The sequence below is a fragment of the Mixophyes fleayi genome, chromosome 12 (assembly GCF_038048845.1).
Source record: "Mixophyes fleayi isolate aMixFle1 chromosome 12, aMixFle1.hap1, whole genome shotgun sequence".
Classification (NCBI taxonomy): domain Eukaryota; kingdom Metazoa; phylum Chordata; class Amphibia; order Anura; family Limnodynastidae; genus Mixophyes; species Mixophyes fleayi.
Window position 1 is genome coordinate 59855984 of NC_134413.1, and position 63401 is coordinate 59919384.

Consider the following 63401-nt stretch of genomic DNA (forward strand, 5'->3'; position numbering starts at 1 on the left):
TAAATTATCTCATCTTGTATAGTGATTGCATACCCTGTCACTTATGAACCATCATGTGTTTATCTACGAAACATTTTCATCAGTAAAGAATATGTAATCTGTATTCTCCAATGTAGTCTCAGAAATCCCTGGTCATACATAAAAACTTACAGATGTACTTAATACAATCATGCTCACTGTCTTCCTCATCTTGTGAGGTTTCGAAGGGTAACAATGTACAGGACTGAGTTTCTAACATTAGTGTATATAATTTTAAAATTGGCCAGTGTTTTAAAATTAGATCAAGAAATAAAAGATTTAATACCCAATAAACCAAACATTGTTTATAGAAAAGCTGAAAATTTGAAACGGATACTTACCAACAGCTACATTCCATTACAAAAGGAAAATTCATCAACTAATGACTCTAATGGCTTTTATCACTGTCTTAATTGTAAGGCGTGTAGAGATTTAAATATGTCTCAAACAAAAGCCACCACTACTTTTAAATCAACTTCAAATGGGAAATTATTCACCATAAAACAGCATATTACCTGCAATACGCAGGGAGTTGTTTATATGTTGGAATGTGAATGTGGTGTTCAATACATAGGAAGGACTCAACGCACTCTAAAAATAAGAATTGCGGAGCATCTATATAATATTAAAAGAAAATTGAATACTCACAGCGTTCCCAACCATTTTTCCAATAACTCCACATGTAACCCTAATAAACTTAAATTTTTAGGAATACAGAAAGTAAACCAATATTGGAGAGGTGGAGATTATATATCAAACATCTCACGCCAAGAAACCAAGTGGATTTATATGGTTAAAACTTTGATACCATATGGTTTAAATAGTGACTTCGATTTGGGGTCATTTTTAAAGATCTAATTTTAATCATTTATATTTATAATTATCTCTTATTTTAACATTTAATAACATTTTGGCACTATATGTTATTACTTTAATCAATAAAATTCTTAGGAAAATGAAATGTTTAAAATGGTGCCCAACCAATTGGGACTTAGCAGGCTCTTTATAAGACCTTCTCTATTCACCCCACAACACCCTTGAAAAAGTCCAATATCGGATGAAACGCGTTGGTTTAACTTAGACTCAACTCAGCCACCGTAGTCTGCATTACATCATCCTGCCTGCTGTGTGCGGCGGGACGTTTTGGCTATCAGAACGCTAAGGAATAAGAATAGGATTTCACCAAAACAACTTGTCCGGATTTCCTCTGGAGTAACTTTGAATCTCACAACAAGTTCAACCACTGCTGACTGTGAGAGTTAAGGAAGAAAATAAATCAGATCGAGTCCCGGGACCAGTGATCAGGGTCATATAGGGTAAGATCGTTTTTCTCCTTTATGCTGACAGTTTTTTTGGAAATCTCCTATCCTATTTGACAACATTTAATTATCTGAAAAGAGCTATAAACTTAATCAAACATAACATCATTACTTTGTGTCAATCATTTTGCGCCCTCCTCCGTTATTTTATTACCTCAAGAGTGACAGGGGTGTGCAGGAGATGCTTGCGGTGGCCCGCAAAATTGCTGGACACTTTCGGCATTCTGCCAGTGCCTACCGCAGGCTCGAGGCACATCGAAAAAGCCTGAACCTGCCCTGCCATCACCTCAAACAAGAGGTTGTGACGCGCTGGAACTCCACCCTCTATATGCTGCAGAGGATGGAGGAGCAGCAAAAGGCCATTCAGGCCTACACCGCCACCTACGACATAGGCAAAGGAGTGGGGATGCGCCTGAGTCAAGCTCAGTGAAGACTGATTTCCGTGTTGTGCAAGGTTCTCCAGCCGTTTGAACTTGCCACACGAGAAGTCAGTTCCGACACTGCCAGCTTGAGTCAGGTGATTCCCCTGATCAGGCTGTTGCAGAAGCAGCTGGAGAAAGTGAGGGAGGAGCTGGTAAACCATTGCGATTCCACCAAGCATGTAGCTCTTGTGGCTGAAGCCCTTCGTACGCTTTGCCAGGATCCGAGGGTGGTCACTATTTTAAAGTCAGAGGAATACATTCTGGCCACCGTTCTCGATCCTCTGTTTAAAGCGTATGCTTTGTCTCTGTTTCCGGTGGACACAAGTCTGCAGCGGTGCAAAGACCTGCTGGTCAGGAGATTGTCCTCTGAAGAGGACCGTGACATGCCAACAGCTCCACCCTCATTTTCTTCCACATCTGTGGCTGCGAGGAAAAAGCTCAGTTTTCCTAAAAGACCCGCTGGCGGGGATGCTGATAACATCTGGTCCGGACTGAAGGACCTGCCAACCATTGCAGACATGTCTACTGTTGCTGCATTGGATGCTGTCACAATAGAAAAAATGGTGAAGACAGCTGATTGTGTCTCCCTGTTCCAGTTTGGTTTTGCTGCTACTTGATCTCCCGTTGTGACGTTGGCCTGTTTACCGTTGATCTTTGTTTACTCGTGACCCCGAACTCTGCCTGAATACTGGATACTGCTTGAACTCTCGTTGCCCAAGGCCTCGGCCTGATTACCGGACTTTGCTAGCTTGCTTGTGACCCTGTACTCTGCCTGGACTCTGGTTTTGCTTGTACTTGTGTTGCCAGACCTCTGCCTGGTCATTGGACTTTACTCCTCTGTTTGCTTCCCTGGGCAGACTCTTGCATCCTGGCATTGGGTAACTCACCATTCTTATCCCTGCATTTAAACTGTATTTGCATTCACTGGAACCTGTTATTTCTGTGAACTTTCCTGCCACACCTGTTCATATCAATGTTGGGAGTTATACCTGTTTATGCTGTTACATGAAAACCTGCATATTCCTTGAACTGAATCTTTGCTCATATATTTTGCCGGAATAAAGACATTTGTATTATACTTCCGTGGCCGCTTCCTGAGTTTACTAGAAATCATAACACTGACCCAATATTGCAGTCCTATTTTTACTCTATATCCACTACTATCCTTCATTTTAATTAACGGTCGTATCCCTGGATACACTTTTCCGCTAAAAAATTGTCTAACCCTTTCTTAAACATATCTATTAAATCTGCCATCACAACCTTTCCTGGCAGTGAATTCCATATCTTGACTGCCTTTACTGTAAAGAACCCCTTCCTTTGCTGGTTGTGAAATTTCCTCTCCTTTAACCTTAGGGGGTGACCGCGTGTCCTCTGTATAGTCCTTGGGGTAAAAAGTTCCCATGAAAGTTCTCTGTATTGACCCTTAATGTATTTGTACATAGTAATCATATCTCCTCTTAGATGCCTCTTTTCTAAAGTAAACATGCCTAAACTGGCTAACCTTTTCTCATAACTTAATGACTCCCTTTATCAGTTTTGTCGCCCTTCTCTGAACCCTTTCAAGTTCCAAATTATCTTTTTTATAGAGTGATGCCCTGAACTGTACTGCATATTCAAGATGAGGTCTTACCAACGATTTATACAGTGGCAAAATTATACTGAAAGCCTTTAGTGTGGTATTTTTTCTGCTAAGCTCTAACAGTCAAGCTTCAACATTATTTTTATAAGTGTTATGGCTAGAAAACTCACATCTGATAATCTCAGCAGGGGCAGAGGCAGCCCTTACAGACCGATTAGAAAATAATTGCAGATTGCAAAGGTAAACATTTTTTTCAGACAAAAGTGTCTGGTGCATGCATTTGTATATGTTCAGAAAAATGAAACATGCCTTTACTTTCATCAGCAAACAACAATTGTATTTTTAGGATGTTAGAGAACTTAAAAAGTGTGATATAAACCATATTAGAAAAAGATTTTACCTTGCAAGTCAGTCTGGAACCTGAAGTGACCTGCCTCCACAGTTTCAGGAGGGCTGGGGATCTGCTGGATAAACATGTAACATGTAACATGGGGAAGTCCCATAACATGTAATAATCATCCTAATAGATATTAGATTGAAAAGCTTTACAACACCCCGCCAAAGTAAAAAAAAAAAAAAGTTGTGTGAAAATTTATAATACAAACAACACACATGTTAAAATACACATTACATATGAAAATAAAGATGCACTGTTGTTGTGGAACATAAAATATCTTACATACACTAATTTTTTAAGTGTCTATAAAAGAGTAAGAGAAAACATAACTATCAATACAAATAAAAGTCCACTATACAAATCCACACCAGTAAACTCCACTATAGGCTCCTAACCAACTTCAAGTGTACATGAACCAGTCTTTTATAGTGGATTCTACTGAGACAACTATATGCAGGTGTATGGCCCACTGTGGTATCAGATGACGAGATCTGATGCTGGGTCTATGCAACGCTGTTTACAGGTATCTGTTGTTTAATTTTATACTGATTTAAATATGTTTGCATTTATTTCTGATTGCGATTTATTCTGAGGTGCATTTGCATAGACATTCTTATTTTAAATTTTAAAAAAGAAACATGATCCTTCATGTTGGTTATTAAGAAGGTGTGTGCAATTGTTCATTTCATTATGCTCATTAACACTTTAGGTTGCCACTACTGCCTGTGTTGTGTTGTATGTTTGTTTCCATCTGTACTATGTGGTTAAACATTCCACCTGCCAACAGTAGGATTATGGGTTCAAATCCTGAGTCATGTCCGTATCTGTGTGGATTTTCTATATCCCCATGTTTCTGTGGGTTTAATCCAATGTGTCACTTATAGAAGAGTACGCTAGTATATGTTTTGGTGTTGGCTTTGTTTATATCTGTTACGGCTCACGCCCCAGGTATCAACTCCTAGAACCGCTTCAGAGGTCTTCGCCTATAGCAGCTGCCTTGCCCGTTGAGCTAGACACACTCACAATTACTTGGATGCCCCCAGGTCTTGTTCTCTAGTAGTAGGAGTTGATAGCCTGAGGTCGTAGCGCAGGTATTTACAATGAGGAGGAATCCGGAATACAGGCAAAAGATTTCAGGGTCCCGAGCAAATCAGCGAAGTCAGTATACAAGCCAGAGGTCGAGGTCACAGGAGAATTAACAGCGTCAATATCCAAGCAAGGGGGTCGCGGTCACAGGAAAATCAGCAAAGTCAAAATGCAGGCCAGAGGTCAGTAACGGGAACACAGAAGTCAGCAGATATACACAGCAGGAAAAGTATACTAGCAAGCAGGGACTATAACCGGCAGGGAGGCTTGGCCCTCTCTGCCTAATATACTGCCAACAACCAATAGGAGCATTGGGGCACAGTAGGAATCATCAGCCACAGGGCGCAAATGGTTAATTGGTCATATGCGCGTGCGCCCGGTTGTCCTGGATGCCGAGACGCGGCGCTATAGCAAAGGAGCATCCCGACCGTTGCCTTGGCGACGGACGGAAGTGATGGCCCGGTCATCATGACGACGGCCGGGACGCTGGGCCAGAGGAAGCCGCCGCGGCTCGTGACAGTACCACCCCCTTGAGTAGGGGTCAAGGAACCCCTAAAATCCAGGTTTCCCAGGAAATCTTTTAAAGAAATCGGCAAGTAATTTGTCTGAATGTAAATTTCTTTGAGGCACCCAGGAACGTTCTTCGGGGCCATAACCCTTCCAATGGACGAGTTAGTAAAACTGACCCTGAACCTTCTTTGAATCAAGGATCTTCTCGACTACAAATTCTTGATGTCCATCCACCGAAACTGGCTGAGAATATTGAGTATTGTATCGTGTATGTATATTTATGATTGCGAATTATTAGCCATTGAATTCGCATCCACATTTATTTTCAATACAAAATTACAAATGACACATTATTCATGTCAGAGAACAAGAGAATGTGTGTGTAATTCTTTATTGTTTATCTTTAAACCTTCATGTTGCCAGTAGTGCCTGTGTTGTGATGTATGCTTTTTAGGAGCACTATTAGCTAGCACCTGTAGAACTTTTAGACATGGTGCTTGTCATTCAAGTCTATATATTGTATGTAATGCTCAATCTGCACGTTGCCTTAGTGGTTAGGCAATCCACTTTCAACTAGGGATGTGCACCGGCCACTTTTCGCGTTTTGCGTTTTGGGCTCTGATTACCTTCAGGTTTTGGGTTCTAATGGGTTTTGCCAAAACACCCCCCTCAAGGTTTTAGGTTTTGGGTTCTGATTTTTTTTTTAAAAAAAAACATAAAAACTGCTAAAATCCAGATATTTTTTTTTTTTTTCACTCCTACGCTATTATTAACCTCAATAACATTCATTTCCACTCCTTTCCAGTCTATTCTGAACACCTCACAATATTGTTTTTAGGCCAAAAGGTTGCACCGAGGTAGCTGGATGACTAAGCTAAGCGACACAAGTGGGCGGCACAAACACGTGGCCCATCTAGGAGTGGCACTGCAGTGGCAGACAGGATGGCAGTTTAAAAAACTAGGCCCGAAAGAGCAGGATCAGTGGCGTTATACAGCTGTACCACTGGACTTATACGGTAGGATCAGTGGAGTTATACAGCAGTACCACTGGACTTATACGGCAGGATCAGTGGAGTTATACAGCAGTACCACTGGACTTATACGGCAGGATCAGTGGAGTTATACAGCAGTACCACTGGACTTATACGGCAGGATCAGTGGACTTATACAGCACCACCACTGGACTGAGCAGGACAGAGCACAGGACAGCACCACTGGACTGAGCAGGACAGCACCACTGGACTGAACAGAACAAAGCACAGGACACCACCAATGGACTGACCAGGACAGAACCACTGGAATGAGCAGGACAGAGGACACCACAAACACACCCTCCCTCTTCACTCTCCGATGCCCGAGTGAAGATGGCGGCGGCAAGCGGGGACTAATATGAATCCGGATCTCGCGAGATCCGACGGCGGGATGATGACGTTCTGCCTCATTTTGAGTTTTGCGTCGGGCGGGAATACCCGAACAGTGCTCGGATCGGGCTCGGATCGGCACTGCTCGGGGGTGTTTGGATTTCATAAATCCGAACCCGCTCACCCCTACTTTCAACAGTGGGGTCATGAGTTCGAAGCCTGACCCATTTTGTGGAATATGCCTAAATAGAATGTTTAAATTTGTGTGGCGCTACAACAGAGACAAGCAGCTGTTCAAAATAAAGTGAATCCAAACAAATCGAAAATATCCACATATAAAAGCAAACACCTAAGTCACGAAAAAAATCTGCAGAAGGTCAAAAATGACAAACAAATTAGAGTCCAACTATTATTATTATTATATTATACATCAATGAATTTGTTAAAACTATGCATCTACCATGGATTTAGGGGTAAAATAGTTCATTGTATAATTATTGACATTAATAAAAATTAAAAAAGAAAAAATGTTTGTTATGAGAGAAGTGTATGCAGGTGTAAGTTGTGTAGTTATTTGTGATTATGGTTATTTCAAGCAAACCTTAGTTTTACAATAGTTTAGTGTTGTGGCTTATTCTGGGCTGCTGGTGTGTGCAATTGTTAATTTTTCTCAGTAATACTTTAGCTTGCCAGTAGCACTTGACTTGCAAGCAATGGTATATTGTTGAGCTTTTCGTTCTACATGCACGTATTGCTTCCATCTGCACATTGCCTTAGTAGTTAGACAATCCACTTTCCAACAATGGGGTCATGAGTTTGAATCCTGAGTCACTGCCTTATATCTGTGGAGTTTAAATATCCCCCCCGTGTTTGTGTGGTTTTCTCCTATGTGTCCCTTATGGAAGAGTACGCATGGTTTATGTACTCACATTTTATTTACATAGTTTAAACGAATTAAACTGTAATGCCTTTTATTTATACTAGCGTAGTATTAGCCGTTTCAGAAAAAAATATCAAACAAGGTATAGGCTAACTATTGGATATTACACATCAACCACTTCACATTGCAATTTATTACAACTGTGCATCCACCATGGTTGTTTTAAAAAATAGTACATTGTACAAGTGCTTCTTATCTATCCGACGGATCTGGAAGTAAACGCCTACTCTTCTTAAGTCAGTACAATCTCCACCCAAGTGGTCGGAGAGCTTCTTAAGTGAAGTTAATAAGGATTTTCATCTTAACTTAAGAAATTCTTAACTTACGCATTGGATTTTCCTTCTTATCTCCTTTTTCTGGGCATGAGCAGAATGGATTTTCGTATTATCTGAAAAAACGGCAGATAAGACCACTAATCAATTAGGCCCAGTATCTCCTCTTTAGAGGCTGCACTGCCTTTGTCTGATCCTGCCTGCAAGGGGTTAAGTCTTCATCATTACTTCTGGAGCCTAATCACCTGTGTCTGGCCTTAAAGGGCCTGATTCATTAAGGAACTTAGGCAAGAAATTTCGTACTTAAGTCTCCTGGAAAGGGGTGAAAAATAGTTTTCTATTTTGCACATAAGTTAAATACTGGCTGTTTTTTCATGTAGCACACAAATACTTGAAAGCTTATTTGTACACTGAAATTTAAAGCTGATATGTGTGCTACATGAAAAAACAGACAGTATTTAACTTATGTGCAAAATAGAAAACTAGTTTTCACCCCTTGCATTGTAACATAGTTTTGTCCAGGAGACTTACATAAGAAATGTCTTGCCTAAGTTCCTTAATGAATCGGGCCCTTAAGAGACTGCCTTTCCCAACAATCTGAGCCAGTAATCAATTGCCCTGTATTCTTGTGACCTAATCCTGTCCTGCATCCTGGTATTGACTCTACTCCCTCCGTTTTGCGCTTCCTTTTGTGACTCAGATTCCGGTTTTGTTTTCACCTTGTTCCTGCTCATTTGTGGGTATTGTGGATTTTTTCGACTTCTGACCCCTGGCCTGTCTGACCCACCATTTGCCTGACACCCCTGCATCATACAGTGCCTTGTGCCTCCTGCCTAACTTGGAATCCTAACACCCATGGATCAGAACATTTAGGAAACCAATCAAATTATACAATGTGTTTAGGTAGACTTAAACATAATCGTGGAAGTGTACACACTGGTGCAATGTCTGAGTAGTTCATCATTTGATCGGCATGATCACTGCATCAATGTGTACCCAGCTTTACACCTATTTATCCTGCACTATTTACTGGTTAGTCTGGTAAGCACTATTTTATTTTATTTTTCATTTTTGTTATACCTGCATAAGCTGTGATGTTTATTTCTATGCCTGGTTGAAACCCCTCTTCACACTCATTGCTCTGTTAGGAAGGCGTAGAAGACTTCTATCAATGAGAGCACACTACTTCTCGCTTTCACTGCACTTGCACAACTCTTGAGTTAGAACTCTGAGATCAGCAGGTCCTAACAACTCCGCCTTCAAACTAGACGGAGTGTGCGCTGGCTTGTCACAAGGGAGTGTGGAGCAGACGGAGGCCGCTGGAGAGACAGGTATGACATTGCATTGGGAGGTAGGGGCATTCACAGGCAGGGATCAGCTGGGTGTAATGTCGGTTAATATGATAAAAACAGGCAGAGGACCAATTGTATCGTACATTATTACACCATAAATAACAGGCAGTGAACTGAGCTCAGTGTGACAAACTGTTACTGGTCTCCGCCCAAATACTGATTCTAACCATGAAAGCGGACTGTTTCCTGATCACAGATTCATTAGCTCACTTTTACAAATAATGCCCCTAATATGTAATTTTGCAGAATTTTCAGTTCCTGTTGTCATGATGTAACAAAATTAAGCAATACTAGTTATTTAGAAATAATACACAAAGCCGGTTTAATATCACATGATGGTAATTTACAATGTTATATGTTCACTGAGAGGGAACCTCCCTTTTCAGGAAATCTTTATAGACTGAACTCGGATCATGTGACAGAAAGGAGGGGTAGATGATTCTTATTCCTTTGTAGACAGCGTTTGCTAACCAGCACACTACAATTATTGTGCTATTAGTCAAGGCAACATGGAATTCTAGTGAACAGCGTGCACTTTCTCATATGATAAACGATCAAAACGTAACACGTATAAGTAGAGATTGGAAGCCTATGGTTCTCCATCTGTTGTGGTTCTATTGTCAGTGTGCTGGCACTTGTAGTTCAACAACAGGCGGAGAAGCCACTGGTTACATACTTGTTGCTATTTTATGTTAACTTACCACAAATAATGAATCTAGTAATCTTATTCATATCATTTGTATTGGTGCATATATATTTTTTATAGGAACTGAAATACATTTTTCTTACTATATCAAAACTCCCCTTCGCATATGGAACACAATCTTTCTGTCAAAAGATGTTATATTGTAAAAATTACATTTGTTTTGCAGTAAATGTTTTAACATGTTCCACTAGTAGATGCACTTTAGATCTATCTTGACACCCTTCCACTTTGTCTTCATGTGTTCTCAGTAAATAGATGTTGTCCACTTGCCAGAGTTTTATTTAAATTTTTTTTTAATGCATTCTCCGACATAAGGGCAGGGGTGGTTTGGGAACTTACATTGGCCCTGGAAAAAACAGTGAAGTGGGTGGAACCAAAATAACTGTGGGTGGTGCCAACACAAAAGTAGATTTAGGGATTTAGAACTACTGGAATTTGACTGTAGTAACATTTAAGAAACCTTAGATGTGATGACTTAACACGCAGTGGGGCATATTGAATTAAGCCAGATATGCGCAACTGCACAATTATAGTGTCTATAAGGTACCGCAAAATTGCGGACTTTCCTTCGTAACCCTACGGGGTGCGAACGGAAATCTGCGGTGTTGCCATAACGTGTTTACACTAGCCGCGATGTGCCGGCTTAATTGAATATTAACGCATCCTTCCAAAATTCCTTTCATTGCAACATATCTGACTTTGTTTAATAAGTTTAATGAAACATGCTGGCACAATCGTATTTGATCGGTCTGCCTGAGCAGCATATGAGCACTTCAAGCACAGTTGCATCAAATCTCTCTCTCTATAATATATAAATGTGTGTACTGTGTGTTTCAAAAATGCATTAAAAATAATCCTTATAATAAATGGCTGTCCAAGTGTGATCACCACAAAGGTGATAGCATCTGCAAAAAACACTTCTTTTTTAACAATTATGTGGCATAAGTGAAGGGGAGAGCTATTCCAAAGGTTTGCTGGTGATATAATGGGCCTGATTCATTAAGGAAAGTAACTAAAAAAAAATGAATAATTTTATACCTTGGCAAAATCATGTTGCAATGCAAGGGGTGCAAATTAGTTTATTATTTTTAGAGATGGGCGGGCTTGGTTCCCCGAGATCAGAATTCGTCCGAATTTAGCCTATCCGAGTACCGAGCAGAGCACGCTCGGTACTCTCCCGCCCATTCGGAATCGAAATCGAGGCAAAACGTCATTGTGACGTATTCGTATTTCTGAGCTCGGTTCTCGCAAGATTTGAAAAGCATAAATACCAGCCTCCACAGCAATCCATCGCCATTTGACAGAGGGAGAGAGCAGGGTTAGGTCACAGGCTATATCAGCGCAGGGACAGAGCAGTAATTGGACACATTATTGTTTCTATTCAATACAATTCTAATCTTAATACCAATTGTTACAGCAGTAGGAGGAGGATAGAGGAGGGTTTTTTTTCAATTTCTGGCACTCCAAGTGCTTTTGGGGTGTCCCATATTCCCCAGTGTTTTACTGTAATTTTTCTGGCTGTCAAAAGTAATATTTTTCAGCAGTATCTAAAACACTTTGTAGCACTACAAGTGCTTTGGCCTCATTATAATGGATTCAAAGTAGTCCACATATGAGCAGAATCAGCAACCAGGTTCTGTCACCAGTCCTGATGGTAGTGTTCCCAGTACGTCATCTGGGAAAGGCGATGTCAAACAACATAGTCTTTTGAAATCAGGCAAAAAAACACACACCCAAAAAAAAATTACCGTGTTGAAGCGAAAAAGAAGTGTAACTGAGGAAAAGTTAACTGCCGATAAAAAAAAAATTACCAACATGCCATTCTACACACGCAGTGGCAAAGAGAGAATGAGGCCTTCGCCTTTCTCTATTAGTGGCAGATCCAAAAATGTTACCGAGCCTTCTTCTTGTACGGGCACTTGTGACCAAGCAAGACCAAGTAATTGGTAGTTGAGCACAAGTGGTGCACAACTACTGTTATGCGTAAAAGCCGAGCTGCAAGATAACAGTAAGGCATTAGAGGATAATGTATGCTCTGAATCAGAAATGACACCATTCCCTGTGGAGAATCCATCCAACAGTGGGATGTCTAATCGTGAGCATTCTGTTAGTGTACCCATAAAGAGGGACCCTTTTAGCAGTTCTGCTGATGTGTGCCTGAACAGCCCGAGTGTAGCCGGTGATACACAAATTGAAGATGCCACTTTGGAATTAGAAGAGGATGAGAGGGAGACTTGTGTAGGCGATGAGGGCGCTAATGAGGATGTTGATGAGGTTGTTTGTGTAAGTCCTGCACCAATGGCAGCAGTTCTGGCACGTGACAAAACAAAAAGGCCATTGTCATGCCTGGCCATAAAACCAAAAAAATCCACTTCTTATGTGTGCATTATTTCTCCCCCAATCCAGACAACAATTGTATAGCCATTTGTAGTGTATGTCAAGCCACAGTCAGTCGAGAGAGGGACCTTAACCATCTTGGAACCTCGTCTATGTTACGCCATTTGACGAGAGTTCATGGCAAAGTGTTGGGAAAAGCTGAAAGTTCTTCCAAAAAAATTACAAGCACTCCATCATCAGCTAGGACCCTCCGGTCACCGACATCCCGACGGCTACAAAATACACCCACCACACCATCCTCATCAATATCCTCAGTAGCGCTCGGAGTTAGCCCTGCATCCCACTTGTTAAGGCTGGATGACTCCTGCACTATTATTGATTCCTCTGGAGAAAGCGTTAGTCCCACTGCTGCTGCTGTTGCTGCTGCTGGGGGTGAATCGTCAGCCCAGAGGAAGGCCAAGAAAAAGAGCAGTCCTACATTTCAACAATTAACTGAGAAACAATCATTTGCTAGGGGAAGCAAATATGATAGCAGTCACCCAGTCGCCAAGCGAATCACAGACGCCATGGCTGCCATGTTAGTGTTAGATCTGCGTCCAATATCCACAATAAACGCAGCTGGTTTTTCACAGTTAATTGAGGTTTTGTGTCCGCGTTACAGAATTCCATCGCGACACCATTTTTCCCGTAAAGCTATTCCACAACTATACCAAAAAGTGTGTACAAATGTAGAGATTGCGCTGAAAAATGCCATTCTGCCCACTGTCCACTTAACCACAGATATGCGGACAAGTGGAAGTGGTCAAACCAAAGACTATATGACTGTGACAGCCCAGTGGGTTGGTCATTCACCTTTACCAGCAGGAACAGCAGCAGCATGTACACCACTACGTAACATTTGTCACAAGCAGGCCACTCTTTGTATCACCGGCTTCACTAACAGGCCTACAGCTGACAATTTGTTACGCAAACTGAGAGATTTGATTGATACATGGCTTATACCACTTGGACTCTCCCCAGGATATGTCATTTCTGATAACGCCAACAATATAGTGTGAGCATTACAGCTGGGTGATTTCCATCACATTCCCTGTTTTGCTCACACCATCAACTTGGTGGTGCAGAGTTTCCTACAAAATAACCGTGAGGTGCAGGAGATCCTTTTAGGCCATTTCAGGCATTCTGCCACAGCATGTAAGAGATTGCAGCAACTCCAAGAGCAGTTTAACTTGCCCTGCCACCAACTTAAGCAAGAGGTGGTAAGTAGGTGGAATTCCACCCTGTACATACTTCAGAGGATGGAGGAACAGCGCAAAGCCATCCAAGCGTATTGCACCAGCCATGACATTGGGAAAGGAGCGGGCATGTATTTCACTCTTGCACAGTGGGGAATCCTTTCAGTCCTGTGCAAGGTGCTGAAACCATTTGACGTTGTGACGTGTGAAGTGAGTGCTGACTCTGCTAGTTTGAGCCAAGTCATTCCTTTAATTAGACTATTGGAAAAGCAGCTTGAGAAACTGAAGGAGGAGATGAAATCAAGCAATTCCGCAAAGTATGTTGGCCTTGTCGATCAAGTACTTCGCTTCACAATGATCCTCGCGTTATTAAGATCTTGAACTCGGATCAGTACGTTTTGGCCACTGTGCTTGGTTTAAGACCTACATTGAGTCTTTGCTTCAAAATTAATGAGATGTGAACTTTTGCAAGGAGCTATTGCTCAGCAAGTTTTCCGCTGAACTGGGCCTTGGCTTGACGACGTGTCCTCCTTCAGTTTCTCAAGCAGCTGCTGCTCGTAAAAAATTGAATTTTCTATAAAGAAGCAGGGAAGACGCAGAGGGCAGACCAGAACAGTTTAACATCTGGGCTGGTTTGAAGGATTTTTCAAAAAAATTTGTGACCTTGCCCATAACTCCATCCAATATGAGTATTAATATGCAAAGGATGGTTGAGGATTATTTTCAAGAGGTAATTGATATGGAAATGTCAGACAGTCCCTTTCCTTACTGAGAAGAAAAGCAGGCAATTTGGAAACCCATGTACAAACTTGCTTTGCAATACTTAAGCTGCCCACCCTCCAGTGTGTACTCTGAACGAGTGTTCAGCACAGCAGGGAATTTAGTCAGTGATCGCCGTAGAAGGTTACTTCCCAAAAATGTAGAAAAAATGATGTTTATAAAAATGAACTACATCTTCCATGAGGAAGGCCTTCACCATCCAAGACATCCAAGCACTGACTGTTCTCTAATGACGGATTCAAGTGGCGATGAATTGATAGTCTGTGATGATGACGTACACACTGATGAGGATGAATCTGAAGATGACGATAACATCTTTTTAAAACTTTCTATTTAAGTGTAGGGTGCAATCTACCCCCAAAGAGGAAAGGGACTTGGGGCATTTCCATATCACGTACCGTCTTGAAAGGCTGCTGTTTGGGCAATTTCTCCTAAAAGGTAGGGTGTCATAGACAGAGTGACCCCTAACTGGCTTTGTCCATTTCTCTTAATATTGTACAGTCTATAACGGCTGAATTTTTTGGTATTTTATACAAGTGGAGGGGGGCCTAGAGAGACAGAAACCAAACTGCCTTTTTCCATTTCTTTACATATTTAACTATAAGTGTAGGGTGTAATATACATCCAAAGACGATGTCTGTATTGCCAATATGCATAGATGGAGAGGAAGACAATCTGGTTTGTGTGTCGATAATTTATTAGCTTTACAACTACATTACTTATCCAAGAAACAGGTGGAGCACTAAATTTGGTTCTTTTATGACCAAAAACATTGATTTTTGAACAAAATAGCAAAACAAAACCAAAACACGCTATGACGGTTTGCCAAAGCCAAAACACAACGGTAATCCAGATCCAAAACCAAAACAAGGGGGTTAGTGAGCATCTCTAATTATTTTGCACATAAATTAAATACTGGCTGTTTTTTCATGTAGGACATAAATACTTAATAGCTTGTTTGTACACTGAAATGTAAAGTTGATCTAGGACATGCCCTGCCGCAACTATAAATCTGCCATCACATTTAAATTTACATCCCCTCCAATGCAACATGGATTTTGCTAAGTGGTAAAATTACTCATTTTGTTTGCTTTCCTTTCCTTAATAAATCAAGCCCATAGTAAGTGCAAAGGAGGCAGGATTAATGATATTGCCAGTGCAATGGGGGCTGGCTATATGTTCAACAAAGTTATCTGAGAATGGAACCAGTGCAAGGTAGAAGGCAGACAATGGAATCAATGCAAGAACCACTAAAGTATCACCAGAGCTGGAATAAAGCCCTGTAGGACCCGGGGCACTTAAGACAGGGGGTCACGGGCGAAACCGTGTGCACTACTGTTAGATGCACTCAGCTCTGCCTTCATGAACAGTATAGTGGGAAAAAAGACATGCCTCCCAACAGTGACGGAACTACCATTGGTGCGGCAGGGGCTGTGCATCGGGCCTATGGAGATAATGGGGTCCGTTTCCATTCTCCCCGCCTCCCTGCACCTGGGGTGACACAGATTGCTAGTTCCGCCTCTGCTCCCAACTGTCCTTGTTCTCAGACCAAATCCTGACTAAGCGAAACAGTCATCTAAATTCGGGACTGCACCGCCAGATTCAGAACAGTTTGCAGACTGTCCTGCTCTTTCCTACCTGTTCTTGTCACTTTCGCTCCATATGGCTACTTGTGTCTTTTGCTCAGTTGCTGTTTGTCTGGATCCTGGAATGCTGGAGGCCCTATCTGGAAAAAATAATGGATACATGAAATTTAGAAAATGTCAACCAGCCCTAGCTTTAAATCAGTAGCACCCACATTTAATAATTAGGCCTCCTTCCAGCCCAAATAATAAAATAATAGTACTCACACTTGATAAATAGATCCATTTCCCCGCTCCAGGTTACAAAAAAAAGTGATACAGAAGGCAGCCTTGTTATGCCAGCAACTATTGGTCAAACGTGCAAAATCCTCCTTTCACAGAAAAAAAGTCTCTGAGATCCAATTTTGCTAAAAAAAAAAGTGTAGACACCACTACAAAAGCTCCACTGCTAAAGTGTCTTGGTGAGAAATTTGGACAACTTGGCCAAAAAGAAGAACACTCGGCTCTGTATAATCAGTGGCTATTCTTAATTTGGCACTATAATTTGTTTTGCCATAACAATGTTCTTGTATTATACATACCATATAAATCTGTCCTTTCTGTAAACCTTATTAGATAAAACTTAGTTTTAGTTAGTAAAAGCATGATTTTTCGCTTCAGTTGGTAAGGGGCCTTAGAGTGTTGTTAGAGTGTTGTAAAAGTTAGTGGATGTGTTTAAAGTTATTTCTGGGAACAGACAACAAACTTGAATAACTTTGCTTTAGTTATTTGGAAACAACTTCAGTTTGTGTACTTCCCTTTTTTGTAGGTTAAATAGAAAGGTATACAGTAACGTTTTGCTTCATTGACTGCAGACCAGATGTATAAAAGTAGAGCTATGTTAATGTTTTTTATTTTTTTTTGGGGGGGGGTTGACAATATTTTTTAAGTGACTGTCGAAAAACGTACAGCTCAATATATTTTTTTTGATCCAGTATCAAGGTTCAACTTGTTTTCCTGTACTATTTCTATATAGTATGTTATAAATATCCTTTATTTATATAGCGCCAACATATTCCACATCACTTTATTATCAGTGGAAAGGGAAAAAGTAAACATATAACGATTAACAAACACAATAACAAACATACAGTATTTTATAGCTCAATGAACAGGGCAAGCATCTGAGTAAATTTTGTGGTACAATTATGTAAGTGCACTAAATGAAAGTATTCATAGTTAAAATCATAAGAAGCATCAATAAACATACCTCACAGCTGTTTTGAAGTGAGATCAAATAACCTGTGCTTTTAATGAACGCCTGTATGAGCCTTGGTCTGCCTCATAATAGTATCACCCATGCATATTGCCTTTTCAAAGTAATAATATAAACTCTTCCTATTTCTGTTTTTTTTTTTTTCACTTAGTACAAAATGGAGAATATTTATTTTAATATAAACTTAAAGCCCTGTTTCCAGGCTGGGCATAAACGTTATGCTGCCACATATTATTTTTTTTTTTATTATTAATTTTTATTTATAAGGCGCCACTAGGTATCCATGGCGCCGTACAGGGACATACAGAAACACGATACAGGGTGAGACAGCACGGTACAGTTAACAAAAAGCACAGTAACTCAGAAGCTCAAAGTACAGCTAGATGAAAGGTGAGAGCCCCCAGCGGTGAAGCTAGAGGGGCAGAAGGGCAGGAGGACCTCACGGAGGAGACAAGGAGCTGGAGAGCAGAGTTAAGGTGGTGGAGACCAGGAGGAGAGGAGGCCCTGCTCAAAGGAGCGTACAATCTAAGGGGAGGGTAGGACGGACAGAGACACAAGGGTGGGAGGAGGAAAGGGGAAGAACGCAGAGAGGGAGAGGGAGAGGGGGGAGAGGAGAGTGACGAGGAGGGAGGCAGGAGGAGGGCAGGATAGGGAGGGCGGTAGGTGGGAGGCTGGAAGGAGGTCGGTTAGGTGGGGGACTGGAAGGCTTTGAGGAAGAGGTGGATTTTTAAGGCCCGTTTGAAGCTGGCATATTAAATTCCTTCTCATTTCTGGTTTTATACTCCCTTCAGAAGAAAACATCACTAACTTGGACAATTAAAGCAGAATGTATTTATTGTCCTATATCATTCCGTATTTGGAAGCTGCCTTAGGCTAGGTACACACTACATAAATTTTCTCCCAATGTGTTATCTATAACAATTTTACCAATGACTGAAAAAAATAGAAAAAAAAAAAAAAAAGGAGATTCATGTGTACACACTATACACGTTTTACAAGATTCACCTTCAGATTCGTGCTCTTTATCTGTCATAACCATCAGCTAAAAAGATTATGACTCTAAACTCTATGGAGATCCTGATTGTGAATGCATATTGGAACAACATCGTTCCATCGTTGAACGAGATTTTCAGTTCAGTTTGAAAATGTCGATCAACGATTTCATGTGCTTTGGAACGATAATTATTCCAGGGTACACACTACTGTGATATTGGGTTTGGCCTGATAATTTGCTGAAAAAACTGTAGTATGTACTCATACACACAGGCGTTAAACTCAAGCGCTTAAAGGGTGTTTAATGCGCATCAACAAATCCTAGTAAATGCTATCTGAACATGTCTCAGAGTTGTTTTGAAGCAGTGTCAAATAACCTGTTTGATCTTGTTTTTCAGCACTGTTTATGTTTACTTGGTCTGCCTCATAAATAGGACTATCCCTGCTTATTCCGTCTCCAAAATATAAATGGAAGCTTTGTTCGATTGAGGAGTGAGGTAATTCTAACAGCAGAAATGTGGATATTAGTGTGCTCATTATGGTGAAAAATGTCCTTCCTGACTACAGAGCTAAAAATGTTACAGTTAATAGTTTTGTTACTGCAAACAGTTGATTAAAAGATTAAGTAGTTTGCAGACTCTTAATGCTTGCTCTAGAAAATACATTTTTATCTCATGTGGCTTTTACTCTGTTGGTCAAACATTTTTAAATCCACAGATTAATTTGTTGGCCCTTGGCCTTATCTTAGAGCAGACTTGTGAATTTGCATTTATTTACATCAGTGCCTCTCTTTCCCTACCCCCAGGTGTTAATACATTGCCTGGCTAATTCTAATGAGAACAGCAGGTTTGGATACAAAGCAGCAATGGCTTTTAATACCACAGGAGACCCTGCACAGCTTGTACAGACCATATCTTCACACATCCAGAGGATAACACAGAGCTGTACGTTACAACTTCCTCACTGCATGTCTATTTTAGCTTAACTGACGTGAATTTAATTTGTTATTATGCTATTTATTTTACATAACTCTCAATATTTTCAATTGAAAAAATGAGGACAAAATAAACCACACCCTTGATTCGCCAGATCCATGCCTGTATTTTTAACATTGTTACACCCCTTTGCATGAACCCAAACCCTTGTTTTGTAAAAGGGTTATCCTACTTCAATGAGATTTAAATGAGAGCTCTGGAAGAAAGTAAAGGGATGATGGAGATGAGAAGTGATACAGCAACGTCTCTACTGCAAGCATTAGCACCATCAAAGAAAACTATGTGAAGTCCTGTAGCAAGAATATTTTTATACATTTATCGTTTAATTTTAACATTCAACAAAAAGAAAAAATACAGTTGTATGAAAAACAATTGGGCCCCTGTGGTCAAACTGCGTGTTTCAGCAAATCTCTAATTGAAAATTAGCTAAGACAGTGGTTCCCAAACTCCCTCAGTTTGAGGCACTCTTAGGGTCACCATAATATTTCCAAGGCACCCCTAAGCCAAAATAATTACCGGGTAGTCCCGTTTTTTAAGTAGTTGGGTCAAAATGACGTAAGATGTATTTAGGCCCCTTCACCATCACATTGTGCCCCTTCATCATATCACTGCGCCCCCTTCACCATATCACCCTGTATCCCCTTCATCAAATCACTGTCCCCCTTTGCCATCTCACACTTTGCCATCTCACACTTTGTGTCCCCCTTTGCCATCTCACACTTTGTGTCCCCCTTTGCCATCTCACACTTTGTGTCCCCCTTTGCCATCTCACACTTTGTGTCCCCCTTTGCCATCTCACACTTTGTGTCCCCCTTCGCTATCTCACACTTTGTGTCCCCCTTCGCTATCTCACACTTTGTGTCCCCCTTCGCTATCTCACACTTTGTGTCCCCCTTTGCCATCTCACACTTTGTGTCTCCTTCGCTATCTCACACTTTGTGTCCCCCTTCGCCATCTCACACTTTGTGTCCCCCTTTGCCATCTCACACTTTGTGTCCCCCTTTGCCATCTCACACTTTGTGTCCCCCTTTGCCATCTCACACTTTGTGTCCCCCTTCGCCATCTCACACTTTGTGTCCCCCTTCGCTATCTCACACTTTGTGTCCCCCTTTGCCATCTCACACTTTGTGTCTCCTTCGCTATCTCACACTTTGTGTCCCCCTTCGCCATCTCACACTTTGTGTCCCCCTTTGCCATCTCACACTTTGTGTCCCCCTTTCCCATCTCACACTTTGGGTCCCCCCTTTTCATCAGCTCTCACTCTGTCCCCCCTTTTCATCAGCTCTCACTCTGTCCCCCCTTTTCATCAGCTCTCACTCTGTCCCCCCCTCTTCAGCATCTCACTCTGTCCCCCCCTCTTCAGCATCTCACTCTGTCCCCCTCTTCAGCATCTCACTCTGTCCCCCTCTTCAGCATCTCACTCTGTCTCCACCTCCAGCATCTCACTCTGTCCCCCCCCTTCAGCATCTCATTCTGTCCCCCCCTTCAGCATCTCTCTCTGTCCCCCCCTTCAGCATCTCTCTCTCTGTCCCCCCCTTCAGCATCTCTCTCTGTCCCCCCCCTTCAGCATCTTACACTCTGTCCCCCTTCACTCTCCGTTCCTTTACTTACCTTCTTTGCGCACACTTTGGGAACCGCTCAACTAAGAGAACCTCAGCAGGGTACAAACTGAATCATAACGGGCCTAATTCGTCAAGGTACGAATCTGAAGATTTTGTGCGTATCGTCTGCAAAATCACTCTGCGCACGTCCAGAAACTGGTGATATGTCTGTAAACGCAGCCCTGTCCGCTCCGTCTTCGTATGCAAAGAACACGTACTACAGCCTACGATTTCAGGGACTGAACTGGGCAGGGAAGGGGCGTTTTGCCATAGTAGTCAGTGTACAGTAGGGCTGTGCCAAACTCAAGTGCATGCAGCCATGTCTGAATCAAACTCTGGCCATCTCGCAGTTACTTGTTTTTCTGTCATATCTCTTGCTACAGCGACAGGGCTAGTCCAAGTCCTGATCAGTAGTGATGACTGTCTTGTATGCATGCTATAACATGTATTTGCAATCACATATATAAAAATATATTTTATGATCAGTAGAAATTAAGGTCATCCTAATAAATGTATTTAATGGGGGGGGGGGGAGTGTTTTTTCAACTGTTATATCATTAATGCCCATTTTATTGGCAGATGACATTAATTCAGTATTATTTTTTTCCTGTACGTTTTTTTTTGTGCAAATTTATGATCCACATAGATATTGTACATATCCTGCAGTGTATTGTGTAGTAGAGCACAGCAGACTTGTCCCTGATTTCAGAAGCACACGTATCTTGAGATCCATGCCTTGATGAATTCGGGAGTACACAAAGCCTAAATACGTCTGTATAATACGGAACGCAGGTTACGCACAGAATACGTGCCTTGATGATCAGGCCCAACATTTTTCTGCATGTTTTAATACACAATTTAATACTCAAAATCAATCATGAAGTGCCTTCAGGAATGCAAGATTTATTGAAAATATGTGAGAAGAACTTAAACATGCAGTGCATGCAAGAAGACCCAAGATAATTTCTGATAATGATTTAAAATGATAAATAGTATATAAGTAATGATAAAAGTAATCTTCCTTGTTTACAATAAATATTTTTACCTGTGATTTCTGCCAAAGAAGGTGTTACTAAGTATTGAGTGACAGGGTGCCCAAACCTTTGCACATTCCACATTTGCTATTTGTTTTAGTTTGTTAAATCTCTTAATTTCGGCAAATAAATTGTAAATGTACATTAAAATGTACAGAATTTATGTTATGTTCAAGTTTGTACCTGAACGTGTGCAGAGATTGTTTATTTGAAGTAGAGATTTAGTGAAATATGCAATTTTACCAGTGGTGCCCAATGTTTGCATACAAGTGTATATAGGGCTTTAAATTTGTAAACTTCAGCAATCATAGAAAACAATTGCATACCACACGGGAATCTGTACCCACAAGTGTCCTGATATCAGGCAAACAGTGAAACAGCATGTGAGTTATGCTTACTGAGACATCACTCTCCGTCCTGTCTATAAAGCATTACTTTCACCTAAGATTCCGTAAATCGGTTACTCAGATTCAGGTTTCTGCTTTGCCTCAGTGAAACAAGAAAAAGAAGCACCACCATCATAAGTACTACATGCTTCATGTATGAAATTTTAATTTTGGGGTACAGTTGTCTTTTAATAGTTCATAATGTTTATTCAGTATTGTGTGTAGAATGCTTAGGCACCAACTAAGAAATAAATTGGCACTGAAATTTGAATTATTGTCTCGAGGAAATCTTCCAATGTTATTGTTACACATTCAATGCAAATAACCACTACTTCCTATCAGTATTTTGACAACTATGCATTACTGTATGGTTAGGTATTGTGTTATATCTTGTTGAGTTGTAAAAGAAGATTAATGGATTTGAGAAGACCTATAGGAAGGACAGTGGGCCTGATTCATTAAGGAAAGTAAAGAAAAAAAAAATTAGTAACTTTGCACCTTGGCAAATCCATGTTGCATTGGAGGGCCAGGTACATTTAAAATGTGATGGCATATTTATATTTGAAATCAACTTTAAATTTCAGTGTACAAATTAGAGATGTTCACTGACCCCCGTGTTTTGGTTTCGGTTTTGGATCATGGGGCAGCACAGTGCCTTAGTGGTTAGCACTTCTGCCTCACAGCACTGGGGTCATGAGTTTGATTTCTGACCATGGCCTTATCTGTGTGGAGTTTGTATGTTCTCCCCATGTTTGCTTGAGTTTCCTCCCACACTCCAAAAACATACTAGTAGGTTAATTGGCTGCTATTAAATTGACCCTAGTCTGTCTGTGTCTGTGTGTATATGTTAGGATATTTAGATTCTAAGCTTCAATGGGACAGGGACTGATGTGAATGAGTTCTCATTACAGCGCTGCGGAATTAGTGGCGCTATATAAATAAAGTGATGATGATGATTTGGAATAGCTTTGGTTTTGGTCATGGATCCCTATTTTTTTCTAAAATCCCTACTTTTCTTTGCTATAATTACAGAATTTTGGTTCTTTTTTTTTTTGTTCCTACATTATTATTAACCTCAATAACATTAATTTCCAGTAATTTCCAGTCAATTTTTGTCAAGTGACAAGAACACTTCTACCCCTCTTGTTTCTGTATGAGCAATGGCACTGAGCAATGGCACTGGAGAATAGAGAGTGACAAGAACACTGCTACCCCTGTTTCTGTGTGAGCAATGGCGCTGGATCTCCTGGGGAGGGAATCCAAAACCCATGAGATCCGACAACACAACAATGACGTTTTGCCACGATTCAGATCCGAGGACGCCCGAAAGTACAGAGCCGGCTCGGTTTTCAAAGAACCGAGTCCGAACATCTCTAGTACAAATAAGCTATCAAGTATTTGTGTGCTACATGAGTATTTAACTTATGTGCAAAATAAAATACTAATTTGAACCCCTTGCATGGTAACATGGTTTTGTCCAGGACAGAACTAATTTTTCTGCCTTACTTTCCTTAATGAATCGGGCCCAGTGTGTGTATGTAAATGTCTAGATATTTGTAATGTAGGTTGTTGCTGTATATGAATTCATCTATATGTAAACCTTATTACAGTGATCTCATTATTTGCTGTTTCTGTTCTGATCACGGTTAATTTTTCTGAAGCAGTGTTTATATAACAGCTCTTTGTAATAAATGATGCACTAAGAATGCACCAGCACATACTATAAATAACCAGCTCTGCTCTATGCAGCTTCTGAAATACAGAGGATAGTAAATCAACTTGGAACCGTACAAGATACTGCAGAGCTACAGAATCAACTGTGAGTAATTTACTAATTCATACACTGTTCTAAGACTGGAAATGGGGAAAAAAGGACACTCGGACACATGTTGTCCGACTTTATTGCACAAGTGAATGTCCTGCATAATACAACTTACAACAGACAGTGCACAATAAAAGTCACTTTAGGTTGAATAAACCCTGTTTTGGAGATAGCCTAGTTCATAATTGCCAACTTTGGCAAGAACTGCTCTGGGAGATCGGCGGAGGTGGGCATGTTGAGGGGTGGTGCCCAGTGAGTGACATAATTTGGCCCCACCCCCTAAACCACACTCACATTATCTGATCAATTGCAGCAGGGGCTGGGCAACGATGACGCATGATTTGAATCCTAAGCACCGGCCCACACCACTTTACTACTGAGGCGGTTAGGAACCGGGAGGTTGACCTGCTCTCCCAGTAGTCCGGGAGTCTCCCGGAATGTCCGGGAGAGTAAGCAACTATGGCCTACTTCTTACAATGTAATTTTACTTCACACTTGTACATCATACCTTGTTATATAAGGCAGACAAAGGGCCTTGGATGCAGAACAGGGAAATTTTAGTGGTTTGTAACTTTTAACTTCCACATACTCTTTTAAGTCTAAACTTTTTGTGATTGTGCGTGGTGAAAAGTAAAGCTACATTTCAGAATGTTGACACTGTTCATCTACAGCTAAATCACTTTTTTGTATGAATGTGATCTCAGTAACTTACACTACTGTATACAGCTGATCTACGGCGGGTGAAATAAGTATTGAACCCATCAACATTTTACAACATTTTGTATTACAAAAGATAAATTGTGATACTAAACATGAATAGTTGGTGTCTGTTTCTGGACAAATGCCATCCCAAACTGCTTCCTGACAAGCAATAAACCACAGTCTATCCCTTTTTTTCATTGTTTTTCTTATTATATATTGCTTGGACTGTTTGAAGCAATGCTTATGTAATACACCGTTTATGTATTTGTTGTAGACAACAGAAGATACAGTATGTAAACAAACTTGCCAAAGACACAGACAAATGTCTCAAGGACTTTTCTTCTCTCCCTTCAGACAGTGAGCAGGTACAAATAATTTTGTCTGAGTGAAATTTTGCACTTGCTGCCTTTCACTATCTCGTCACATTGTATATGGCATGTATTTCTGAAGGAAATTCTAACAGGAACATTACATGTAATGTATATGGAGATGCGGCTGCCACCATATTTCACAGTTAGGCATAAAATCAATAGTGTAACACTGGTAACGGTGTTACTAACGTATGTAACTAGTAAATCATTCCAACTGTTTCCATTTCGGGTCAATGTACCGTCTTTTCGCAAGTGATTTTAGACTACTTACTTTTGAACAAATTAATCCTACAATACCTATTTTCAAATATTTGTATAGTGTATTCAATTATAATTTGTTTTTTGATGTTTTTCAAAGGGACAAATTTTGCCATATAGGGACACATTCCTCCCTTACACCCCTCTAGGTTGTAGGTACTTCACAGCACCCTGTCTCAAGCCAGGATCTCTACTGTTAGAAAATAGTTCCATCAGTACTGGGAGAGGGGAATCCTCTTAATGCTTGGAGACTCAAACTCCTGCTTAGTAGTTATATAGTGAATGCATCTCCTGATGGGCCAGAACCCACAGACCATCTGATCAGGATCCTTGTGTACTACACACCCCAATACTAACTGCTTAAATAGCTAGGACCAGTGCTGACAGCCCAGTTCAATCCATTCTTTTAGCACTTTTAGGGGGGGAATTCAATTGACCGTGTTACTGGTGAGAGAAACGCGGCCCGCACACTATTCGCGTTAGTATGGTAGTAGTGCGCATTATTATCATTAGTATGGTAATTTCAATGCTGATTTTTGCTTGCAGCTCTGAGAGCCCGAAGCAGAAATCCATGTTAAAATACCGTACTAACGGTAATAGTGCGCAGGCTGCATTACTCTCACGAGTAGCGCAGCCAATTGAATTCCCCCTTTAGTGTATTCTGGGAATGGTTGATATCTGGGGAATGAGGGTTCACACCAAAGGAGTGGGTGTTCTTAATGTATATACTTTAATTTTCCCTTCCAGCAGATAAACATACAATTAATTAATGTAACATAACTCAGAAGAATGTGCAATTCATCAGCGTATTTTAGGAGCATAAATAAAATGCAATATTATTATGCAATACCTCAAAAGGAAAGACAGGGCAGAGAAACCTCAGCTTCCTGAATCATCGATTAACATTAGTAGGAATACAATGTTATTACTGTATTACAACTGCAGAATGCAAAATATTACTTTTATTGTCTGAACAAGATTTATATTACATGGCTTTACCAGTTTAATACAACATATTGGATATGGACATTTATGAAAACTGGTGCAAAGGAAAAAAGTTGGTGCTCATAGTAGTTTACAAAATGATAGTTAATATTTGAATGATCTGAGTAATAAGACACTTTTCCTTTGCAACCAAAAATAGTCCCTTACTATGTAGTTAAGAAATCACACCAATATGCAGTAATTATAATATTTTGTGCAAGGCGGTTTATTGCTTTAATATGTTCTTAATCTTGCTGTTGGCCAACTTCACATTTCTAATTCTCTTGTGCTGTAACCTGTACGCCATTTTTATTTTGCAGAGACAGAGAAAACTGCAGAAAGATAGACTCTTGACTGAGTTTTCCTCTGCACTGACAAATTTTCAGAAGATTCAAAGATTAGCCGCTGAGAAAGAGAAAGACTTTGTGGCCAGAGTCCGCGCAGGGTCCAGAGTATCCGTAAGTTAAGAAACAAAGTTAAATATCTGGAGTACCACAGTCATCATCATCATTTATTTATATAGCGCCAATATATTCCGTAGCGCTTTACGATTGGGGACAAACATAGTAAACTAATAAACAAACTGGGTAAAACGGACAAAGATGTGAGAAGGCCCTGCTTGCAAGCTTAACCTCATGTGTCAAACTCCCATTGTCCCATAGATTGTAAGTCTACATTTTGCATTTCGGCCCAGCCAGACTGCAAAGGTAAAAGTGACTCATAAGCTAAATGATCCTGTCACACAACAATGTTGGTCCAGGGGTTGTTGTCTTGTGTGAAATTGTGTAACGGGTGGTAATAGGGTAATGTACCACAATACTTCTTTTGTGCAATTAAACCTTCTGAACTATTCAATATAGAGTACAGAGTGTGAGAAGTTGCATTTAAAATAATATGTAATCTAAAAATAAAGTTTTGTTGTTTCTTTTATCAGTATTAGGCTAACTTAAAACACAATAACATGTATTGCTAACTATGATCTGGGATCTGGGGGTGCTTTCAACATTTTGATGTCCGTTGGTTCAAATGCTTACTTTCACTTACTTAATATTTACTTCAAAGACTATTAGGAGAAGAGCAACCATGTCCTCCTGCAGAATAATAATGACTGTACAGATGTGCTCTCCTGGAGCACTGTGGGAAATCTAGGATATGACTGCTAATATGTGCCAGTGAGACCCAGTAAACAGGTGCTAAAACAGGATCTCTACTGTTAGAAAACAGCTGTGCAATAATAACGGCACCGAAGAAAGCACCATCCTTATTTCAGTGTCAGCCCAAACCTCTTCGCCACTGAAGGTTTTTTTCACTACTGTGCTGAACACTTTTGGGCTTTTCGCAAAATGGGGTCGATTCAATAAGCCGCACTATTACCCTTACTACGGTAATAGCTGCGCATTATTACCCTTACTAAGGTAATAGCTGTGCATTATTATCGTTACTACGGTAATATCTCTGCTGATTTTTGCTCGCAGCTCTGTAAGCCGTGAGCAAAAATCCACAAAGAACTTATCGTAGTAACGTTAATGATGCGTGGGCCACCTTGTTTTAAAGAACAACGCGGCTAATTGAATCTGCCCCATTATGTTATATTATATCGTGTGATATATCACAAATGATCAGCAGGCAATATATAAACAGGTCCCATCATTTGAAAGAGAGTTCTTCCATCTTTCAAACAAGGGTACTCCCAGCTCTCTAAGTGCCTCCTCGCAGCCTTGGCATTTCCCATTGAATTGAGTAGAATGTGCGCATTCACATTTCTAAGCCATGAAACATTTCTTTCCTCCGGCAGTATCAGAAAACCCACAGATCACGGTGGAAAGTGATCTTTTGGTTTTTTTAACCCCTTAAATGCAGAGGACGACTCGTCCTTTGCACTATAGGGGGTTATCTAGAGGACAAGTCTAATTTGTCTCAAGGGTTTAAAATAAGCTCACGTGATAACCAATTATACATGTTGTCAGTCGTCCCATACCTGCAGACTGTGAGAAAGCATATCGGCCATATTTTCTTTACCATGTACAAGACAAGTGCGAATGCCTCTCTCCCACCACTGCGATTATTCATATACCAGAACTGGTCACTGTAGTCCCTATTTCTACTTGTGTTCATCCCCTGAACTAAGTTGATTCAGAGAAAATGAAAAAATAATTGATTTGGCCACAGAACCTTCTTTGCAAATATTTATGTGAAGAAAATGGGGTAAAAAAATGTAGTAATCTTTTAACCCCTTAGCTGCTGAGGCTTTTCTCACCCATGTGCTGAGCTTACTTTCGGACTTTTTTTGGCTGGTCACTTTCCAACGTCCATATCAGTAATTTGTTTATGTAGTACACACACCAATTTTCCCTTGTTTTTTTCAGAAGACTTTGTCTTTGCCATGTCAAGCATATTCATAATTCAATCTACCCAAAATGGTTAAAAACGTGTTATCTTTTAATTGAAATTGCAAGGAAGTGAACTAAAAGCAAATGTATTTTTTTATAATGTCCATCAAAAAATAATTTGTGGTTCTTGCTTTGGAATCAACCCACCTTAACAAAACAGCAAAAAGCAGAATTCTCATATCTGTTTTCATAATATGCACCTAAAAATTATAATGCATTTTTTTGCTAGTTTTCACCATCTTTAATGAAATGCATAAAATGTGTAGCAATGATATTGTAGCCCAGCAAGGCTTACCATTTTGTAAACTAGACAACCTGCCGCATAAAATGAGGGTACCCCAGAGTTTATTGAAGCCAGAATGGAGGAGATCTAGGCATTATATCCTACCCCATCTCAGGACTACTTAACACTTTCTGTAGTGTACGGTGTTATTGTTTGGTGATCATCAAACAATAAATACGAAGAGGTCACATCATTTAAAAGACAGGAGTCCCATCTTTCATATGAAGATGCCCTAGAGTATATTGAAGCCGGGATAGGGAAGTGCCTTCCTTATCCCTGGACTTCTTAATGTTTTCTGCAGTGCAGGGGTTATTTTTCTGCCTTGATAAAGCCACTAGCAAAACGCGCGTCGGCGGACGCCGCGTTCACTGCTCGTGTTTCTATAATCAATTTCTTTAAACAATATGAGCTACAAATCCTTTCAGCCAGCTTTCAGATTTTAAACCTATTAGCTTAAACACGCTGCCTCCGTTAGGAATATATAGCTCTCCACCAGTCACGCTGTTCATACTAGTTAGAATTCTCATTTTGCTATGCCCATTGTTAGTTATTATGCCCACAACAAAGGGGACTAAACATATGCAAATAAGTATGGAGGGCTAGATCAGCGATCGATATACCAATGCAAGTCATTAGGAAGGAGACTATGTGTATATACAAATAAGAATTAAATACTCAGTGTGGTTTATAATTGAGTGATTTAGACCTAGCCACGTTTTTTCATCTGGGGTTTAAATAGATCTGAACAGTGCTGTCGGATTTTACCCAGAATCCATCTGTTGGATAAACACATGCAAATTAGTTTGGCAGACTAATCCTACGTCTGCTTAATGACCCATTGATACTTATGCTGCCTACGAACAGCTAACAGGTTTACTCTCAACTTACTGCAGTAATATTCATTATTGTCTAAATTCATCTTAAAGAATATGGTGATTAGAGGACGATATACCACTGCTATATAAGGGTATTCACATGTACATTTGATTACCTTGATTAACCATTACATATACTATCAAGCGTGAAATTACATGTGTCATATGCTGCTTATGTATCATGAATAAACAGCATTTAGCTTCCTTCTAGCTCATAAGAAGTTATTGAAATCTATTTGTGGAGGATTTATTATAACGGATGATATAATTAAAAGATGATATATCCCTAATATATCAGTTTTTCAATTAAAATAATATTGATTATATGACATGTATTTATGGCCAAATATATGGTACCAAATATTATTGTGAGCAGTGACGCGGCTTGACAATTAGTATTGTCTATTTTATCAGTTTATTTCCTTTTTCATTTGTATCCCACACACATTTTTTAATATTTCGCTAATGTTTTTATGTTAAGTTTACCCAATAAAGATATATTTAACAGTATTTCTCAGGTATCCCCTGGTCCGTTTGAGTGCCCCTTAGGATCATCTCTTTCTCTCTTTTCTTTCTAACTGTGCAGGGGTTATTGTCTGGTGATCACATATGAGTCTGTGGGTGGCGGAATGGAAGAGAGATGTCAGTTTTAGTGCCCTCCCTAGCGCTAAAGAATTTTCTGTAGTGACTGGGAAGAGGTGGAGCTTGATAATGCCGCCACGCACCGACACAATGGCAGCATCAATACAGGTGGAGAACTTGTGGGTATGTCTTTCCCACCCATTTAAACTCCAGGGGGCAAATGTATCAAGCTGAGAGTTTTCCAGCAGGTTTGAAAACCCAATCAGATTCTAGCTATCATTTATTTAGTACATTCTACAAAATGATAGCTAGAATCTGATTGGTTGCTATAGGCAACATCTCCACTTTTCAAACCCGCTGGAAAACTCTCAGCTTGATACATTTACCCCCAGGAGTGCTAGGAACGAGTGGAACTCGTCCTTAACACTTTTGAGGTATATGCTAAGGATGATTCCCTCTTGTCGTTGGCAATAAAGGGGTAAATCATTGGGACACTACAAAATGCACACAATTCTGAAAAATGTTGGCACTAGATCAGTAGTAATAGTGGCTTACCGCACACTTAGCATAGCACATTTAATAAGGTTTGTGCATGTGGCTAGTTGTAGATGACCAGCTCTCCTTAAAGGTTTCCTATGTAGCCTTCCTGTCCCAAGTTAATTCCTCAGTATAAAGAAGTTTATTTGGCACACTTATTAATTAATAACTTCCATGGCTGAGCTATTTCTTCTCTTTAGTTGTCTTCCTAGTGACTCGTAGGCATACTTGCCTACTCTCCCGGAATTTCCGTGAGGTTCCTGAATTTTGGGGGTTCTCATCCTGAAAGAATGGGCATCCTCCCGGGTCTTCGCGGAGGCGAGGCTTAACGACGATGTTTGTGTCATCAAGTCCCGCCCCCTCCATGCAATGCTGTGAATTTCCATAGCAGGGGACTGGGCCATAGTGACGCAATGGCGTTACCATGCCCCTCCTGTACCCCGCCTGCACTTGTCACCTGACTTAAAAGTGGGTAAATATGCTCTTGGGCCATAGAGTGAGTGCAGTGAATTCACAAAGTCTGTAAAGCATGTTAGTCTGTGATGGAATTGTGAAGTCTTCGTGACAACTTGATTAGCATCTACAGGTTAACACACTTCTTGGGCTGTGTGTTCACTCTATGCTGCTGCTGATCTCTTTCTGATCTGAAACTTCCTCAAAGTTAATGTATCCTTTTGCCCGCCACATATGTAATAAATGCAAAGGCTTTGCTATAATTAGAAATGACTATTTATGCATGTTGCAGAGGATGGTTACTTTGATTTGTTTTACACTTGTGAGGGAGGTGAAATGATTTCTGCATAAGGTTGCTTTAGGCTGTGTGATCACTTCCTTTTCTTGCTTCGAGACATGAAACTCAGATAGAGAATGGCACCTGATGGCAGTGAGCTAATGGTAAGTAAACCTGGTAGGTACCAGGGGAAGAGAACAAACACTCTCATCATTTATATATCGTCTTGATTATGATATCAAGTTTCTTTCAATTATTAGAAATACGGTAGTGTCTTTTGATTTTCTTATGCTAGTAGCCTGTATGTTTCCTAGATGTACACTTTTATTTTCATCCAACTTCCTTTTTTTATGTTCTCATTTTTAGGGAGGTGTACCAGATGATGGTTATAAGGATGGAACACTGGTCACTTGGGAAAAGTAAGGGACAAAACAGTTTTGATCATGTTGCTATAAAAATAGAAATCGGTAAATGTGACAAGCTCAAATAGTATTACATTTCACATAACATTCACCACACCAATTATGTGGACATTTTACAAGCCCCTATTTTCAGTTCCTGGACCCCTTTTTCTCTAGCTGCTGTATTATGTTTTTGATACATTCTAAAATTCTAAATATCATGGACCTGATTCTGAGTAAAAGCATAACTTGAAGATGCATCCAGGTTTGATTGCATAGCAGATGCATACACTTGACAACAGAAACACCCCTCAGACACTTATAACTAACTTGCGAACATGTACAATATTACCTTTTATTTTATATGTTATGAAAATAATTGCAATGAAGCATCATTTAAAATTGAATATCTTTCCTACTACACTTTCTGCAAATCCTAATCTATGGCCGAGCGACTCTAAAGTCTCAATAAGTATCTGTGAATTATTAGCAAACCTCTAATTACAAGCAATTCGCTAGTTCATGTGTTGTTCATTATCATCATCCGCTACTTACACCTGTCCCTAACCACCCGCAAGTGAAACCTCTTTTTCAGTTAAATATGCGACTATGCCCCAGTCTGAATCCGACCCCAATTGCTCAAACACGCTCTTACTGTACATTGCCTATGTCAAAACGCCTCTCTTCAGGCGTAAGGAGTTGTAGGTGTCAAAAAGTCACAGGTCCGAAATAGTCGCAGTTATGTACGTTCACTTTCTAAACATACGCAGTGTGAAAAAACGCAAAAATGGAAGTATGTCTCTGAATCAGGCCCTGTGTCTATACAAAAATATTGGTTATAAGTAAATTTGTATCCATTTTTATATTTCCAAGGGTTGGCAACCCTGGTAAGGCTATTACAAACTGCAGGAATACACTCAGAGCTGATTACTGGCAAAGTAATGGTTTACCCTCAACTAGCTACCAAGGATGCATGAAACTTAAGTACCATATTTTTAAATTTGGATTGGAAAGTTTTATACATGTTAAGCCACTTTAAGGGGTTCCTGTTCCTACAAAGGTATAAACTGAATTAAACTAATGTGATTCACCTTTACAACCTGGGACAATATTGTGCCTCTTATCAAATTCTATTTGGCGTGACACCAGACAGCCAAATGTGCTGAAAACTTCCTGAAAGCATCATAGCCACACTAATACTATATACACTTGGACATCACTTTATCTGCCATCTGTTTGTCTTTTCTTTTTTTATATATCTTAACAGGTGAATAGAAGAGAGACAGATGCTCATAATGGTACATACTGGTTATTTATTGTTATGGAAATACAATATACAATGTGCTTTGTACAAAATATTTGACACAACATGGCTGGTAGAAAAATTAATATGTACTACTTTTTTCATTCCATGTTGCTTCATGCATTTTGTAAAAAGCCTCTATAGAGATCAGTGATCCTTATTTTCTGTCTTGCATCCATTCACAAAGGAACTCCATGAAGGTGGATATAAACATGCATTTGTGTCAAGCGCTAAATAATTCACTGATGATATTTTAAGAACTTTTAAAACCATGCTCCCTGGTTCATAGTTAATCCTCAATCCTCTGAAATTAACCTTTGATTTGAACAAGTATAAGTACCCGCTTTAAAACATAACTTTTATTGTCATAAATTTTTAAAAGCGAAATATAAGGTAAAATTGTGTTCATAGATAAAAATTGTGATTAAAATGATCTGGATGCACATAAATATTATACCTATATGGATTTATAATATAGACCATATGGTATGGAGGTTGAAATCTGGCAAATCTGCATATATAATCGAGGAGTAGTTGTATAGATGCCCTACAGCCCTATAGAGCTATTATAGCGAGTCTATGGTATCTATTGAATTAAACTTGAAATGGTCTAATAGCCATTACACTCCTGGATAATACTAGCATGCTGCAGAAAATTCACACCACTTGCATTCTTCTATATAGTTAAGAGTTCTATTGTCACTCACACTATTTGTATCTTATATATCCAGCCTGAAATAACGGCACCCTGCTATCCTGGATATAATGGTTTATGGGGTGTGAATTGCTACCTGCCTAGTAGTCTCCTTCTAACTCTGGGTATATAGGGGTATAAACTGCATTTGCCAATTCCTCCTTATATTTAAGTTATATCATGTGCATCCAGCTGTAACGCCGACGCGCGTTTCGCTGTCTTGCTTAATCGAGGCGTGTCGAGGAGTGTAATGGCTATTAGACCATTTCAAGTTTAATTCAATAGATACCATAGACTCGCTATAATAGCTCTATGGGGCTGTAGGGCATCTATACAACTACTCCTCGATTATATATGCAGATTTGCCAGATTTCAACCTCCATACCATATGGTCTATATTATAAACCCATATAGGTATAATATTTATGTGCATCCAGATCATTTTAATCACAATTTTTATCTATGAACACAATTTTACCTTATATTTCGCTTTTAAAAATTTATGACAATAAAAGTTATGTTTTAAAGCGGGTACTTATACTTGTTCAAATCAAAGGTTAATTTCAGAGTATTGAGTGCACCTAATTAAAAGAAACTCCTGTTTTTTTGCTGCTCAATATGACACTATTATGTTTCTAGGAAGCACCCCAGAGAAATATGACTATTTACTTATCATTATCATAATACTGGAGGATCAAATCCTCCAGTTGGTGCGGTAGAATAACCCCTTTTTTCTGTTCATAGTTAATCCTATCAGGTTCAGAATGAGCACTTGAAAATAATATGGGAAGACTAATATCTATGCAAATACCACACAACCTAACTTGAGGCGTCTTTTATTAAAAAAACAATTGCTGCAGGCCTCACTGTAAGACATTGCGGCTGTAACATACTCCTGTGGATTGCACAATGAGTGACCAATACACTTTTTGTACTCCAGTGAGAGCAAATCACAAGCAACAATGCAAGAAGAGTTAATAACAGAAGAAGACCTACGTCTCATAGAAGAGCGGGAGTCTGCTATACATCAACTTGAGGTTTGTTTATTAATCTTAAACCAAATGAAATAACATTTGTGTTATGTCTGAGAGAATTTTGGTCAAAATGTATTGCTTGATAATGCCAAGCTATAACTGCACTCTCTGTAAAATGTATTTGGTTGCCTGCGCACTCTTTCATTGAAGTATATTGCTGCTATTTCTTTTAACGTGCATCTGTCAACCTACACATTGAGGAAGCAGCAATTTGTGAGCTAGTCCAGTATTCATGACAGTGCAGCCTGTCAATTCACTAGATGCAGTTTCATCACCGAGGCACTTAATGACCAAAAATTCCAAAGGAACTGCAGTCTCATACATGTTGGTTCAGACCATAAAATGACTGTCTCTGTTGTGTGTTGATGGTTGGGGCATTTTAACATGATCTAGCAACCAAAACCGTCCTTATTTACTGTAATTTACATTGAGTGATACAATTGTTGCCTCCCAGAACATTGCAAGGGAAACTGTTTGTTCAGGCTTTTTTGGATGGTTGGTGATCAGTCTACTTCTCTGTGTACTACTTGTTTCTATCTTGGAAATCACATTATATTTTTGCAACAGAATCTATGCATGAGCCAAAATGATGCATGTATTTATTTATTTATTTGTACAGGAGGATATCAGAGGGATAAATGAAATATTTAAAGACTTGGGTATGATGGTTCATGAGCAAGGAGAAATGATTGGTATGTAATTATGACACTAATGAATATATTGGTTTTATATTTCATGTCATACATAAATCCCCCTGCAGCTTCTGTCAGTCTGAAGTAATGTACATATCAACTTTTGACTTTCCAAAAAGTGAAATAAAAAAAAAGGATTTGACAAAAAAACAAAAAAAGTGACTCATTACATTTTTAAAAACATATTTCAGCGTTTTAATAATGGAGTTTACATTATTCCTGACATTAAAACTGAATATAAAAAATGTCACTCAAGCAATCTTGTCTGTATAATATATTTTGAAAGGTAGTGAAGGTTATTTACAAAGCACACATACACTGAGCAGTTGAAAAAGCAGCTTAGAGCCCAAAGCACACCTATGGCGTATGGGTTTACAAAGAAAGATGTCTGAGTTTGCACAGGCCAAGAGAAGGAGCTGAGCGGCGTGAAGGTAGCTATAGTGAAATACAGAGAGTGCACACTACTTCAACTTATTTTGCACCTTGTTTGGCTGAGCAGTGCAGGAATTAGGCAACCTTTTGCATAGCAAGATTATTGATATTTTATAACGGGATAGAGAGGGAACATTTTATGGTGAGTTCTTTGCTCGATGGAGGGCTCAAAGCCTTTTTCACTCCACAAAGGGACTTGAATTTTGCTGAAGCTTATCTGCACTGGTTTGCTTCAGGTCGACCCCTTTACTTTTACTGGAACCCAGTTTGCACCTCCATCTTGTACTTCAGCAAATAAAGTGCAGTCACTCCGAGCACTATCGAGAATCAGTCCAGGTGAGCGTTATTGCCAATATCTTCTCATGATTAATTTAAGCTATAAATGAGGCTAAACCAAGCAATAGTTTAGAAGAAAAATGTAAACGTATATATATTTGGGTGGTGCTAAATTTGGTAGAAGGTTGGACTTTGATCTGGCACTTACACTGATTTGAACAAAAAGGAGAAAAAAGCGAAGTTACTGATATAAGGTGCACTAAATCTTCTGATAGATAATATCGATAATTACCATCCTATAAAACATAACTTTTATTGGGTAATAACTTAAAAGCGAAATATACTAAAATATAACAATTAAAATCCCATGGATATAAATAAAAGGCTGGATACACTCAATATAGTACCTATATAATCCCACTATAAATTATATGGTACAGAGGTATAATAGTGTGATTAATATAAATTAGTCAGATAGTAAGTAAAGAAACTGTGGTAAATTCCCTGTGGTAAATGCAGGGCATGTAAATTCACCAGGAAAACTAAACAATTTCATGATAAATTTGATAGGATTCACAAAATACAATCCTTCATCAACTGTGATTCTACGGGGGTAATTTATTGCCTAACATGTACTTGTAATATGAAATATATTGGCATGACCAATAGACCACTTAAACAGCGGATATTAGAACACATCGGTAATATCAGAAATGCAACTCAAGATATATCAAAAATGAGAACCATTACTACAGTCGCTAAACATTTTTTGAAATCTCATAATAGCAATCCACAACAGCTTACAGCTTATGGATTAGAGAAATTCCAATTGGGAATAAGAGGAGGTGATATAAGATCCGAACTTTTAAAGAGAGAAGCAAGAATGATATTTTTAATGGGAACAATACACCCCACTGGACTTAACGAAAATAACAACTATACTATCTTCCTTTAGCAACAATATATAGATTTCTATACAATAATACTCACCTGTAGGAATAAGAATAATCATTAAACACCATGTTAAAATAGATACTCATTGATAAAGCCATATTAACTTACCAGTAACAAATCCTTAAGTGACACTCAGATATTAAATTATTACTTAGGTATCACATTAATCTTCATACACAAACACAATTATTCACTATATTTTAATAATTATTTTTGTTATTATTAAACTTAATAGTCAGAATTGACTTCTAATATTTCACAAATTTTTGTCACTAACATTATGAAGATCAAATGGATCATTCATGATGAATATTCATTTTTATTAATTATAACACAATTTAAGATGAGGATTTAGGAATATAATTATATAATGTTATATTTTAGATATATGACAGGATAGATTGGTTATATTGAACTGATTTATATTGTTAAATATTTTTAGCACTTCATAATTTTATAACTCTATATTAGAGATTTCATCACTCATACAATCACTAAACTTATGTAAAATATTAAAGAAATATACCTTTTTTTGGTATATAACAATATTAGTTAAATAATAAATAAGACACGTCAAATTTTTGCAATAGGTAATATAAGGTATTTGTTTATATGTTAAATATAGATATGGTTGTAAGATCATTTGTAGTGAGCATTAATCAGTGGATTAACAAGTGATTATAAATCTGATAACGATAGTTTCCTACAAGAAGAGGTGTGTTAGATGCTATATAAATCAATATGTAGGTACTTTCGTGTGTCCATTGATTTGTCAGCAGAAGTAGATTTTACTTATAAGAATCACTGTTTAAGATCGTTCTATGAGCGTTATACAGCGGGTCCCCGCGGGACTATAAACTTGATATGCAGTTCTTTATATATAAAGAAAAAGAATGATGAGCTATATACTTCAAATATTTATCAAATACAAAGTGGGCTTCATTTACTTATCCGTAGAAATAGGGTTCATTTATCTGATTCATTTAATTTAATCCTTGCCGATATTTGACCAATTATAATGACTGCTGGGAGGAGTCTTGAGAGAGTCTCTTCCCTATTGGCAGCTACACCTCTCACTCGTACGATACCCCAACATGATTGGCTCCTTATGTGGTGATGCCAGCATGTTCACACAGAACTGACAGTATATAAGAACTGTCAGTTCATTCAGTCTGCTTGCCTTGATTAAGCAACAGCGAAACGCGCGTCGGCGTATCAGCTGGCCACACTTGATATTGGCACTAAGAGGAGTCTGATTATTTAACTACCCCTATAAGCCCAGAGTTAGAGGGGAAACCTAGCAGGCAGTTAGCAATACACTCCCCATAACAGCAGTCTGTGACAGCGCCTCTGAGTTATCCACCATATAGCGCTATTGAATATGCTGCAGGGGAGATTATACCACAACTGATTACAGATGGCAGGAATGAGTTGGAAGGGATAGCATACTAGCTACTACAATTTTCTAATAACGTCTCTGCTATACTTCACATGTTATGCTACTGAATATGCTGCAGGGTAGTTTCCATTTCAACTGATTGTTGATTTGTAGGATTGAGTCAGAAGGAATTACATACCAGCGTTTGTGATTTATAAGAGATAATTGGGATAATTTTGTTCCAACCTCTATATGCCAGCTGGACATTATCAGCCTGCATAGCCTGTTATTTAACAGACATTATATCAGAGACATAACTGCTTATTATGGCGTATGTTTCTTTACTTACTATCTGACTAATTTATATTAATCACACTATTATACCTCTGTACCATATAATTTATAGTGGGATTATATAGGTACTATATTGAGTGTATCCAGCCTTTTATTTATATCCATGGGATTTTAATTGTTATATTTTAGTATATTTCGCTTTTAAGTTATTACCCAATAAAAGTTATGTTTTATAGGATGGTAATTATCGATATTATCTATCAGAAGATTTAGTGCACCTTATATCAGTAACTTTTTTCTCCTTTTTGTTCAGATTATATCTGGAGTTTCAAGGTTGCACCCCATTCACCAATTAAGAGATCCTATTTAGGAGATATTTATAGGGATATGTGTATTATAATTGGGTAAAATCTTATAGTCAGTGCGGTGATCCAAACTTTACTTCATACTTACACTGATTTGCACAGATTTCACTTAAGCACACTTCTTGGTTATGTAGTAGTCTCCCGAGAGCAGAGAGTAGGTCTGCACCTTGAGGTGCTCTGGCTAGGCCATCCAGGGGCATTGATACCAAATCAAGGCATATTTTGATGTACAATAATCCATTTCATAAATGACCTCAGTTGGGGTTTTTTAATACCCCCTCAAACATCTAATTTTCTAATACAACAATTTCTTAATTTGCCTGAACAAATGTAATTAATGTTTTTGGGGAGTTGGGGCATATAAGGCTTATTATAAGTCTATTTGTATGATACACCACCCCGTTTACAGTACGAGTTCCTTTCTTTTTTTCTTTCCCCTATAAGAAACAGCATGCATTTTGCTCTGCTCAGATACTTATTTAATTTACTAGTATGTTTTATGTACAGTTTTCCAATATGCCACACATTGATGCCTAATTTTGACAGTTCTGTCATTTGAGTTCTTAGATCGACTATCCTAATTAAATAAGGGCCTGTGGCAATCTAGTTATGTGGGAGCCTGTTAGAGGGTTGGCAGCTATCCATTCCCTACTTCTGTGTACGACTATTTTTCCTGTGTGGCTACAGTGTACAGCTTGATTGCTGTAATATGCTCATGACACTTGACTTCTGGTACGGTTGTATTTCTTTTTTGTTCCATGTGAGACACCGGATATACTAGGGTATAGAGTGTGGTCACAGAAGCTTAAGCGCTTTTTATTTAATCTTTATTTTATTTTACTTGGATTTCATTTGGCATCAGGAGATCTTCTCTCCGGAACCCACTTACCCTGTGCAGTTGCGGGATGCCTGGGGTGGGCAGAGGAGGTACCCCAATCGGTACCTCCTCCTGCCCACTCCCAATGTGGTATCTCCTGGTCACTAACGTCACAGGCAGTTCCCAGCATTTCTGTGCCCCCATTGCCATGGTGCTGGGACCAACACTGGACAAAACACTAGTAAAGGTAAGTGGCTCCTCTTTTTTTCTAGAGAGGGGAGCCTGGGTTTCCTAAAGTCGTCACCAACCCCCTGCACAGGGAGTTCAGGGTCTCTGGTACTGAGGGGGTGAGGTTAGGAGGGGGCTCCCTGTCCAGACAGCTCCACACTAGGCGTAGTATGGTTTATAGGGGCGTCCTTGTGGATGTCAACCATCTTGATGTTGGGCCTTGGGGGGGGGGGGAGTGCTATCCTTATCAGCACCTCCTCCTTGACAGGGCTTGCCTCAGTGAGGCAAGCCCAAAGGAACAAGACACAATTTCAGGGGGGGGTTGGTGACTTGTCATCCAGTCACTTTTTAGCTTTAAACCTTGTGTCTATTTTACAGTCACAGTCAACCTGTCCTTTTACTCTACAGCTTGCCCTGAACTTCGTATCTGTTTACAGCTATAGTCAGCCTATCTTTATGCACTGCAGCTTACTCTGAACTTGGCTCTGACCTTTGTGTCTCTTGTATAGTCAATACTCAACTTGTTGTGCACGGCAGCTTGCTTAGTACTTTGCATCTGGTTTGTAGTTCACTTTCGGCTGGCCACTTTGCACTGCAGCTGTACTCTATTTCCCCTCATCTTTCCTGTTATGTCCGATCAAGGAAGTCTGTTCAGGGCCTTGGCTGAGAGGTCATAATTTTTAAACATTTACTGAGGGCACCACCTTAGTTGTTTAGTGGCCAGTCAGGTGTTGATGCAGTGTATGTGTTGGAGGTTCAGCGGCAGACTCATTTTCCAGAAAGGGTCTTTCACTGTAGGGGTGGAACTGGCCTAGGCGAGTATTACACTTACCTCTCCTCGCTCCTGCGCCGTTCTCGCTCTCTGCATCGGTACGGTGCTTCTGGGTATCGGCAGTCACTTGATCGCATGTCGGGGCGGGGAATTCTTCGCACTTCTTGCTCTCTTGCTTGGGGCTTGAGAGGCGGACGTTGAGTCTTATGGATTCTTTGCTCTTCTTTGACTTTAAGGCCTAGGGGCCCTAGGTTTTGTGCTTTTTATACCTCATGTAGGGCGATGAGTCAGGTCTACAGAGAACTTCCACTGCACCGAATGGAAGTCATCACAGTTAACTTTAACAGCCAGGCATCTCAAGTTCCATGCCTGCTGACACTTAGCACAGCTGACAGGATGCCATCTGCATTTCTTACGGGACCATTAAACAATTCGTTATCACAGATGCCACGGTGTGAGGAACAGGAGCAGTGGTTCCAGTCCCAGAAGTGCAAAACAGATTGGGTTTTTCCTCTAATCTCTTCCCTTTTTAAACCAGTTATCCCTGGGCCTCCATCCTCAAACATCAGGCACATGTACTTACATGCTTCAATCTGGTAGGTACACCAGTGTCTCCTCATATTCACTATATAGGTCAGTGATGGCTGCCATTCAGAGATCAAGGGGGGTGCTTGTCATCCCTACCTAGATGAGCTGCAGATCAAGACAGAGCATTGCCCAAGTTCAGGAGAGGCCCGGGCCAATGATTCACTGCAGATGGTCTTCCTGGAGCTGCTTTTCGATACCCACCAGCAGAGGGTGGTCTTGGCAGAGGGCATAGACTCTGACTGACTCTGTTAGAGCACAGACTATTGTCTTTTCACTTTTGTTTTAAAATCCTAGGTGCAGATGGTATCCTTGACCCACTATCACCTTGAGATATGGACATTGTTGTCAATGATTGCTAGGCTGGGAGGCTGCCACCCTTCAGTACAGTTGCAGGGTCTTGTGGCTCCAAGGTACTCGGTGTTTTTCTGAACTCGGGTAGGAAATACCAGGGGTGGCTACCTCCTGGACAAAATAAACCTAGAACTGGCCCCAAGCAACCCTGGACTCAGGAGCTGCGTCAGAAAGTAGGGACTCGGGATGACCAACCACAAAGCAATCGGAGGCACAGAGATGGCTCCAGAAGCTGGAAGACTCTGAACAGTAACCTACTTGTCACGGAATTTCAGAGATGGACGCTAACCGGTGTTAGCGCAACTGAACAGGGAGGTGCGGAGTCTAAAGTACCCCTGGTGTTCACAAGGGACCCCCGCAAGGGAGTTTGGGCTTAGCTACAAAGGGTACGCAGGTCGCGGTTCTCCAAGACAGTAATCAGTGTAGCGACAATAGTAGACAGGCGTAGTCAGGCAGTCCAGGTCAAAGCCAAACGAGCGGTGCGAAACACAGAGAGGTTCCAGTGAGAAGTCAGGTCAAGCCAAATAGTGAAACCAACCGGGCAGCGAGGCACCAAAACGAAACACAGGAGAATAGTAGCAGGAAGCCCAGTCAGAACCGAAGAACACTGGATCAGAAGTTCAGAAAGCGATGGAGCAGGAGTGAACCAATACTCTGGCACCCAACATGTGACAGAGGGTGCTTTGTATAACATAAGGTGCATCCTGATTGGGTGATGGAGATTTGGCGGTCAGACATGCTGCCACTGGCAGGTGAGCGGAGATAGCGTCCCGCTGCCTAGCAACGGGACGTGACTGAACAGAGCATGCGCACTCATTGCGTTCAGGGGACAAGGGGCGTCCCGCCGCTAGGCAACGGGACGCGGCTGACGAGAAGATGCAGGCGTCAGTCTCTTCACCTCCCCTCCCGAGAAGAAGCTTTGGATATCTGATTCTTCAAAAACTTTGACAGCAGATGGGGGGCATGTAGGTCGGTCTTATCCACCCAGGACCTTTCTTAAGGGCCATAACCCTTCCAGTGGACGAGAAACTAAGTCTTACCACGAATGAAGGGATTTCAAGATGTGTTCAATCTCATATTCGTCGCCAAAGGCCATCTTGATGGGAGAAGGCGGAAACTGAAGGTTGGAGAATTCATTAAGAACCAATGGCTTTAATAAGGAAATATGAAATTAATTATGCACACAGAGTGAAGGAGGTAGAAGGAGCTTATAGGTAATCGCATTAATAATATGAGAAATGCGGAAGGGCCCAATATAACGAGGAGCGAGTTTCATTGAAGGTAGTTTGAGTCTGAAATTACGGGTGGACAGCCACACCTTGTCCCCAACGTGAAGAACTGTAATCTTCCTACAGTGACGATCAGCAAAGTGTTTATGCCGTTCTGAGGACTGTAAGAGTTTAGATCATACCAGAGTCCAAATCTTAGAAAAGTCACTGACCATCTCTTGAGCTGCAGGTACTGATGCACTGGGAGCTTCTGAAAAGGTTGGAAGTATGGGATGTCTGCAAATGATGGTAACGAAGGGAGATGTTCCAGATGATTTATGTTGATGGATATTATGTGAAATCTCTGCCCAGGGTAGGTAATCACTACAGGAGGATAGGTGATCAGAGCAATAACAACGGAGGAACGTCTCCAAATCCTGGTTGACCCGCTCAGTCTGCCCATTGGTCTGGGGATGGTATCCCGAGGAGAATTTTAGCTTAATTCCTAGAATGTTGCAAAAGAATCTCTAGAATCTTGAAATTAATTGCACACCTCTGTCGGAGATGATCTCAACGGGGTAACCGTGGATCCGAAAAATATTCTTAATGAAAAGAGTGGCTAGATCAGCAGCAGATGGCAATTTCTTAAAAGGGACAAAATGTGCCCATCTGGAGAAATGATCGACCACCACCCAAATAGTATTGAAGCCATGACTATTGGGGAGGTCAGTAATAAAATCCATGCTGATGCTTGCCCAAGGTGAGTCTGGAACCAGGAGCGGAAGAAGAAGCCCGGCTGGCGGACGTCTGGGTGTCTTGTGACAGGCACATAGTCCACAAGCTGCAACATACTTGTGAACATCAGCACTCAAGGACGGCCACCAATAGCTGCAGGACAAAAGAGCAACTCTTAACCCCAGTATGACTTGCAAATCTGGAATCGTGAGCCCAAGCCAACAGTCTTGGACGAAGATGGGTCTACACAAAAGAGCGTCCAACAGGGGGTATCTTAACGGAGGATTTAGTCAAGGCCAGAATCTTTAGATGACTGATGATAGGTCAAACGTCTGGCTGTCAAGAATCCAAAGGATCAAAAGACCTGGAAAGTGCATCGGCCCTGGAATTTTTTAACCCAGCATAAGTCAGGATTAACTGGAATCTAGAAAAAAAAAAGGTGACTACCGGGCCTGACGAGGGTTAAGGCACTGAGCAGATTCCAGATAGGTGAGCTTCTTATGATTTGTGAATACCGTCATAGTATGGAGAGCGCTATCAAGCAGGTACCGCCATTCTTCTACGGCTATCTTGATGGCCATGAGCTCCTTGTCGCCGATGCTATAGTTGGCCTCACTGGGTAAAAATTTCCTAGAGAGAAATCCACATAGAGAGAAGGTGCCAACAGAATTCTTCTGAGAGACAACTGGTCCCACACCCACCGCGGAAGCATAAACCTCTAGAAAGAACGGTTGTAGTTGGTCAGGCTGTCTCAAGACAGGAGCGGTGGCAAAAGCTTCCTTAAGAACTTTGAAGGCCAAAACAGCCTCCTGAGGCCAGTTTTTGGCTAGTCCACTTTTACGGCTAAGTGACGTGATGGGTGAGATCAACGAAGAGAAGTTTTTAATGAATTGCCGGTAATAGTTGCAGAATCCAATAAAACGCTGAGTAGCCTGTAGGCCAGAGGGTTGAGGCCAACTAAGGATAGATTCTACCTTTTTAGGATTCATTTGAAGACCCATGCCTGAGATTATATACCCAAACAGAGGGGACCTGACGTTGATCAAAAAGGCACTTCTCCAGTTTGCAATATAGTTGATTGGTACGGAGGCAAGACAGAACTTCTTTGACATGATCTCGATGAGAGGGGTGTTCCTGGAGAAGACCAAGATATCATCAAGGTAGACGACTACAGATTGATACAAAAGATCTCTGAAGATTTCATTGAGGAATTCTTGAAAAAGTGCAGGGGCATTACAAAGCCCAAAGGGCATCACTAGCTACTCATAGTGCCCGTCTCTCGTATTAAAGGCGTTTTTCCACTCGTCACCTTGGCGAATGTGGATTAGGTTATAAGCCCCTCTAAGATCCATTTTGGTGAAAATCTATGCTCCACGGATCTGATCAAAGAATTCTGATATGATGGGTAACGGTTTATCACTGTAGTTGCATGCAGCTTCTATTAGTCAATACATATCCATAAAAGTCTTTCTTTTTGACAAAAAGAACCCTGCACCTGCCGGTGAAGAAGACTTGCGGATAAAACCACTTTCAAGATTCTCAGAGACGTATTCAGACATGGCTTGTGTCTCAGGAAGAGATGGGGGATACTAGGTCAATGGGGCAATCCCAGGGTCCATGAGGAGGCAAGGACTCAGCTGCAGCTTTGCTGAATACATCTACAAACTTGGCATAGGCCTCAGGAAGAGCAGGCTGCGAAGTAGAGGCTAGACAGGAGATCGAAGCCTTAGAAGGATGTACAGCAGTCAGACAATATTGTTTGCGGGTGGATCCCCAAGAAATGACTTGGGCACGAGATCAATCGAACTGCGGATTGTGAGTTTAAACCAGGGAAGGCCCAGAGTAACAGGATTGATGGTCTGAGGATGAATCAGGAAACGTATCCACTCAGAGTGAAGCACTCCTACCGCCGGCCGTAAGGGACTGGTAATGCGGTTCACGGAACCATTGCTGATGCGATTGCCATCAGTCGTGGTCAGTGCCAGAGGCTGTGGCAATGGAAGGATGGAGAGATGAAGCTTGGAAGCCAACTCAGCTGAAATTAAGTTCTTAGCAGAACCAGAGACCACAAAAGCTGTCAATTGCTGGGGGCCATACAGAGAAAATAGCGTAATAGGCGTCAGAAATTCAGAATCTCTCAAGGAGTAGGGGGTGAGGGACTTGGATCCTAGGGCGACCCCCCCTGTCATCGCCTAGGATTGGGCGTTTTCCAGCCTCTTGGAGCATGTGGAGAGAAGGTGACCCGAGTCCCCACAATAAAGGCAAAGACGATTCATGATGCGTCTGTCACGCTCCGCCTGGGAAAGGCAAGAGCAGCCAATTTGCATGGGTTCCTCCGGAGGAATTGCTGGAACTTGGAACTGAGGCACCAGGTCCTTTCTCGTTCTTGAGTACGTTCCCTGTGGCGCATGTCCACATTAACACACAGAGAGACCAAATCGTCAAGATTAGACGGAAGTTCACAGGAGGCCAGATCATGCTTGATGTGGTCGTTTAACCCCTGCCAAAAGGTGGATACCAGGGCCTCGTTGTTCCAGCGGAGTTCTGTAGCCAAGGTCCGAAACTGCCCAGCAGTAAGTGAACCTTGACAGAGAACTAATAGGCCAGAAATGGCGCAGGAAACACGGCCGGGCTCATCAAAGACCCTCTGAAAATTGTTAATGAAGGTAAAAGAATCTCTGAGCGTAGGATCATCCCATCTCAGAGGAGAGAAGCCCAGGCCAAGGCTTGACCAGAGAGAAGGGAAATTATATAAGCCACTTTGGTCCTCTCGGATGCAGAAATTTCTGGGGCAAGCTCAAACAGAATAGCGCACTGGTTAAGGAACCCACAGCATTTCTTAGGATCGGCATCATATTTCTCCAGCGGTGGAATGCGTAGGCCTCTGGAACTAGAGGTGCTAGCAGTAGATGATGTGGTTGTGGAGGAAACAGTTACTGTTAAGGTTGCTTGACTTGCTGGAAGAGACCCCTGGAGGGTGTCTAAATGAGAAACAACCCCTTGAAGACATTGCAAGACTTGTCCCTGAATGGAGTCTTGCTGATCCACCCTCTGGCTTAAGTGGAGCAGAAGGTTTCGGGCTGAGGGTTCGTCCTGTCCACTCATATGGCCAGAGTATACTGTTACGGAATATCAGAGATGGCCGCCAACCGATATTAGTAACAGGAAGCCAAGTCAGAACCGAAGAACACTGGATCAGAAGTTATAGGAAGCGCTGGAGCATGAGTGAACTAATACTCTGGCACCCAACATGTGTCAGAAGGTGCTCTATATACCATAAGGTGCATCCTGATTGGGTGATGGAGATTTTGGTGGTCAGACATGCTGACTGCTGACAGGTGAGCGGGGATAGCATCCCGCTGCCTAGCAATGGGACGCGACTGAACAGAGCATGCACACGCATTGTGTGCAAGGAACAAGAAAGCTGGATCCTCACGAGGGGTAAATAGCTGGACTTTGAACAGCAACAGAAGGTAACTCTGAAGTAACAGAAGGAACCTGAATCCACACAAAGAGTTAATGGCTGGAGTTTGTGCAGCAGCAGATAAAAAATAAAGTGGTAAGCTGGAACTAGGAAAGTGTTGCACTGGCAATTAATTGAGAGTAGGAGGTGACTTTTATAGTCATTAGAGGGAGCTAATTAATGGATGAAGTCAGGTGCTCAGAATTGGCAGGATGTAGTAATATGTCTTGCTCAAGATGGCAGCCTCCAGTGCAGCAGACAGAAGTCACGCTTTGTCCCAGGAATTGGAATGCTTCATTCCGACAGGAGGGAGATTCACGATGATATGATACCGCCGAGTGGCGTAAACAGGGTTAAGACCCTGATTCATAATAGACTGCCCTTACTGTATAGAACCCCTTCCTTTGCTGGTTGTGAAATTAACCTTTGGGGGTGACCGCGTGACCTATGTACAGTACTTGGTGTAAGAAGTTCCCATGACATTTCTCTGTAGTGACCCTTAATGTATTTGTAATCCTATCCCCTCTTTTCTAAAGTAAACATGCCTAAACTAGATACCCTTTTCTCATAACTTGTTCCCGAACAGGTGTCGTTTGCTCCACCAGGTTGGAGAGTGTTTTGTTTTTTGTTGGTGGGGGTGGTGGGGGAGTTTTAATGCAGTATGGGGCATCGACTGTGGAGCTGTGTCGGATGGCCATCTGGTCTTTTTCTTTTTTCCTATGTTCTACTTATGCCGCATTTGTGGCATCCAAAGATGCAAGCTTTGGAGAGAAGCACCGTGAATTATTGAGCATACCATCCCTGAGGGATAGCTTTGGAATGTCCCCAGCCTATGAGATGAGAAAATTAGATTTTTGTACTTACGCTTAATCCATTTCTCTGAGTCCAATGGGGGACACTGGACACCCACCTTTAACTCTCCCTTTGTTCTTTTCTTGTTCACCGTGTTAAGGTTCTCCTTTTATTGGAGAACCTTGTTCTCTCCTCTCACTCTTGTTTGTACTCCTGGTTCTGTCCTCAGGGTTTGTGACAAAAATACTAAAGCCTACAGCAGACTTCCGGGTTATAGAGGGGGAGGAGTTTTTGAAGGCACATTTATAAGTGCCCAAGCTCCTGTGACCACACTCTGTAGCCCAGAATATCCAGTGTCTCCTATTGAATAATGGAAATGCCCCCTGTCCCTGTATTGCCTTGGATTTAAGAAAATGGTCTGAATGATGAAAGTCAGATAAGTTTTATATATAATGTTAATAACAATTTATGTTTTCATGCAGACAGCATAGAAGCCAATGTAGAAAGTGCCGATGTACATGTTCAACAAGCTAACCAACAGCTGGCCAGAGCAGCAGAGTATCAGGTAAGAGTAATGGAATATTTTCAGGTTGAGAAAATGTTGCGCTGACTGATTCAATCAGTAAGTTTACATGTCATACCTAGACTAGATATTAGAGGTTCACTTACTTAAAAAACATCATTTGTGTTGACAGCACCATATGAAGTAAAGCTTGTTTGCCTACACGAGGTTATTATACCAGTTGTACAGTCTTGGCAGCTGACATCATGCTCTTTTTCAAGATACAGTGCACTGCATAAGTGGTATTTAATAGCACTGTGCAGGCAGTGCTAGTAGAAAATAAGACCATAAGAAACATTAAGTAATTATATACACAAAAAAAAACTTTGAAAGAGCTGGGTATGAAAGTAGCTACTGGCAGCGATTGAAGGGAACCTGCAAATCCCCTGCAAAAAGTAACAATATGTACAAGATTCAACAGCACTTGGGAGCCACTGATATAATCTCAAGATCCGTGGATAAAAAAAAAAAGATTTACTATATTTAAAATTAATAAACATATTTATTCATATGATTCCGTTTTTCAGTAACATATAAAAAAAACATGAACATTTTCTAATGGGCGATAATCATTTTGTCTGATTTTGTTTTTATATATGTCCAGATTTATATGAGCTCATTTTTAATAATTGTAAAAACTGAAACATATGAATACATATGTTTATTTTAAATATAGCAAATTATTTATTTTTTATCCACGGATCTTGAGATTATACTAGACTCCTGAGCCCTGTTGAATCTTGTATTTATAAGAAACATTTAAGACCTTACAAACAATGCATTTTGTTTCAGGGCTTTACAGAAATATATTTTAAGAGGGGTTTTGAAAAAAAAGTGTTATGCATGTGGCCAGCAATTTGTACTCACAGACAGTAACTGGAGTTTAAGTATATTAAAGTGGACATGTCCTATGAGTCAACATTTTCTGATTCAAAATTACATTGTGTACCACCGACATAGAATGATAAATGTTTTAGAGTACAATACATGATAAAAGTAATGTATTAGAATTAAACAGTTTTCTCTTTCATCCAGTCTGGGGGACACTGCTTACCATGGGTTGTGGAGGGGAACACGGGAGTTGGCACCTAGCTAGTTAAGTTTAGCACTGCTGACAGACCCCTCCCCTCTACAATCCCCCTGCCCCTTCCTGTTCAGTTTTTTTTTTTGGTGCCCATGGAGTTGGGCTGTGTTTTAGTACTGCTAGTGTTTTTTTATTTTATTTTCACTTAAATTTATTTTATTAGATTCCTTTTTTTTAATAGGAAGAGCTTCTTTTGGTGGCAGACCTGGGAGTGTGTTCTACTATAGAAAACACACTCCCAGAACAGCAGCGCAGACACAGCTCTGCAAGATGAGAGCCAGAGGCTCTCACTTGCAGAGTAAATAAGGTGCCTGAAAACAGAGTGACAGGCGGTCTCTCCGGACCGCTGTCACTCTTGGAGCCTCCCCGATAACCGGCGCTGCCACTGCGGGCATGGAGTGCCGGTTATCGGAAGAATCTAAATGCCGGCGGCCATCTTGGATTCCGCGGAGAAGAGGAAAGGAGACAGCAGAAGGGGGCCATACCAAGATCCCTCCTCATACATAGGAGGGGGCATCGGGGTGCAAATCCGCTGCGGAGACCTCAATTGAGGTCTCCACTACTCTGCCGTACACCACACTTTTTTTCCAAAGGTGGCTTCTAAAAAGATTCAGAGAGACAACATTATCAGAGGGGGGAGCTAGAACATAGAGCTCCCCTACTCTCCAAGAAATATTGGACTAACCCGGCCTTCTGGCGCCAAAGAGAAGCCCGGGAAAGGACACAGATCAGAGGGAGCAGGCACCAGGACACTGCTGTTTGACTTCTCCCCTGTTTGCCCTGTGGGCTAAGTATCTGATTTATTTAATCTCATATTATTGTAATTGCTGATTGCAAAGTGGGCTAGTAGGGGTTATATTGTAGTTCTCCTACTTGCCAATATATTATTTTTTGGTTTAACAAATTACAAGTACAACTTTTATGTTAGATTAGTTGATTACTTGTTTTTTTCCACTGTTCTCTCAGCTGTCTCTGTCTCTCTCAGCTAAATTAACTATTTAAGGCTGTGTGTTTGGTGTTCCTTCCTTTATATAAAATGACAGATAAAGGAAAGGGCCCTATGGCAAAGTATTTTACATGTTCAAAATGTAATGTAAAATTACCATGTGGGCAAAAGACCCGTTGGCGCTCTGCTCTGTCTGTGAAGCAGGGGTCCCCCCTGCGCAAACGCAGCATATTCAAGCCCCACTGACCGAGGAACCGGCCTGGGTGGCCTCCCTGACACAGTCGGTTTCCTCTTTAGCACAGATGATATCACAATCTACTCAGTTGCTATCTAGTGTGGTAGCCTCGGCGGCTAATAATGCTAGTTCATTGGACCTTCCTGCTACCACAGGTTCTATTGGAATGTCTATACCAGGACCTTCCTCATTGATTACGGACCAGGGGCCTGTTCCCACAGAACCGGCATGGTCCACAGCATTTATAAAGGGTTTGGACAAACTAAACCAGTTACTTGAATCCCCAGACACCCCGCCTGCTAAAAGAAGGCGGACTAGATCTGCTAATCCCCTTATGGTGCTTTCAGACTCTGGGGGGGTTTCCTCTCCTTCAGGGCCACCCAGTCAGAGTTCAGTCCGACAATGCCACGGCTGTGGCATATGTCAACAGACAGGGAGGAACCAGGAGTGCAGCTGCAATGCGAGTTGCAGCTCAGATATTCCTTTGGGCAGAACAGTACGTTCCAGCAATATCGGCTGTGTTCATTCCAGGTATAAAAAATTGGGAGGCCGATTACCTCAGTCGCAATGTGATGATGCCAGGGGAGTGGTCCCTCCACCCGTAAGTATTTCAGTCTCTAGTTCAGAGGTGGGATCTTCCGGATGTAGATCTTATGGCCTCCAGACACAACAGGAAAGTTCACAGGTTTTGCGCAAGGGCAAGAGATCCCTTAGCAATAGCGGTAGACGTGATGTCCATGTCATGGGAATTTAGGTTGGGTTATCTGTTTCCCCCTATTCCCATGCTTCCCAGAGTACTCAGACGAGTGAAGCAAGGCGGTCGCCCGGTGATTCTAATAGCTCCCTCATGGCCGCGTCAAGCGTGGTACGCAGACATAATATCCATGGCGGTAGGGCAAGGATATCGTCTTCTGGCACGAGACGACCTTCTTCTCCAAGGTCCCTTTCGTCACCAGAATTTACCTCAGCTTAGTTTAACGGCATGGCTGTTGAAGCCAGCCTCTGGAGAGCTAGGGGTTTTTCCCCCAGTGTAGTGAACACTATGCTGCGAGCTAGAAAACCGGTTTCTGCTCGCATCTATCATCGCATCTGGCGAGCATTTATTAGATGGTGCGAAAATAAGTCCTGTCACACATCTTCTTTTCATCTCCCCCGCTTGTTGGCTTTTCTTCAGGATGGGCTGGAAGCTGGCCTCCGTTTAGGTTCATTAAGAGTTCAGGTTTCAGCACTTTCAGTTTTCTTTCACCTAAAATTAGCGGACTTGCCAGGCGTCAGGACTTTTCTTCAGGGAGTCTTACATATTCAGCCTCCTTACTTCCTGCCTACAGCACCATGGGATCTTAACCTGGTACTGGATATGCTTAAAGGGCCTCCCTTTGAGCCATTACCTATGGCAGATTTTAGGTGTCTTACCTGGAAGGTTGTCTTTCTTTTAGCTATTGCATCTGCACGTAGGGTTTCAGAATTAGGAGCTCTGTCTTGCCGGGAACCATATCTGGTTTTCCACGAGGACAGAGCGGTGTTGAGAACCCTCCTTTCCTTTGTTCCTAAAGTAGTTTCGGCTTTCCATCTGAACCAGGAAATTGTAGTTCCGGTCTTTTCATCTACTTCCCATTCTGATCAACAGTCTATGGAAAAGTTAGATGTGGTTAGGGCTCTCCGCATTTATGTCAAGAGAACTTCTCAGATTAGACGTACAGATTCTCTGTTTGTTCTTTATGATTCTAATAAAAGAGGCTGGCCAGCCTCAAAACAGTCCATTGCAAGGTGGATTACGGCAACCATTAAGCAAGCTTACATAAAGGCTAACCGTCCTGTGCCAGAGAGACTTACGGCCCATTCCACCAGATCAGTAGGGGCGTCATGGGCAGCGAGAAATGTGGCTTCTGCAGACCAGCTTTGCAGGGCAGCCACCTGGTCATCTGTCCACACCTTTACAAAATTTTATCAGTTTAATGTATTTGCATCTGCGGATGCAAATTTTGCTCGTAGTGCTCTACGAGCGGGGCTTTCAGAGTGGTCCCACCCTTAGGGGGCTGCCTTAGAACGTCCCCATGGTAAGCAGTGTCCCCCAGACTGGATGAAAGAGAAAAGAGGATTTATGTACTTACGTTAAATCCGTTTCTCTGATTTCGTCTGGGGGACACTGCGATCCCTCCCTTCTGCTTTTCTTCTGTGTGTTCTTGTTTGATTGGCCTTTTCTCCTTGGGCTTTTTAATTAACTGAACAGGAAGGGGCAGGGGGATTGTAGAGGGGAGGGGTCTGTCAGTAGTGCTGAAGTTAACTAGCTAGGTGCCAACTCCCGTGCTCCCCTCCACAACCCATGGTAAGCAGTGTCCCCCAAACGGAATCAGAGAAACGGATTTAACGTAAGTACATAAATCCTCTTTTTATACATTAAGTGTATAAGGCTTAGTGGATGCAGCCTGTTTCTTTGGTATATACAGGTTAGCGGATGCCTTTTGGATGATTAAGAAAAGTAATATAAAAGTACATATTAATATAAGTTATGTGAACAAAATATATCTAGCAAAGAAAAGCACAACAAATAAAGAAAATATGTTTTTAGGTGTATATGCTTTTCGATTTGTGGTAGCAACTTTGTAAATGAAACATTTACTATACGTATTTACTGAAAGGTTTGCATTCATACATGTGCCTTGTCCATTGATAACTTGTTTTTTATGTCCTTTCTTTCTTTGTGTCCCAGCGCAAGTCCCGGAAGAAGATCTGTATTATCATTATTGTGCTTGTTATACTTGCAGTAATTATTGGACTGATTATCTGGGGAACAACTAAAAGTCAATAGCTACCTGACGAAGAAATCCCTCATGTAATCAATCATGTCTTTATATTCCAACTCTTTACTAAGGATAATTGAAGAAGTAACTTGCACATTTCAGATGAAAAATGAAAGCAATTTATCTTGCAATGCATAGTAGATTGTGTATAGATTTCTAAGTGAATACACTGTATTGCTTGCCACAATAAACAATTTGAAAGCTGTACACATTTTACTGCTGTAATACATGGCAAACAACCAGCTTGTACTTTTCTTTAGCATTCTGTGCACTAGACTCAAACATTTTCGAAATTGGGTTATAGCATATGTGCTATATCCATATAGTTGCTAGCAACTTTAAGAAAAACAAAACAAAAAAAATTGGAAATGTCTGTTAAAATTGGGATCTGTCAGACTATAAAGTACCACACAAAGGTTTATGGAAAACTATGGTTATATAATATTTTCTCAAGTTATAGTGCCAAATATAAAACTCTAAAATCTATTTAACTTTCTGCAATTGTTTGTATGATTTCCCAAAAGTTTAACATATTTTATATAATTTATCTCTGTAATTTCATAGATACAATATTGCAGCATAATTTGTGTGTGAAGGTTAGACAATTCCATACCCCATGTGCTTTTGTTTTATTTTTTTTGCAGTAAGGGTTATTATTTTACCATTGACTGTAACATTATTAAAAAAACAAGATAAACAACATTTGGCACTATAGCTGTTGCAAGACTACAGCTTCTCATGTTTTCACAAAGCCAGTGCAATCTGGGAATTTTGGTGAAGCCAAAGGTTGGTTAAAGGAGTAACATGATTCTGCTTGTACTTTTTGTTTCTGCACCACAGGCCAAAAAAGTTCTGCAGGCTGGCATTTACCTTTTTTTTTTTTTTTTTGGCAATCAATACACTGTGCAGGTAGTTTCACCATTTAGTTCTGACTGAATTATGCACCTACCACTCCATATTGTTCTCTCAGTATAAGGATACGTGCTACATATGTATATTGTCCAATATCTTACAGGAACATTATTATCCTATATACAAAATGTAAATATAGATAGATTTCAGCCATACAGCATGACTACTTCAGAATGAATTCAGGGCATTTACTGGGGTGATTACATTCAAAAAAGGAACAAGCAGTGTGAGAAGTTTGTAAAGCACAACATTTCTATACTTTGCCCACTAGTGCAGTAATCAGATATTGTTCAGTATATGTATTTTATACTATAAAATACAGAAATGTTAATTATTTTTAGAAATTGACCGTCAATCCACTCCTTCAGAGATCATACTGATCCCAATTTTACCTTTTACTAACATGTGTTGAAATGAGGAAACTGATATGATTAATGCATTTGATTATTTGTCCTTTTTAGAAATTGATATGTTTGTGGTTTTTTTACATGTAAAAGTGTTTGTGAGTAAGATACAGGTTCCTGATACAGTCAGACTTAGCATTTGGACAGGAACTTATGGGCACTACATCCTCCAAGATGAACTGGCCCATAGACATGTAATGATGTCATCATTTAAATAGTTCATTGAATACATATTGACATATCAATATACAGAAAAGAACAGAAGAAAAAAACATTGTTGAGAACAAATCCTTAGTCTTGGACTAATCTTAGATATTTGGTTGGCGACTAGGTTATAGCAGTATGCTCCATGCTTGTGCCTTTTTTAATAAATAGATGAATTCACTTGGTCTGCTTTGAAACAGAGCTGTTTCTCCATCTTCATTGCACTGTGCTTCTTTAAATCGCCAAAAGAATGGCTCTGTGCTTTATTTATTCAATCCATTTTAGCCTAACATTACAGGTTCAGTTTTAATATAGATCAAAAATGATTTGCTTTTGCAAGGCCAGAACATGGGATTTTTTCCAGCAATTAATTTTATTTATTTTACGAAGCAATAATACCCAATAAAATGTGCAGTGGGAGTTTGTTGAGGGCCAAAGTTCTGTACTTGTTCTTGTTGTGCATGTTACTAATTTTCAGTTTTGAAGTGATTTGTTGAAGTTCTGCATAGCAGATTAGTGCAGATTTGTGTAATATGTGCCTTTTTTATACCGTTTTTTTCTTGCAAAATCAGTAGACAGTATGTTTTTCAGGCTGTTGAAGCTGCTGTGAAGGTTTGTAACAAGTTCACATATTTTGTAAACTTAACCATAAACTATAAAGTGCTATCAGAAAAGTGTAGTGTGAATGTTGTATGTAGTGTATAGTATACTGTGTGGACACCTAATCAACCTGAGAAGATGCTTTATGGTTGTAATAATAGCATAATTATATAGTAAATTTTACATAGAGCACATGATTACTTTCATTGTTTTTTATGCAACAAACAAATTAGAACCTAATTTGTTTAGTGAGAGGAATCTTGCTCAGCACATCAACAGTGTACACATACTTTTCATACATACAGCAGGACCCTGTTTATTGAATTGAAAGGAGTTTTGGAAGTAATTGCCTTCACCTTCCTTCGCTTGGTGCTTTGTTTTCTTAGTCCCACATAAAAGTTAATAAATGTGTGTATAAAACATCATACATCCAACTTTCTCCAAGTATTATATTCACCGGTATATATGTAAAAGTTGCCATAACTTGCTGTCTGTAGTAAAATATTTCCCTCTCCAGTCACAACTTTATCTTCAATATCTTCAGTTCTGATAATTTCCTTAAATTTTCACATTTTATTTGTGAATGTCATTATTACCTGCTTTTTTCCTCGCTAACTTGTCTTTTAGGCATAGTTGTCCTTTAAAAATGTACATTCTCCCATGTGTTTGGAAATCTGTTTTCTACTTCACTACTTTGAACTGGGAGATTTGAAATTAAGTTTAAGCACAGCAGTGGATTTATACCATGAAATAGCTAAATATATTGTAACAATACAGTTTTCTATTACACACCCTTGCTTACTCTAAACAGTTTAACTACTTTGAACTTATTGAACTTGTAAATACTGTTAGTACTAATTCTACATCTATACATATATAATAAACTAATGCACAAAACAGAACATGTTCTGTAATCTATGGCAACCCATCAAATGTTAGCTTAGTGATTGGTTGCTATGTATTACTGCTGTTTGATGTTTTAGTAAATTTGCCCAAATTACTCTTATGGAGCAAAGTTTTTCACCATACTAAATTTGGCACGCTTCCCTCAATCTGTAGGTACTATATATACCTGGAGCATTTGTCATATTCATTTATTGACATTGTTTTATGTATAAAATATATAGTAAAAATGTGCACTTCTGAATAATAATAATAATAATAATATACATGTACTGCAAAGCCTGTGGGAATAAAACAAAATATGTTCATGTTATGTATTTTTTAAAATTGATTTTGTCATTTTAGCATTTGTCTCCAGTGCACTGTACTATAAAATGTAATTGATGTGATAGTTTTGAACTACATCCAATAAAATGTACATTTTGATTATATATCCGTGTATATTTTCTCTTCCGAAACACTTTTTGATTATCTGAATAGCATACAAATTTTTGTTATTTGTAAATATAACATTCTATATTCTAAATAGGCAGTAATATTATTAAGTCAGTCCCATATATTTTGAAGCAAACAACTCCCTTTGCAAAGATAAACCTACTCAGCACAACGACTATGGCATTGCATAAATTTACATTTACCCCAAGTACCACATACCGTATATACTCGTGTATAAGCCGAGTTTTTCAGCATATTTTTGTATGCTGAAAAAGCCCCCTCGGCTTATACACGGGTGAACTTACCTGGTCTCCGGTCCCTCAGCTGTTAACTTCCGCAGTGGAACGCATGTGCGTTCCACTGACAGGAAGTTTTGCATTTGGAACTCAAGTGCCGAACTTCCTGTGTGTTCCACTGCGGGGGTAAGTAAAAGGCTGATATCTATATCTATATATAAAAAACATCACTCAAAATACTACCAATTTCATAGATTAAAAACAATTATAATTCTGGTAAATCAGTCTCCTATAATGGAACTTGAGGGGATCTAGTTAATTATATATAAGATAGAGAGCTAAAGGGAGCTAGCTTCATTTTTTGGTTAATTCACAAACCCAATGATCTGCAGATGCATCAATTTACATTACAAAAGAGCACCCTAGGGTATTGCTTAAATTATCTTTGAGTTATTTATGTTAGGTTGTACCTAGTTATTTTATAATAATTTATGAATGTTCCTTGTCATGTACTGTTCTTTATGCTTTTGCTAAAAATGAATTCATAGATTTAACTTATCATTTTTATTTAGGTTTTTGCGGTTAAATTTGCCCTGTTTTGCCCTGTTTTTTTTTCTTTACCTAGTTGGAGTTGCCAGGTGATTTCCAAATGATCTTGTCTTTTGTTTTGTGTTTCCATGTGCATAGAATCCCTATAGAAATATTTGAGTTATGAAATCATTTGTTAAGACTGTAATTTTCCTGATTGTTTAAAACTCTGACTGCAATTACAGTAATTAAACAGAAGTGAGCTTTAAAAAAAAATAAAAAAAATAAATAAAAAATACCATTAGCTGCTGCATTTCCCACCCTAGACTTATACTTGAGTCAATAAGTTTTCCCAGTTTTTTGCGGTAAAATTAGGTGCCTCGACTTATATTCGGGTCAACTTATACTCGAGTATATACGGTAATATGTAGACATGTGTCTTAAGTTCCCTTTATCTGTATAAAGTTACACCAAGTAGACCATTATGAATTTAAATGTTAAGCCATATCATATCTTATTTGATTTGTTTTCTTTATTAAACAAATATGTCTCAGGTGGCAGCTAGATCCTTACAAGTAAAAGCACAACTATGTAATACTTTTTTGTTTTGTTTTTTTAGGAGGGAGGAGTTGTTTCCTAATTTTCTTCTATTGCATACTTGTGGTGCATCTATATGAAAATAAATCTTATGACTGACTTTTATGGAAGTAGCAAATTTGTTGTCAAACGTTTAGAATTACAAGAAATCTAAACAAGGATATTTGCTCTAACTTTATATCTTGAATTACATTCCAGGTGTAAGCAGTGTCAGGAAGTGTAGCTATAGGATCCCTCTGTTGAGATGCAGACAATATATTGCATACAGATATAATATTGTATACAGGTATAATAGACATAATTGTAGTTATGTTTGAGGGGATTTACGGCAAAAATAAGTCTGTTTTCCCAAGTTTTCCTATGTACATGATATATCAGCGAGCCCACCAGAGGTTCACCCGCTAACTTAAATAATGAGAACCAAATTTCATACAACTGGGTCATTCCATATCAGTTCAACCAGGGTTGTTCACCACTCATCTCAGATTTCTACGAAAAATTTAGTTAAGAGAGGATGTCAAAATAACTATTTCTGCCAAATATCTCGACTGTCTGACAATTAGTTTATTAAATATTGATTTTTCAATTTATTAAATAATTTACTAATTGCGGCTTCTTTTTCCAGTTTATTTGAAGTAATACAGGTTTTTATTAAGGAATCGACACAAAATGTGGAACCCTAAGGTAACTATTCCTCCTGAATCCAAAAATCCAAACCAAATTACTTTATCTGCCTCATGTTTTGTGTTACGGCAAAAACGCACGTTTTTCTTATATAATTAACGCTAGATTCAATTGACATTAGGGATCTCATTTTGTTGGGGGTGTTTAAAAAAGGTATAAATTACTACCACACAAAAAAATCAGCCGGGTACTCTCTTTTATATTGGAGAAAAAAAAATAATGAACTTGATGCTCGATTACTGCTGTACAGCATACATAATTTACACATTTTTAAAAACCATACCAAAAAAGTGAACTAAACTGATGCAATGGGATAAAACTCCCATACAGGAAATGAAAAAAACAGAAACTGATGGGAAGGGGATTCCCTTTAGAGAGACCAAAACTGAAACTTTCCAGAGAAAGAGAGAGGACACAGAAAGAGTCAATCATGGCAGCTGCTCATTTGGTAGTCTTTTAAATACGGACTGCCATATTACTATCTACTCAAAAACCATTGGATTACATAGCTGGGACCAGATGTGTTTGATGGTACAACATAAACAGCAAAGAGTGTCCCATAGTACAGGCGTACAACTATCCGATGAGAGCTGACGGTAACAGAAGGCTTTCTGTCTTCCTCAGGTAGAGGATATACATATAAGTACTCAAGAATATACAAATATAACTTCCAATAAAAATGGTAAAAGTACTATAGGGACAGAAAACACATACAGATCGATTTTTACTAAAGAGGAGTATGAGCAAGAAAAATCCAGAAGTGGAGCAACATCACAGAAGAAATGGTCAATCACATTTAGCCCACAAAACTGGAGCCTACATATGAGGAAACCAGAGTCACTGTTAAAATTAGCAACCATGATGAGATAACAAGAAGTACTTGAAGATTTAAATTCATAATTGCATTGTAACAATGTATTACAGATGGCCAAATATCGGTTATAAGGCATAGGCATTAGGAGAAATGACTGTACAAAGAAACCAAAAGTGTGATACTGGGCAACACAGCCTGCAGTAGATAAACTACTTCCACCTTTTATAATAAAATGTAGCATATTTGAGAGAACTTTGGAGTAAATACAATGTCACAGAAAGGTGAATGAGGAAGAAGTACACTGGGGAATGGGAAACCTTACTTAATACAACTAAAGTAATTATCAGCAGATTGCTGCCCAGTGAAACTATATAAACTACAAAAAGCATGGCAAATATTAAAAATGTAAAAGCATGAGGGTTTGTAAACCCCAGAAGTAGACATTCCACAATGGCTGATTGTCATCGGTCATGGCTGCTACTGTACCAAAGAAAGTATAGACAAATTATGCATATCATTATAACACAATAAGTCCGCATAAAATAGAAGTAATACTTAATCATGATTGATAATTATTTGATATTCCAGAAACAAGTTCCTTTGTTCACCTGTATGCCATTAGGTTGATTACTAGTTGCAAAATCACGAACAATGACATAAAAAAAAGGCAAAATTCCATTCTACAAAGCATAAATGACTCCCATTTTTTGGGGAATTGCTCATTTGAATCTGTATGTGATGTTAAATACTTTGGTGTAAAAAAAACAAACAAAAGTATTATAGGAGTGATACCTTTATTGGCTAACCAAAATAAAGTTTTATATTTGCTAGCTTTCAGACCACAGAGGTCCCTTCATCAGGCAAATTTACAAATGAATGACTGAGAAAAGGGCACAACATTTAAGACATGTTACATCAAGCAATTTGTATAGGGGGGCGAAATACATCATTAAGATAAGCTAAAGTAATAAAACTGGTTTTTTTTGTTAGGGATGGAAGAGTGAAAGTCCTAGGATTCCAGAGATCTGGAGTCACTCTGTTGTGAGGTGTGAAGTGTGTCCATGTAGCGGGTCATAAGTCCAGGTGTTAGGTTGAGTCCTTGGGCTAGATTTACTAAGCTGCGGGTTTGAAAAAGTGGGGATGTTGCCTATGGCAACCAATCAGATTCTAGCTTTTATTTATTTAGTATCTTCTGCAAAATGACAGCTAGAATCTGATTGGTTGCTATAGGCAACATCCCCACTTTTTCAAACCCGCAGCTTAGTAAATCTAGCCCCTTGAGTCAATGACTGGAAGGTTTTTATCAGCTTGAATTCACAGATTTTTCTCTCCCTGACATTTTAAAAAAAACCTTTCAGTATTAAGACTTTTAAATCTGTCATACTGTGCCTTGGTCCAGAGAAATGTTTACCCACGGGGGTGTCCAGAGTCTTCTTTATTGTGAGTCTGTGTAGATTCATCCTGGATTGCAGTTTGTGCTTGGTCTCTCCAATGTAGATTCCCTCAGGGCACCTTGTACACTGTATCATGTACACCACATTGAAGGATGTACATGGGAATGTGTCAGTGATTTTATGGTCCTGTTCTGTATGTGAAATCTTAAATATAGGTGATTTAAAAAATAGTATTTATGTATATTTTCAGATCCATTAATTTAAAAATGTTCTATTGAAGAAAATAGAAAAATGTAAAGTAAAACAAATTGTCAGTCTCAAGATGTTAATGGAATAATCTCAAGTGCAAAATATAAAGAATTAACCAGTCATTCCCTATACTCATTTATCCATCACTTTTCAGAAATTTACACTCTATGGACAAATGAATTATTGAATTGAGGTGTTTCAATCAGACCCATTGCCAAAGTTGTACAAAATCAAGCACCTAGTCATTCAGTCCATGCTGTTTCCAAACTACTCTCTCTAACATCCTCACTTGACCTCTCCCAGTAGATCAATCCGCTACTCATCAGGATGGCCACTGTCTTGATCTTGTTTTCTCTAAACTATGCTCAGTTTCTGATTTCCTTAACACTCCTTTCCCCCTCTCGGATCATCGCCTTATCAGCTACTCGCTCACCCCCAGGTCTTTACCCTACCCAGTGTCAAACTCTTCCAAGCCTCCTCACATCCGCAGGAATATTAACTATTGATTTTCAACAGTTTTCCTCCTCTATTCAACACCTTCTCACCCCAATTTCTACATTCTCCTCCCCTGATCGGGCAGTAGCCCATTTTCACCACACCCTAGTCACTGCCCTTGATCAAGTGGCTCCAGCGACTCTACATACTACGAGTAGACTTCGTTGTCAACCATGGCACACTAAAGTAACACAAACTCTACAAAAACTGTCTCGTAAAGCAGAACATCACTGGCGTAAATCTTGTACCTCTAATGATTTCATCACATATACCGCTATCTACCACTCCTATAGAAATGCTCTGGACACTGCAAAACAAACAAACATACTTCCAATCTCTCATCTATGCTCAGGTTTCTAACCCCAAACGCCTTTTTAACACATTTAAATCTCTTCTTAATCCTCCCACCCCAAACCCTCCGAATACCATCAGTGCCCAGGGTCTTGCTTCCTATTTCACGGACAAAAGAGATAATATCAGACTTGAAATGGTATCATCTCCCTCGACAAGTAACCGGCTCAATTCCTTTGTAGCAGCCTATGACACGCTCTCTTCATTTGATCCCACAAATGGAAGAGGAAGTTGCTATTCTTTTCTCATTGTCCTACTCTACCTCCTGTCCTATTGATCCCATACCCTCACAAATTGGTAGGTCCCTCTTTCCTGTGCTCATTCCACCTCTAACTAAAATCTGTAATCTCTCTCTCTACTGGTATTTTTCCATCATTATTCAAGCATGCAGTGATTACTCCTATTTTGAAAAAACAAAATTCTGACCCAAACTATACTCTCAAATTACAGCCCCATCTCTCAGCTCCCAGGACCCTCCAAGCTTCTCGAAAG

At 40.0% G+C, this 63401-nt stretch overlaps 1 protein-coding gene across 1 annotated transcript; it reads left to right on the forward strand.

Annotated features, from left to right (window-relative positions):
- The first annotated feature begins 9146 nt into the window (after positions 1–9146).
- Positions 9147–57557, forward strand: STX7 (syntaxin 7). Its single transcript, XM_075192410.1, has 11 exons — positions 9147–9238; positions 18547–18645; positions 18954–19092; positions 23914–23983; positions 24963–25053; positions 26622–26759; positions 32065–32117; positions 35037–35133; positions 35750–35822; positions 48958–49040; positions 54013–57557. Exons 3-11 carry the CDS (start codon positions 19014–19016, stop codon positions 54109–54111), a joined length of 783 nt encoding a protein of 260 aa, XP_075048511.1. The 5' UTR covers positions 9147–9238; positions 18547–18645; positions 18954–19013; the 3' UTR covers positions 54112–57557.
- The last annotated feature ends 5844 nt before the right edge of the window (positions 57558–63401 follow it).

Coding starts and splice junctions, on each gene's coding strand:
- STX7 (XM_075192410.1), top strand. CDS start 19,014: ATGGCTTTTAATACCACAGGAGACCCTGCACAGCTTGTACAGACCATA. Junction 23,984..24,962: donor GCAGAGCTACAGAATCAACT/GTGAGTAATTTA, acceptor TATTTGTTGTAG/ACAACAGAAGATACAGTATG. Junction 49,041..54,012: donor CCAGAGCAGCAGAGTATCAG/GTAAGAGTAATG, acceptor TTTGTGTCCCAG/CGCAAGTCCCGGAAGAAGAT.